This window comes from Wolffia australiana, chromosome 5 (assembly GCF_029677425.1).
Source record: "Wolffia australiana isolate 7733 chromosome 5, ASM2967742v1".
In the NCBI taxonomy this organism is placed as follows: Eukaryota; Viridiplantae; Streptophyta; class Magnoliopsida; order Alismatales; family Araceae; genus Wolffia; species Wolffia australiana.
Genome location: NC_135839.1, coordinates 22839986 through 22911798, shown reverse-complemented (window position 1 = coordinate 22911798; position 71813 = coordinate 22839986). Strand labels below are relative to the sequence as shown.

Genomic DNA, 71813 nt, shown 5'->3' with positions numbered 1-71813 from the left:
CCAAAGCTAGATCCACCAAGGAAGCTTGGAATCTACTGGAGAATACATTCTCCAGCAGAATCAAAGCCAGAATTATGGATTTGCACCGACAGTTTCATACAATAGCTAAAGGTACCATGACTATAGATGAATACGTCAAGCATTTTCGATTCATAGTAGAATCTTTGGACTCAGCTGGAGCTAAAATAGATGATGATACAAAAAATTACACTTTCTTGAGAGGATTGGGGACCGAATACAGTCAGTTGGTCCTGTGTTTTAATGCTAATCTTGATCACGTGAAATTTGAGGATATTATAATTAAACTCAAAGGGCATGAAGTCTATTTGGCGTATCAAGAAAAGGCAAAGGCAAATTTCTTCCCTCCTATGGCAAATACGAGTCAGATACAAGCAGGTTCCTCTTCAAATCAAGCTCAACGAAGGGATAACTCTTACACAAAAGGATACAACCAGAGCCGAGGAAGGGGAAGAGGCAGAAATAATCGCGTCCAGCCAAGATGTCAGATCCGTGCTCAATTTGGTCACAGAGCTCTTGAATGCCAAGAATTTACAAAACTACAAATCTCAAGACAAGGTCATCAAAATGCTCCTCATGCATACATTGCAGATAGCTCTGAAAATGCCGCCTGGTTTTCAGACTGTGGAGCAACTCACCATGTGACTGCAAACTCAAACTTGACTTCAAATGCAACCATCTATCAAGGAAATGAGCAACTTCAAATAGGTAATGGTACAGGTTCGAAAATTCTTTCAATAGGGTCTTCTAAAATCTCAACTTTTGATAAAAATCTTTTTCTCAAAGACGTCTTACATGTTCCAGAAATTAAGAAAAATTTATTATCAGTTCATAAACTGACTGTAGATAATGATGTATTTGTGGAATTTCATCCATCTTATTGTCTTGTGAAGGACAAGAAAACAGGCCACATCATACTCAGGGGAACAATTAGAGATGGCTTATATTGTTTGAAGCCAGAGACACACCAACCAGAGGCTCTTGTTGGAGAGAGGATGACTTCAAACGTGTGGCACTCACGACTATGCCATCCACAGTTTAAAACTTTGCAACGTGTTATTGAAAATCATGGTCTTCCATTTTCTCATTTTTCAAAACAACATGTTTGTGATTCCTGTAGAATCTCGAAATAAGCTTCCGTACAATGTCACTAACAACAAAACCAAACAACCTCTTGAAATTGTGCATTCCGATTTGTGGGGACCTGCACCCTTGGTATCAAATTTTGGTTTTTTGTATTATGTTGTTTTCATAGACGATTATAACAAATACACCTGGTTATATCCTTTGAAAAAGAAAAATGAGGTTCTAGAAAAATTCATAGAATTTAAATTGAGGGTAGAGAATCAATTCTCTACTACAATTAAATATTTCCAATCAGATTGGGGAGGAGAATTTCAGTCTCTTCATTCATATCTAAAAACAAGGAATTGTTCATAGAGTATCTTGTCCACATACTCCTGAACAGAATGGTACAGCAGAAAGGAAACATAGGCATGTAGTAGAAACAGCTCTTGCTATGCTACATCATGCTTCTATGCCAAAGGAATTCTGGGATGAAGCAGTAGCCACAGCTACATACCTCATCAACAGACTTCCTTCACCAGTATTGGATAACAAATCTCCTTATGAAGTATTGTTTAAAAGTAAACCTGACTATACTTTTTTAAGAAATTTTGGATGCCAATGCTTTCCTCATCTAAGACCATATGCAAGTAATAAGCTGGAAGCACGTTCAGAGAAATACGTTCTACTGGGGTATAGCTCTTTACACCTTGGATACAGGTGCCTCTCGCTCCTAACAGGTAAATTTTACATTTCCAGGCATGTTAGTTTTAATGAACATATTTTTCCTTTTGCTGATAAACTTCTTCCAAGTAAATACTCAGGAGTACTTGGAAAATCACCCTCGATTGTGTCAAACATTCCCAGTGTTGAAAAAATTCAAACCACATCGTTAGAATCAGATCATGCTATTGAACATGATAATAAATCTCAAATATTATCAGAATCAATAACAGATCTGAACAATGATGTTCCTCAAGAACAAAATAATTCAAATCTACCCGAGACTTCACAGATCTCAGATTTTTCTGAGATATCGAGTACCCTCGACCATACACCTGAACCAGGAGTTCAGATAAAAATAAGAAAACTTAGTGATGTGTATCTACAAGAAGATACACATCATAAGAGGAGTCCTTTAAATTTTACAGTAATTAAACATCCCATACCTACGTGTTTAACTGCATGTTTAGACAATATAGAACCGACTTCCTTTACTGCTGCATCTAAATATGAAAAGTGGATGCAAGCAATGAAAGAAGAGTATGATGCACTTATTCAGAATAATACTTGGAAATTAGTTCCAAGAAGCCAAAACCAACACATTATTGGTTGTAAATGGGTTTACAAGCTGAAATATAAATCGAATGGAGAAATTGATAGGTACAAGGCTCGTCTAGTGGCCAAGGGTTTTAATCCGCAAGAAGGATTTGATTACACAGAGACATTTAGTCCCGTAATCAAACACACCACAATACGGTTATTATTGTCCTTAGCCATTAGCAGAAACTGGAAGATACATCAACTTGAGGTATCTAATGCATTTCTCCATGGAGATCTAAATGAAACTGTATATATGGAACAACCATCAGGATTTAAGAATACAATTTATCCTGAATTCATCTGCATGCTTAAGAAGTCGATTTATGGTCTAAAACAGTCTCCTCGAGCATGGTTTCATAAATTGTCTTCTTCATTATTGTCTCTTGGATTTTTAGGATCAAAAATCGATACTTCTTTGTTTTTAAAACCAGATGGATTGCCTGTTTTTGTTTTAATCTATGTTGATGACATATTAATAATGTCTCCCGAAAATCATGAAATAGATCTAATTGTCTATAAATTGAACAAACACTTTCCAATTAGAGATCTTGGTCCAGCAAAATACTTCCTCGGAGTAAAACTCCTCATCACAATGGGATTGTTCCAGATATTTAACTTCAAGTCACAAAAACTAAGTACACTTTCGTTATCAACAGATCAAGAATACAAATAGAAAGATTCATTAGATCAACTGCGAGGCCACTCGCCGCTTGACTTCTCTCAGAAAATAATTCTAGAATCCAGATTTCCTAAAACTCATGTGCACTTTTCCCCTCTATTTGTTTCACTATCCTTTCATTTACCATACCGACATCCTTAACTACACAACATTTTCATAATCCATATGAATTGATATTCATCATTCACTCGCATGTTAGCCGTAATTTTTTTCAAAATAGCTACAAATTATGGAGAAACAGGTTGCGAGAAGGCTTAATTTAGCCCTCAATTCCCCCCAAAATGGACGATAGATTAACGTTTGTAATCACACCTAGGAGGGACGTTAAGATCATTTTTTACATAAAAGCTTTAATTCAATGATATCATGTTACATATGAATGTCTTACGTATATTACAGAATGCATCCTTTCACAAGAGTCCATTGTAGGGAAATGTTAAGCTGAAACCTAAGGTGTAATTCAATTCTTAGGATCCACTCACTAGACAATTTTATAGTCTCCTACTTAGGAATTCACTGAAGTAGCTTGAGGGAGATAGGGGAGATCCTATAGGATTTGAATTAGGCTTCCATTCATAGAGACATTTCTTTCATTTTGTTTTGATGAGTCCTTTGTTAATCGAGATTGACTGAAGACGGGAAAAGACTGGAGAAGATGTGTCATTTGCCTCATAGGAATCTTAAAAGTCTTTCAATTATGATTCTTGATAAGATCTTTATAACAAGGGAATAAAAGTATTTTAGCTTCAGTGGAGCAACTAATATTTAGATAGGAGATTTAAATGCCAGGAAAAAGCTGAGTATTGAGTAAAATGATTAGCACTGTTCAAGATCCTATCAAGGCTGTGATTTCGTTTATTCCCTTGTGATAAAATGTTTGTTTTCATCCATTCTCAGGACGTAACTTTTTCGTCAAGGTTTCTTTTCAACTCATTTATTTTTTCCTCTATTCATCCAAATTCAGTTAGACATTGGATTGTGTCCTCGCGGCATTCAAAAACAGTACTTTTAAAGTAGTGTCCTTTAAATATCTTTTTTCTTGATCGCGCCCTTGAACTAGCCATTATCTTGAAAACTAAAACTCTTCAAGATGTCTAACGTCAGGAAGGTGTCTTGAAAAATATGATCAATTATGCTTCCTGAATCAATCAGTGCTGCATTTTTCAAATATGATCTTGAAAAATATGATCATTTCCCTATTACCCCCTTATGATCTTCGAATAATAAGTCAAAATCTCTATAGGACACTTTGAATATTAATTTTGATAAATTATTAGACCAAAATCAGGACATCATTCCTACTCTAGATCCCACCCTTGAACTAGGAGTTATCTTGGAAACTAAAACTCTTCAAGATATCTACCATCAGGGAGGTGTAGATCTTTTATCATCTCAAAACTGAAATCCTGTTAAATCAAGAAAGTCCTATCCAAAATAGTCAACCTTTTGCTTGATTAGACATTGTGGTGGCGGACAAGAACATGTCCCATCATCCAATGTGACACCACCACTGCAGGAGGAAATGACCCGTTTCATGACACGTGTTGACCTGGGGTCCAAATTTCAATTATTGTTAGATTTAATTTCAGAATTTTTTTGAAGTTAATGGTTATTTTCTCTTTCCTCCAACGCCTATAAATAGGACATTGCTGTAATGGATCATAGGTGATGTTTGAAACTTAATTTTTATTCTCATAAATTTCTCTGGTTTCCTCTCCGCCAATGCCGCCACCACTGAGAGGAGGCTGCATGTCTCACCTCCTGTTCCTGACCGTCCGGTACTGTCCCCACCCAACCACCGCTGCTCGCCTGCTCGACCACCATGCACCGCCATCCGCTCACACGTTTTCATGCCCACGCGGCCACCACGCTTAGCTGCTGTCCTCCTGCACACTCTGCAGTGGCCTACTTCAGACATCTCGTCCTCATTGTGTGGCCTCCACAACTGTACACCCCATTTATCCTTTAGGTTTCGGACCCCGTTTAAGTCAATCCTCTTCCAGCCCTATCGAAGTGCCCATCATCCACTCCCCCCATCGAACGCTTCCACAACTTCACGCATCGCCCCATTGCACTACGCCGAAGCTAAAGGTCCACTCTTCCCTCTTTGGTGATCTTCATTATTTTATCCAGTGTTTTCTCTTGTGTTATTCCTTCGCCGTCGGACTTAGTAGAATAGGTTAGTGGAATAGTGTTGCGCCTTTTTGTAATGGATCGTTCGGGATATTGGATTTGGAGCTTTGCTTTCACCACGGTGGTTGTAAGACAGTCCTCCAACCCTCGACAAAGGAAAGGGGCTGCACCATCAACATTTTCTGTAGATTTAAATATTCACGCATTGCCCCATTGCACTACGCTAGTGCTAAAGGTCCACTCTTCCCTCTTTGGTGATCTTCATTATTTTATCCAGTGTTTTCTCTTGTGTTATTCCTTCGCCGTCGGACTTAGTAGAATAGGTTAGTGGAATAGTGTTGCGCCTTTTTGTAATGGATCGTTCGGGATATTGGATTTGGAGCTTTGCTTTCACCACGGTGGTTGTAAGACAGTCCTCCAACCCTCGACAAAGGAAAGGGGCTGCACCATCAACATTTTCTGTAGATTTAAATATTCACGCATTGCCCCATTGCACTACGCTAGTGCTAAAGGTCCACTCTTCCCTCTTTGGTGATCTGCATTATTTTATCCAGTGTTTTCTCATGTGTTATTCCACCGCCGTCGGAGTTAGTAGAATAGGTTAGTGGAATAGTGTTGGGTCTTTTCGTGATGGATCATTTGGGATATTGGATTTGGAGCTTTGTATTTACCACGGTGGTTGTAAGATAGTCCTCCAACCCTCGACCAAGGAAAGGGCCTGCGCCATAGACATTTTCTCCGAATTTAAATATTCGAAATCGATTGTGTTGATTTGTGGTCTGCTTTATCCTTCCTTATTTGACCTTTAGTCTATCCTACCTACGTCAGTCCTAGCCATCATGCATCACATTGCACTCTACAGGTTATCATGAAAAAAATAAAGATATGAGATTATGGAAACTACATCTTTTACAGTTTCTTCCAATGCTACACATACAAGCTATTTCAACAAAGTACCAAACCTTAAGGCCCAACAACACATGGACCTTCATTCCTAGAAATCATAGCTTACATGTTATTCGATGCAGGTGAGTATATGACTTACATACAAACCAACTGTGGAAATGGAAAAATACAAAGCTAGGTTAGAAGCTAAAGGCTAAAACCATAAATAAGGTTTTGAATTCAGTAAGACCTTTGATACACATATTAAAGACTCAATCATTTATCTGATGTTGTCCATGACTCTCGGCAACAATTAGAAGGCATATCAGTTAGATGCATCAAATGGATTCCCACATGGTGATTTGCGCAAAACTATTTACATGGAGAAATCACAATGAATTTAAAATTAAACTATCCAAGTCATGAATATAAAAATAAACTATTTATGTGAAATTACTCTATGGACTCAAAAAATCTTCACGAGCTTGGTTAACAATACTAACTTCTAATCTGCTGAACCGTAGCTTTGTTGGATTCAAAATAGACGTATCTTTATGTTTTAAAAGTCAGTATAAACCCATTTTACTTTAGTCTATGTTGATGATATTTTAATGATAACTCCAAATACTTCAGCAAAAATTAACCTTGTGCATAATTTATATTCTGAATCTTCTATCGAAGATCTAGGATTCTGCATAATTAGGAATTGAACTTTTTAAACCTAACAGGGGATATAATCTATCTTACTCAAAATACATTCTTCAACCTTAAACCATTCACATGTGAAAATTTAAGTATTCTCCTATTATGTGTGTTTGTCAAATTCTTTGTTTAGAAATGATATTTGAATCAATGTTACACTAGGCAGACAAATGTTTGGATCCATCCAATACCTCACTCTTAATCAAACATATACACACCAACAAACAGTGATTGGCAAGCTCTGAAAAAATCAGTTTTGCTCCCTCAAACGAAGCACCTTATGGGGGTTATTTTTATTCATAAAATTTTGTGTTTAACTGTGAATGCATTTACTGACACAGATTGGGGAGGAGATAGCACTGATACTTATCAGTGAAGGCCTTCCTTGTATATATTTTTAAAAATCTCATTTCCTGGATCTCTAAAAAGGAGCCAACTGTTGCAAGAACAAGAATTGGCCAACTATGAATTAGAAATTTTCTGCATGGGGCATCTTTTGAAAGAAATCAATGAAAATACTAAGCAATCTTTGATCCTTTCACGAGACAACAAGGGGGGAATATATCTCATCTCTCCTCTCTATATAACCCCTGTATACACGAACGGATATCAGTGTGTTTTCTTTGTCCTTGTTCGATACATTGTCTCATTTCCTTATTGTTATCTATCGTTGCTGTCTTTAGCTTTCGCAACATGGTAGCAAAGCAGATGGTGTCAATCCTTGCCGATTTCCATCAAGCTGGCAAAGCTCTGCTCCAGCTCTTCTTTCATCAGCAGCTCACCCTCCTATTGCTGCTATTCCCACAGGAATGAAAATCCCGTTGAAGCTCACTAGAAATAAACTTCAATTGTGAAAGACCCAACTTCGTCTCATTCTCAATAGAGCAGGTCTCACCTGACTCCTAGAGAAACAGTGATGGAGCGTGCCAACCTGATCCACCAAGGACGTCTTTGGAGCCACCATTGTTGTCACCGACAGCCCCGCCAGTCCGCGTCCAACCCGACCGGCACTCCAAGACGCGAGTAAAGGCGCCCGGGTTCAAATACCCCCTGTGAAAGCATGTTCGTATCTCTCTTGCACTTTGATTTTGCATTGTCTATGTCATTTTCATCTTTGCCATCGCCTGCATCATTTTTGTCTTCGTCATCACCATCTATCAATCATTTGAATCATTTTTACTTTTGTTTTAAGGAGGATCCTTGTTAATGAACCCTCCATGATGGATCCTTTTAGAAAGGGCTAATGGACCCTCTTGTAAGGGCCCATCATGGACCTATATAAGGACATGATGGGCATACGACAATTTCAGATATGGTTTGTTCATTGTGGAAGTTACATTCATCATGGATTTCACATAGGAGAAGAAAAGGATAGGGGGAAGAAGAAGAGTGGGAGAGGAGAAGAAAATAGAGAGGATAGAGGGAGGAAGAAGGTCCGATACAAGCCCTCGGCCTCCGTATTACACACTCACGATCGTTCGGTGTCATGCCCTGTGACCGGTGTGTGAATCATCTTCTTTTTCACCGTACCTGCCACCTGGTTGCACTCCGACTTGAAGCCACCACAGTCCTCACAGATGCAGCAAGTGTAGCCTTCAGGATGCGCCTGGTTTCTGCCTAAGTGTGGCAGTGCACTCGATTTCTCCCTCCATTGCACACTTCGTCAAGACCCTGCGCTCTGCTACACTAGCAGAGTGTCCCGCCCGAGTGCATTGATCCAGCCTTCTGAATGGTGAGATCTATTGACAGGTTGTCGTGTCCCGATCATACACACGCTGCATACCTCCAAGTCAAGATGTGCCCTCGCATCACAGTGACCTTGTCTAGGTCATTGTTGTCTGCCCATGGTTGCCAACTCACCCCGTGGGCCATTCTGTACTAGTGACGTTCTTCATCACGTTTGGGTGTCGGTTCTATAACACTACTGGTGCGACCAATGTTGTCCATCCATTGCTGTTCAACTTTGCAACCCCGCGGATTGCATGCACGCTCACTATACTTACTGGACGCGGACAGGACGAAGATTTCGTCCCGGGACAAAAATTTTGTCCCGTCCATGAGTTCGGACAAAATTTTGGATGAAAAATCGTCCGAGGTACCCCGGACGAGACGAAATATTGTCCCATCGGACGGAAAGTCCGTTCGTCCGGGGTACTCGGACGGTGGACGTCCGAATTGGACGATTATATTTATTTTTTTTCCTATTTTTTGTGAGAATGACCTTCAAATTATTTAAAATATTCAAACTACATTCATTGAAAATACATTTATTTTTAGTTTATTTTCTATCCTAATAAAAACCAACTCTGTCTTGGAGATTTCCATCTTGAAACCATGAATTTTTTACAAAAAGCATCACCATGGTCCATGCTTAATAGGAGTATTTTTTGTTGGCTTCTTCTTTAATTATTAATTTATTTCTTACTGCGCCCACCAACTTCCCAGTGAGTTGGCTTGAGGGTCTGGTAACGAGAGATGCATAATTATTGCCCACCCTTGATGACTTGTATCCATATATTTGGAGTTTCCACATTAAAACAAATTAAATGTTCAAAGAACAGGGTTCAGTAACAACATAGGTGAAACAGAAAATGTGAGTGTTTTTCAGGAGCTGGGACCGAATCTTGAGGCAGACTTCGTGCACCCATCCATCGCCCTCGCGCAAAAGTAGTCGATGTTGAGTAAATAAACCTGAAGGTAGTAAGCACCCAAAAACTCAATAAACATAGAACAGTAAATAAACACTCAATAAACAAGCATGCAATAATAATTAATAAACTCAACCCGTCATAATAATAACATTCTTTCAGTAAAATATATAATAAACTGAAGCAATTTTAATAACAACATTCATTAAGAAAACAGTTAACAAAACGTCCACCCAAACCAATCACAAAAAATATTTGAAACGGTAATTAACTCAAGCCTCGTTCGAAAACCCATGATCAACAATTACTTGGATAATCAACTAACCATCGATAAAAAACCTGACTACAACAATCAATAAACTCAAGTCATCATAGTAATAACACTCTTCCAGGAAAAAACAATTAACACAAACCCACCCAGAAGCCCATCACAATAAAATAGAAGAAAAATAACTTTCTAAACGATAATTAACTCAACCCTGGTTCGAAAACCCATGATCAGACAAGCAAGAAACACAATTAAACAAAGACTATTCAGATAATGAACTAACCATTGTTAAACGATATGACAAAAACAATCAACAAACTCAAGCCATCATAATAATAACACTCTTTATAAAAAACAAAACAATTGACACAAACCCACCCAGAAACCCATCACAATAAAACACCAAAAAAAAAAAGATAAATAACTCAATCCTGGTTCGAAAACCCATGATCAGACGATCAAAAAACACAATTAGACAAAGACTACTAAGATTATCAACTAACCATTGTTAAAATATCCGACAACAAGATTTCACAAACACAGGCCACCATAATCATAACACTCTTTCACAAACCAAAAAAAAACAAAAATTTTAAACGACAACTTACTCAAGCCACATCAGAAGATCAAGAAACATGATATATGGGGTTAGAAGAATGACTTACTGTAAATAGAGAGGGATGTAAATGGGTGGGCCACCTTCCTTTTTTGCTGCTGTTACACTGTCACATGGAAAGGAGCGAGTTAGAAAAAAAACATGCTAAAACAAAAGGTGTAACGTAACTCACCGTTAGAAGAGCTGTCATAATCATCAATGTCATCCTCTAAGTCGGACGAGCACTGCTCTGCGCGGCGGAACCATGCACGGAGCATCATCAGCGTCTCTATGCTCTCTGCATCTAGGCGACCTCTATAGTACGTGGTGATGCCTTGACCAATTGAAAATAGTCGCTCCACTGGTGCACTTGTGGGGCTTACGGCCAGAAATTGGGACGCAATTTTCGTCAAGTTCGGGAAGTACCGAGTTCGAACATCCTTCCACCAGCATAGTGGACTGTCTTCCTCCTCACTATACGGGATATTCAGATACTTGTCTAGCTCCTGCCGAGGCGTTGCACGTGGACGCTGAGACTTGCACAGACGGGTATACTATCGCTTGGTGGACACAAAGTGATCCGGACGATGTCTTCCAGCTCCCTCGTCCTGCTCTGAATCACACCCAGTTGCACTCGTTGTACACACGCTATCGACAAGACTGCTAAGGTAGGAAAGCACGCCTTCGCGATATGACGGATGCACGACCTCTATCTTGGAGAATGGATCCAGGGTTTCCGCCATCGCCACTGTGTGATTGCCCCAAATGACCTTTGCGTACTGCATCAACTTGTTATACATGGCACTACACGCTGAGCGCAACGCTTCCCTCCGCTCGTCATCCAAGGTAGCACCGGCATTATACATAGCCTGCTCAAGTTGGGACTTCAGGTCCGAGATCAACGACGTCACATCAGTGATCGGCAATCTCTTTGCGGAACAGACATAGTCAAAACCTGCACACAGTGGCCCCAAGATACCGAGATATTCCTCAATTAAATCCCAGTCCTCCTGACATAGCGTGTAGTCCTTACACGATGTGGAAAGAAACCTCACAGCCATATGGTCGAGTACCTCCCTCTTCGCAAGAGTATGCTCTAACATCTTGAATGTGGAGTTCCAGCGCGTCGGGCAGTCCACTTTTATCTTGTTCGAATTCAGAAGCTCAAACATCTTGCACATATCAACATATTTCTCCATCCGTTGCGTGGACCCCTGAATAGCGTTGACGATGGCTCTGACGCGTGAGACGGCTACTCCCAGGGGTGCATAAGTCATTGAACTGCATTCGTCGCCTTGCGAGTCGATAGGTTCATTCGTGACCAACGCAGCATATGGTTGAAGATCTCAAACTCTTATTGTGCTAACTTCTGGTGCTTCAGGGCTATGTATGATCCTCAGTCCGGACTGGACTACAAGGTTGAGAACATGTGCAACGCACGGTACATGTCTATCCATAGTGAATTGTGGATTTACAGTCTTCAGCTGATCTACAATTGACGCCATCATGGTTCTATTGTTAGACGCGTTGTCCGTCGTAATGGCACAAAGTTTCGACTCTATTCCATACTCATATGCAACCTCCACGACGAGCCTCGCCAAGTTGATGCCGCAATGGGATCCCTTGATCCGCCGAAGAGCAAGTAGTAGATCACAGAGCTTCCAATCGCCGTCGATCCAATGGGTGGTTACACCTAGAAGGGAGAGGTTATTTCTTGACGTCCACGCGTCCACTGTCAAAGAGACGCTATGAATTTCAGCAAACATCTCTACTAGTTTCCCTCGGACTTTTGTATACATGGTAGACGTCGTAGCTTTCACCGCAACAGGGCCAGGGACGTCGCCAAGCAACTGTGTCCCGTAGAACCATAATCTTCAGAACGACTTCTTCTTCACAAGTCGCCATGGAAGATCGTTCTCACAAATGAATCTGACAAACTCTTCCTTCGTACGCTCCTTGGTGATGCCGCATAAGTAAAGCTTGGGTGATAGGAAGTCATATTGGATTAGCTTCCTCTGATTATTGTGGACGCCCTTCAGTTCATCGTGATATTTGCGATGCGTTTTCTCTATATGTCTCCAGAACACATTTGTGCTCCAATCCTTATTCCGCCTGATAATGACCTTATGAGCGGGGTTCTGCGCTAGAAATAGCGTACACTGGTACTCGTCCGGGCCGAGTTCAAAAAATCGGTCTAAAACTTTAGACCGCTTGCGTCTAACACTTTGAGATGACAAATTGTCATTGATCTCTACCGCGTAGCACTCCGCAGACTCCGACGACGTGGCTCTAGCTGTTGACTTGGGAGTGGTAGCAGATGTGGACTCCATATCTATAGCAGAATTCATCACAATACATATTCGTTCATATTAACCACAAACATATGTATTTGTACACGGTACTAAAGTAACTCTGAAGTATGATTAAACAAATGGAGACTGTAATAGTCCCCTACAACAAGCAACATTCGTAAGGATTACAACTACGGAAAAAAATACTCGGAGATGATCGATCAACATTCGGGCCGACGCATAACTAATAAATCAACATAGAAAGATTATATCATTTATAAGATTACATCATTTATGAGACTCATCAAATCAAAAATGTGCAGATCATAGATAACTAATCCACATATATATCTCTCCTATATTATCAAAAATGTATCCATACACACGCATATGAAAAGGAGAGAGGAAGCAATGGGCACACAGGTAAAAATTAGAAAAAGTACCGAACACTTAATATTCAAGCAGAGCTTCTTAGAAGAAAGGAAACGATGCCTGCGCCTGCACCAACCTGCAGAAGCCAAAATTTTATTCAACCATGAAATTAATTTTTACTAATAAATAATTCAGCTATTTCGACGACACATATTTAGAATGAAAGAGAGAAATATATATATATATACATCTATCTAACAGTCGATAGCTAGCTAGATCGACTGTTAGATAGATAGATAGATAGCTATATAGATATATATATAGATAGATACATACAAAGATAGATAGGAAGATAAATATAAAGATTAATAGAAAGATCGATAGAGAGATCGATAGAAATACCAATAGCTAGGTAGATAGATAGGTAGGTAGGTAGATAGATAGCTACATAGAATGATCGACAGATAACTATTTCATCAGTTAGATAGATAGATAGATAGATAGATAGATAGATAGATCGGTATATAGGTAGTTACATTGGTAGGTAGATAGATAACTACACAGAATGATCGATAGATAACTATTTCATCAGTTAGATAGTTAGATAGTTAGATAGCTGGATAGATCGATAGAAAGATCGGTAGATAGGTACATAGATAGATAGGTAGATAGATAGCTACGAAGAATGACCGACAGATAACTATTTCATCAGCTAGATAGTTAGATAGCTAAATAGATCGATAGAAAGAACGATAGAAAGATCGATAGATAGGTTGATAGATAGATAGGTACCTTGCCGGTGGTAGAACAACATCGTGACGGAGAAGAGATGGAGGATGAAGGCAACCCGATGGCTTCCCGCCAAATTCCTTTCGAAGGACAACCCTAGTTTAGGCCAGCTCGAAACACCGATAGAAACATCGTGAAAAGTCATTATTCATTAACATATACGTCTCTCTATTTTCGTCTGGATGGGACGAAAATTCATCCCGGAGACTTGGGACAGTCCGAAACTTCGTCCACGAGAGGTAGGACAGGACGGTCCCAGATGAAAAACCGTCCCGTCCTTCGTCCCGGGAGAAATGATGGATGTCGGCCGGGATGAATTTCATCCCGTCTTGTCCATTGTCCTCGTCCGGGATGATCCGGAAGTATAGCGCTCACAATCTGTGTTGCTCAGTGCTCTCACCAACTGTGTTATTGCGTTCAATCAACCATCACGGTTGTGACAATTTGCACCATCCATTGTTAGTGCACCCTGGATGACGCCCTTTGCAATTCTGCACCATTCATATGTGCCACCTACTTGATATGTTGTGACGCTTACCGCCGCTCTCACCTATCCCTGTCGGACACTATTGGGCCATATCGTCAACAACATCCCCGCCGACGACCGCCGATGCGTACGCCACTTGTGTTGCACTGAGCCACGCCCTAAGCACCACCGTTAGTGATACAGGGTGCACCGCAGCCCCACACCCCGCCTTGTCAATCGTCACGTGTTCGCCCACCGCTACTCCGTTGACGTTGCCACTTGTCTGTGCATGCACGTTGCTGCCATCGCTACTGTCTCTCCTCATCTGCGACCTCTAACACCTCGCTCCAGCGTGGTTCCAACACCGCGTTGAGCTACTCCTGGCTCCATCCAGGTACGCCTCTGCTTTAGCTGCCCGCACCAGTCATCGCGACGACAACACCAAAGACAAATGCCATCACCAACGAGGTACGTCGTTCCCCTTGCTCGTTAGTTAAATTACGTCTTCTAGTATCTCTTTCGGTTGCACTCTACCACTGTCAGGTTAGTTTAGGTGAGAGAATTTATAGAGAAAACTACGAATTGAGTTAATTCCCTACTACGGGTGGAGCCCATCCATTACATGCGAGCGTCAATAGAATTATTCCATTCAACACTATAATCGTTGTCGTCGCTCTGAGGAGGGTCAGAAGGTCATAATCACTGGTCGCCCACAGGAGCTCGGAGCTCGACGAAACCCCACAAGTCAAGGCCTGCACGTACATCCACCTAGGTCACGTCATCACATAGTTACATATCTCGTTAAGGAATTATCCATCGGACGACAACAGCGACAACGTCCGGCATCAAAGAGCCTCCTCTACCATCGATTATTGATCAAGCCAATCCAATTTGCTCGAATCCTAACTATCTCAACTAGTGGCAAGCTGATCAACGGGTTCTTGCTGTCATTAATGCCTCGTTATCTGAATTAGTGCTGCCATGTGTAGTCAATAAATAACCATCTCGCGAAGCCTGGGTGGTGCTCAACAAGAACTACTCCTCACAATCCCGCGCACAACTCATGGCATTTCACAACAAGATCCATAGTCTCCAGAAAGGTATTCCCCCACTTGAAGACTATCTCCATGCCATTCGAAGCACCTATGATGCTCTGCTCGTCGTTGGCCAATCCATCCCAGAAGATACAGCCATCTATGCTCTGCTTCGGGGACTTGGACCTGAATATGATGTCTTCACAACCAATCTTTACCTCAAGTTGGAAATTTAGAGCTTTGATGATGTGGTCGACCTGCTCTGAGCTCACGAATCTCTACTACCATCGCATCCTCATGCTCAGTCTCCAATTTTCCCTCCGGCAGCAAATCAAATAGGATTTCACACCTCAAATCTTTCTCACAGCAAAGGGAATTTTAGAGTCGTCCGCAGCGTGGCCCGGATCATTCCACTCCGCACTGTCAGCTCTGCAGCCAATTTGGGCATCGGGCTGCTTAGTGCCAAGAACACTTCAACAAGCAGTTTGTTGGTTGGATTCCCTCTCCTTCCATCTCCTCCTTGCCGCAAGCCTATGCCACCTTACTTGCTTCTCCTGCCCCCGTTTTCTCTCTTCCCACCATGAACTGGTATTCTGACAGTGGTGTCACTCATCATGTTCTGCCCACTTCTACGCAACTCTCTTATATTCAACCTTACCATGATACTGCCCAACTTCAAGTAGGCAACGACACTGGTATGCCTATTTCTGCGACAGGTATTCATGTTATGCCTACCTCTGCTCATTCTCTCTCCCTTCACAATGTTCTTCACGTTCCCACTATCACTAAAATATCCTCTGTGTTCAAAAACAAATTCGTGATAACAACACCTTTTTTGAGTTTCACGCTGATAGTTTTGTGAAGGACATTCTCACTCGGCAAGCACTCCCTAAAGATGACCTCTACCATTTTCAGCTTCCTTCGGACTCTCAAGCTCTCATTGGTAAAAAGACCTCTGCGCTTGTTAGGCACTCTTGCCTCCGTCATCCTCATTTTCGCATTCTTTGTCATGTTATCGAAATTTCTGGTCTTCCGGCCACTCATCTCTCCCAAATGTTCTTTGCAAATCCTGTCATCTTTCTAAATCTCATCAGCTTCTTTACTCTCTCTCTCTCTTCTCATCAATCTCCTCGTCTGCTCACACTTATTCATTATGATCTCTGGGTCCTCTCCCATTCTTTCTCATTTTGGTTTTCGTTACTACATTATTTTTGTGGATGATTTCAGCAAGTACATTTGGCTCCCTTTTGAAGAGCAAAAGTAATGTTCTTCCCACCTTTATCGACTTTCAACAACAAGTTGAATGCCAAATCAACGCCAAAATCCTTGCCCTTCTGTCCGATTGGGGTGGTGAATTTCACGCCTTGGAAGTCTCATCTCCAAACTCATGGCATCCTGCATCGTTTGTCTTGTCCTCACACGCCTCAACAGAATGGTACAGCCGAACGCATGCACGAGCATCTTATTGAAACTGCCCTGGCACTTCTTCAACATGATTCTATGCCCTCTCTCTACTCGAATGCGGCTTTCGCCACTGCCACCTTTCTCATCAACTGCCTTCCAACGCTACATCTCCAGCATCGTTCTCCTTTTGAGCTCCTTCATCATCAACTGCCAAACTATCGTTTGTTCCGCACTTTTGGCTGCCTCTACTTTCCTCACACGCAGCCTTACAACCAACACAAGCTTCTGCCTCACTCAAAATGGTGTGTATTCCTTGGTGTCACACGGTCAAATCTTGAGCTAGGTCTCTTTCTCAGAATTGGTGTGTGCCGGCCTTAGTGCTTGGAGCAGAACACTGAGCAGCCTTGATCTCTTGCAGCGGAAGCTTGTGGAATTGCTTAAGATCGCTTGAAAGGGGTTAGAGGAGATGTTGGTGCTAGGCACCGTCAATGAATAGGGTCATTGCATTGATATCTTAAAGAGTACATCAAGATTACACGGGGGAAGATGAGGGGTGTTACAAGGAACGAGACGAGGCGCCTTGCGCCGAAGTAATGTTGCCACACCGCCTCACGACCACCGCTCCGCGCGCGCGCACTCGCTCTGCCGCTACACACATGCGCCGGGACGGGTGCCGCGCGCCCGCGGGCATGGCGATCACACACTCCACCCCTGCCTTGACGATCACACACGCCACCAGCACCCATGTCTACACGCCAGCGCGCAGTCTGCGCGACGCCGCCGCATTCGACGCCCCCAAGCTGGGCGCTGTGCGCCCAGCACTACCCGCAGGAGCGTTGCGCGCCCACTGTGCCGTCTCGGCGTTCTCTGTGCGCCACATGCCTTAGTCTCCTTGCGCGGCACCCCGCACAACTCCGCGCGCTGCACACGCGGCATGTCGCCCGGCCTGCGCGTCCCGCACCCGTGCGCAGCACTTCCCGCTCCCGCGCGCAGCGCTCGGCGCTGGCATGCAGCGTTGGCGCCCGCGCGTGGCGCTTGGCTTTGGCGTGAGACACTTGGCGCGCGTGCGCACACGCCGATCAGCCCGCGCGCCCAGCACGCGCGGACCGTACCTGATCCGTCCTGCCTTGGGCGTGGACGGGCACGTGCGCAGTCTACCGTGAATCACCATCGACAGTGGCAATGGCCTAATAGATCAGGTATTTGGGCATCGCTACCCATTATGACTCAGTCCTTAAAAATGTCGTGAGCCGAAATACAACGGACATGCCCTCCCAATAAGCACGCAGGCTTCTAGGCAAGGAATGCCGCCTAGTTAGGGGCCTAACACTTGGCTACAGTATGCATCATCAATGCTACCATTGTCTCTCTCTCTCTCACCTCTGGTAATCATTCATTTTGCCCGATGTTATCTTTCATGAAACTATTTTTTTGATGTGCCTTCTCCAGCAGCTACATCTGCCCTCTCCCAAGCAAATTCCCCAATCCCCATTTCTGTTCATCTGTTAGCTCCCGTCTTTGCTCCACCTATCAACCCTACGGAACCTCCTACCTCCCCTCTATCTGATCCCACCCCCGCTCAATCTAGTCCTCCTAGGCTTGCTGCTGCTCCTCCACTTCCCTCCCCCATCCGTGCCACCATTGATCTCACTCCAGTTCATCCTAAAGTTTGCTCTCTTAATGAAATCTACCACTAGTCTACCCGGCACCCCCTTCCTAACTGTCTCATTCTCTCTCTCTCTCTCTCTCTCTCTCTCTCTCTCTCTCTCTCTCTCTCTCTCTCTCTCTCTCTCTCTCTCTCTCTCTCTCTCTCTCTCTCTCTCTCTCTCTCTCTCTCTCTCTCTCTCTCTCTCTCTCTCTCTCTCTCTCTCTCTCTCTCTCTCTCTCTCTCTCTCTCTCTCCATGTAGAGCCATCTTGTTTCTCTGAAGCTATCAAACAACCCTCCTAGCTTCATGTTATTAACCTCAAATTCAATGCACTCCTTCACAACCATACATGGTCTCTCATCCCTTAGCCTCCTCACCGCAACATCATTGGCTGCAAATGGGTGTTCCGCTGCAAGTATCATGCAGATTTCTCTCTCGATCGCTGCAAAGCACGTCTCATGGCTAAACACTTCTCCCAACAGGAAGGTATGGACTATTTTGAGACCTTTAGTCCTGTTGTCAAAATCACGATTATTCATTTGCTGCTCACCCTTGCTATCCATTGTCGCCGGACCACTCACCAAATCGATGTAAGGAATGCTTCTCTTCATGGTGATCTCCATGAAGATATTTACATGAAGTAGCACACTGGTTTTATTCATCCATCTTCCCTCTCATGTCTGCAAAGTTCAAAAATCCATGTATGGCCTTAAGCAAGGCCCGTGTGCATGGTTCCAAAAACTAACCACTGCCCTCCATCTGCTTGCCTTTTTGGGCTCCAAAACTTACTCGTCCCTCTACTTCTGCCTTCAGCCCACTCCTCTCTACCATCTAATTTATGTTGATGACATACTACTCCTTGGGCCTGATTCTTCTGCTATTTCGTCTATCATTTCTTCTCTCATGCAGCAATTTTCCCTTCATGATCTTGGTTCGGCGCATAACTTTCTTGGGCTTGAACTCCATCCACATCCCTCTGGCTTGCTTCTCTCATAATCTTGTTATCTCACTTCTCTGCTTGTCAAATCCCACGTGTCTGACTGTAAGCCCCTTGCTACTCCTGTGTCTCTCTCAAAAGCTTCCTCTTCATGTATGGATCCTTCAGATCCCTCTATTTTATAGCATTATTAATGCCTTGCAGTACCTTACCCTCTCCCAACCGAACATTTCTTTTATCGTCAACTGTGATGGAATTATATGTGGCTGGCAATTCAATCACACATTCCACATCTCATTCCATGTTCATTAATTTAACATACTCATTATAGTGCATGTGTAATGCTTAAAATGAAGTCCACGAATACATGATCTGAATAGTGAATTATGACGAGATGATAATACAGAGATCTCTAGTCTTTAAGCATGTGTCCTAAACATTCCTATTCGAAGGATACACGAGAAGGACATCGAAGTATCTAGATAGAATAGCACTATCTACCCTCACACATATGATGAGTGTGGCCGTCTCGTAGCCATTAGTGTGGAGACACTATAGATAGTGTGTGCTCTTTAGTGGAAAGAGTTCACTGAATGCCAAACTGTCAATCAGTTTGATTCATGTCACTGTTGTGTAAGTGGTCTTTAGACCTGAGACACCAATGATGTCTTGTGGACGGATGGTTGTACTTAACTATGTCCGACAAGTCTCTAGTCATGGGATTCTAAACGGTCTTAGTTTGGATTCATCAAGAAGTTCACGAAGACAATTGAGTGGTCAAGATGGGATCGTTCACCCTTTGTATAAGAGGTGACACCTCAAAGAAGACGATGCGATGAAGCCCTTGGCCAAGACATTGAACTAATGGAGAAGAGTTCTCTGATGATCTCAAAATGCATCAAATACTAACTCGGATGACCGATTAGGGTTTGATAGTTGACCATACCCTAAGTCATCCAAGGAGCGTCAAATCGATGAGGTACTATACATGCACGGTAACCGATGACGAACAAGTTCCATGAGTGAGTCGATACACACCCCTTTGTATCTTCTAGATCACGAGGTATAGCTTGGCACCCCACGTGTTGGAGACTCGACCTATCAATTGGGTTAAATTGATTTGGCACTAATTAATTTATATGATGATATAGTTAATTAATTTAGAATGCCAATAAAGGTTATTGGGCCACTAGAGTCATTAACTAGACTAATATATGGGCCTAGAGGATTTCGAAAGATATACTTAAGTTTTTGGGATTTTTATAAAAATATTCACTTAGTGTAAATAGGGGAAGACCTTGAACGAAATTTGTGCAGGCCAGAATTATTCAAGGGACCTTCTCCTTCTTCTCCTTTCTCCCCACACACCCTCTCCATGCCCGATGAGATCGGGACAGCGTAACGACGACGATGGAGGTAGTACGGGGCTCGTCAACGAGATGGAAGAGATCCGACGTGCCGAGGATTTTCTGGATGCACCTAGAGGCTGCACATTTGAGTAGCTCGACTCGGCTCACTCGAGGATCTAAGAAATCACGGATGCAATACGTGTAAAGATACTTCGTTTAATGATTTTATCCATGTCGTACGATTTTGTAAAAGTCTTGTGCTGTGTATTGTTTTGATTTCTTCATCCATGTCAAGGCTTCTAGAACTCAGCAAACCATGTCTGCCATGCTATGCATCCCCGGATTTCGTCGCCTGGTCGCGGCTGAAGCATCCCTTTTGCTACTTAAAGGGAAGTGTTCTCTATGGCCTCTAAATCTCTAGTGACTCTGATTTAACTCTTTCTGCTTATAGTGATGCTGATTGGGTCGGATCCCCCTCAGATCATCGCTTTACCTCTAGCTACCTGATCCTCCTTGGTGACACTCCCATTTCCTGGAGTTCCAAGAAACAACGTAAGGTCTCTTTCTCTAGGATGCAAGTTGAATACAAAGCGATCGGTGATGCCACCGTTAAAGTTCCCTGGCTTCGCTTGCTGATCGCTGAACTTCAGTTGCCGTTTCCCTTCCCCCCAACTCTCTGGTGCGACAATATTGGTGCCACTTACCTTGCTGTAAATACAGTCTTCCATGCCCGCACAAAGCTTGTGGACATCGACTTCCACTTAGTTCGGGAGCAAATTGCCGCCGGCCACCTCCACATTCAATTTGTTTCCTCCCAAGATCAGCTTGCTGACTTTCTCACAAAGCCGCTGTCTAAGCAGCGACTGCGGTATCTTCTTCCCAAGATCAGCCTTCTTCCGACGCTGCTCTTGCGGGGGGCTGTTGAAGAAACCCCCAAACGATCGGATTCCTTACGGTCGGATCCCAAACGGCTACATCTCTTAGCGGCTACATCTCTCCTCTCTATGTAACCCCTGTATACACGAACAGATATCAGTGTGTTTTCTCTGTCCTTGTTCAATACATTGTCTTATGTCCTTTCTGTTATCTATCTCTCGCGCGCGATCTTATCTCCCGCCCTCCTCCTTTCTCTCTCTCTATCGCTCTTCCCTTCCTCTGTCGCGCTTTTCTCACTCTCTCTCCCTCATCTCTCTCCGTCCTCTCTCTACTCACTCTCGCTGCCCCATCTCTTTCCTTCTTTCTCTCTATCGCTCTTCTCTTTCTCTGTCGCGCTCTCCTCTCACTCTCGTCCCTCTTTCTCTCTCTATCGCTCTTCTCTCTGCTTCACGCGCTCTCCTCTCACTCTAGCTCCCTCGTCTCTCGCCCTCTCACTCTCCATATCTTCTCTCTCTATCGCTTCTCTCTCACTCTCAGTCGCTCTCCTCTCTTCCTCTTTCTCGCTCTCTGTCACTCTTCTCTCTCTCCCGCTCACTCTTCCCTCCCTCTCAAATATGTAGCTCGGTTCTCTCTCCCTCTCTTTTTCTTCATCCGATAAAGTTTGTCGTTTTTTTCTCTCACGCTGGCTCCTCTCGCCTACTCTCGTTTTTCTCCCGCACGGTATTCCCTACTAGTCTCGTCCCCTCTCTCTCTCTCTCTCTCTCTCTCTCTCTCTCTCTCTCTCTCTCTCTCTCTCGCTCTCTCTCTCTCTCTCTCTCTCTCTCTCTCTCTCTCTCTCTCTCTCTCTCTCTCTCTCTCTCTCTCTCTGATACTACAAGTTTCTTGACCGTTTACAGAACGCATCGCGTTTGCGAACTGTTCCCCACCGAACACAAACGAACAGAACACGAACACGTATCCTGATTTTGGCCTGTTCGTTCGTCGTCGAACAGCATTCCTTCGACGCCGAACAAAGAATTTCGAAACCCTAGTTCACAGAAGGGGCAACTTCGCTCAAACACTGATCAAGACTCTGCGGCCATTCCCCTCAAAAGCGCCTCCTTCCTCCCCCCCACCCCCTCCCCCTCTATTACATAAGAATACGAAGAGACGACGAAGTTTAGAGAAGGAAAAACCATGGATATCGTCGCGGAGGTCCCCGGCTACATCCAAATCTTCTCCGACGGGACAGTCAAGCGCTTCGACCACCGCGCCGGGACCTCCCCACCTGATACATCCAACGCCGCCTTCGAGTTCCACGACGTCGTCGTCGACGAATCGAAGCCGATAACAGCGAGGATCTTCGTCCCAGGCGTCGTCGGCGAAGGCCGCCGCTCTCTTCTTCCCATCATAGCCTATTTTCACGGCGGCGGCTTCTGTTTCGGCACCACAACCTGGCCCAGCTACACATCTTTCCTCGGCGAACTCTGCGTCAGATGCCGGTGTATCGTTATCTCTGTCGACTATCGATTGGCGCCTGAACACCGGCTACCCACAGCTTACGAAGACTGCTACGCTTCACTCGTTTGGATGGCCCTCAATGGAGCGCAATGGCTCGAAAAAGCCGACATGTCGAGAGTCTTCCTCTCCGGCGAGAGCGCCGGCGGAAATATCGTCCATCACTTGGCTCTCCGCGTCCTACGTAGTCCTATCGAGCATTTGAAAGTGGTTGGGCTGGTTATCATTCATCCTTTCTTCGGAGGACGAGTGAGACTGGAAGAGGAGAACTCCTGCGAAGATCAAGGAGTTGTAGACGCTATCGACACGTTGTGGCGACTGAGCTTGCCTGAAGGGGCCGACCAAGACCACCCTTTCAGCAACTTTAAGAACTCCATGGGCTCAGACGACGAGTGGAAGGAGTTTCCCAAGACGATAATCTTCCTGGCTGGGAAGGAGCTGCTGAAGGCGAGAGGCATCGCCTACGGGGCCTTAATGAAGTCTAAGAGTGCGAGAGAAGTGACGGTGGAAATTGCGGAAGAGGAGGAGCATGCTTATCATGTGTTGTTCCCTTTCTCGCAGGCAACCAAGCTTCTGCAATCTCAGATAGCAGAATTCATGGATTAGCCACAGTGGATTTTACACAGAACAAAGAGGACTCATCCTTGACTCGTCGTTTCCCCCCTTCTCCCACTGCTGCATGTTCCTCGCTGACCTCTCCATCTGAGGAATCCCCGCTTTCATTTGCCTCATTTGCTCTCAAAGTTTAGTCCTCGAGGAAAAGACTTCTGCATTACATTTAATCCCTATGTTAAAGCGCCATAGTCTTTAAACATTTTATGATGTTTCATCACGATGAGACTTCTGGAAATTTTACTTTTTGCATGGCACTGTTCAACTCCTTGAAAACGCTTATCCCCCTCTCGACACTTACGTGCAGACTGAATCGCTTTCTGATCTTACTTCTTCATATTGGATTACCGAAATGGATTGTCGTGTCTTGTTACTCAAAGATATTTTAGTTGACTAAAGTACTAAGACAATCAGCCGTGCGCATCATCACAGAACCATCACGTAAGAAAATATATTCAATTGAAAGAATAAATACAACCAAGTATCTCTTGACAAGCAATAATTTCCAGGGGTTCAGAGAACACGCTTCTTTTAGTCGCAAGATTATTATTCTTCGACATCACTATAAGAAAATTTAGTCACTTTGGCCGGTAACACACGTATCTCTTGGGTTCCTTCGTTTCAAAGGCAGTCTTTAGTCTAATCCACAAACACCAAGGATAGGTCTCATGAATCTTTCGCGGTCAACCTCCATGTGACGTAGTATTTCATTCCTAGGATGCACTGACTAGCCAAAATTTTAATTTCCTACGTATGAACTCAATGGGGTCGCTTGTAGGTCATAGGGGGCTCCTCAGGGATTTGAGTTAAGCTTCCATTCATAGAGGCCTTACCTGCATTTTGCAGTGACGAATCCTTCTTTGTTGTCAAGATTAACTGAAAACGGAAATGTGTCATTTGTCATGTAGGAATCTCACTAGAAGTCTTTAAATTATGATTCTTTATAACAAAAGAGTCTTTTAATTAAGATGATCGTATCAGCTTCAGTGTAGGAACAAATATTTAGAGAGGAGATTGAAATGCCAGAAAAAATGATGAGCATTGAAAATATGATTGGCACTGTTCAAGATCTTCTGACGGCTGCCATCTCGTGTATTCCCTTTTTGTAATAAGATGGTTCTTTTCATCCATTCTCAGAACACAACTTTTTCGCAAATGTTTCTTTTCTGCTCAATTTTTATCTTTCTTCATCCAAACTCAGTTTCACATTGGATCGTGTCCTTGCGCCTTTACAAAATAGTACTTTACAAGAAGGCTCCTCTAAATCTCCATTTCATCCATGGGATTTGGAGTTTCAAAACACTTGCCCAACTTACTCCTTATTTGAGTAGGACTTCCTAGTTAAACAGGTCCACACTTGCAACATTGGCATCGGCTTTCAGGAAAGTTTTGACATCGGAAATAAAATGAATAAACAAATCACAAATTTGGGATCCAATCGGTATGAATTCGAAATTAGTTTGTCTAGTGGCTATTTATTTACTTGGACAACAGAATTGGACTGAGCCCTGTCACCAGAATTGGACTGAACCAAGTGCAAGCATAAAGTTACAGAATGAAGGGGAATTGTTTTCCTAATCAGACAACCGCGGGATATTAAATATATATAATAAAGGTAAGTTCCAATATCTAATATTAGGAAAAGAAAGAGACATTGGAAACCTTCTAGTCAGGCTGCTAGCCTGGCAACAGCCAGCTCCTTGAGCGTCCTCACAGACCTCTGGAACATCTTCAGACTTTGCCCCACATTGTCCTGTGGAGAAGAGCGAGCCATATAATTACTTTGAAGCCTACACTCGGATTCATTTAAGTGAATAAATAAATAAATGACCAGAACTGTACCTCCCTAAGTTGCTCGAGCCTCTCCAAGACTGGAAAGAGCTTCCCACAGAGTGCCGAAAGGGACCCCTCCAACGCGATCTCCCTGCAACACACGCGGAACCATTATTACTCTCCCCTCTTGTGTCTATATTAAGGCTCATGGACAGACAGCGGACAATGGAATAAGACAGACGGGATGGACTGAATGGCATTCCCGTTAGACATCTATCAGATTCTGCAGTTTTGTTCTGTTTCCTTCTGAGGGGAAACCCAGAGCAAATCACCAGCACTTGATGACAGAACAGAAGGCACAAAAGCTTCCATTCTGTTCCCATTCTGAAGTCAGGATGGATGACTGATGACAATCAGGGATGGAACGGACCCCAGATAATCATCTGTCTCCACATCCATGAAGAAGTGGAGGTAAAGGCATACCCTGGCTGGAAATGAACCAACAGAATGTTCACTGCATGCTCTGCTATCTGCAGCAACAGGGAAATGAGACGATCCCGCTCTCCCGCCACGTGGCACATTTCAACCATCGCCACGTATCTCCTGCAGTAAAGAGAATATCAGAATTGGGCATTGGTTTGATCAAGAGATTTTTTTTTTTGAACTATTTGATCAAGAGATATGAACAAGTGTTAAGTATGATTACTACCGTTTACGAATAGTATCAGATGGAATGATAGAGCTCTCTCGCCTGCATGATGTAATGATTTCGTCGACCTCCTGTCTTGGTAGCTCATTAATATTCTCGATCTGAGAAAAAAAGGCCAGAATAAAGCCACGGTGTGAGTACAAAAACTATTTCTGACCTCTTTAACTTGCAACTGTACCTTGTTTAGCAACACGGACATCTCTTCCAAGGTACTTTCGAAAGCCGACGTGATAGAACCAAGAAAAGAAGTAATCAAGAGTAACCTGGGCTGCTGGGATTCATCACGTCCTTCAATGTTCTTTGCCGAAACCTAGCCACAGAGGTTCCCACTTCATCAAAGCACTGATGTAGAAAGAGAATTCAAATATCTAGCTCGGTGTATGTTACATTATTTACAAGATCTTCTAGAGGAAGGCAAAAGCACCAAACGTGAGACGTGTAGAAGACTTATAAATAATCCAAGAATGGAAAGCGCCGAATTAATTCAACATTTCTTCAAACTTCCTGGAAAAGGCGATTTCAGAGCAAACAAAAGGCTGGAACAGCAGGAGAGCACCTGCTGTCTCTGAGGGATAATCCAGTCCGATTCCAAATTGTTCACTAGTCTTTCTCGTTCTTGGATTCATTCTTTGGGATTTGTTTTTTCTGTGGATCAATACAATCGAACTGGTACCGAATTTGACTTTTTCTTCGAAATAATTCGAGCGCACTGGTTCAATGATTTTCTTAAAGGAACAAGTTGATAAGTTCTATTCCCGGAAATACCAAAGGAGGAAGGAGAAATCCGGTCAACAGACCGTTGACCAAGACCAGTAAACAAGGAGGGGGAGAGACCTCTCTACTCTATAAATAAAGACCCGCACTGGAGGGGGCAGATATGTCTTTTCATTTTCTTGAAGAAGAACCCGATTAGTTCAAATCGGGAAAGGGCCAAGAACAGGGCGGGAGATCTCGCCAACTGCTTGGAAGGAGGAGCTCGCCATCGAGGGAAGCCGCCTGGGAGAAGATCTCGTCCGACGGAGCTGGAGCCACCTTGATCGAAGAGGAACTCCTGAGAGGAGTCGTCTCGGCGTGGGAGGGGGAGCGCCACCGAAGGAGAGAGCTTCGTCGTATCTGGCGATATCCAAACATTCCTGATATATTGGAACATTCAAAACCTTATCTAGCTGCGCATTTCATCCTATTGGAATTGCATTGATTGAATGTCTATCACAAGTATACATATCAGTGCACAAAATGATTCAAACGTCAAACTTGGTATTACGATATTATTAATTAGCACGCGTCCACCACTATTCCATGATGATATTTTATAAAACGAAAAAAATGTAGAGAGGAAATAAAAAATACTGGCATAGATAGATGTGCCGTACCTGAAGCCGTAAATGCTTCTTCACAACCAGGCTATATAAGTGCGATATGAGTGCAAAGCAAACCCTAAATATGAATAAGTTTGGCTCTTTCCGGCTCTGAGAATAAGAAAAAATGCAAGATAATCAGGCTCAGGGGAAAAAATACAAGACTGGAGCGCTCAAATATGAGAATAATCTCACCTCAATGAAAGTCGATTCATCAAACGAGAAGGTAACAAACATCAGACGAAAAAGCTCCTGAATGAATCCGTACTTGTCTTCTTCTTCATAAGGCCACACCTACAGGACGAAAGCTAAATCATGAGTTTTCCTCGGCAAAGCATTAATGTACACTCAAAAACTTAGCGAAAGAATGATTTACCGCACCTTGCTCAGTATATATACAACAAGGTTGACTTGTTCCAAGGAAAACTCGTCAGCGCTAGACACGTCCTTCCGCAGGATCTCATCAAAAGTAGATTGGTGGGCCCTCACAAAATCTAAGACTTCCCGAACTACTTTGTCCTTCACCTAGTAATATATGAAAATACTGTTACAAAAGGGAAATTAATCCATTTAAAATAAAAATCAAAGGAGATGAGCACAGGAAACATATCAAAACGGAACATAAATTCAAGCAATTGGACAACAATCCGGAGGGAAACACGAAAGCTAATTGATAAGCGTAAAGGATGAACTGATACCTCGAGTTGTTCCGATAACACCACAAGTGATGTCAAGCTAGAAACTAATCTCAGTGCTGGAGAAAGGACCAACCCTCGCCTATCATCCATTGCAGTAAAATCTCGGACTGAGGGTTTGTGTATACTTCTACCAATGCCCTTTAGACAAGAATTCACATTATGAAACTCCATTACATGCGTAGAATTTCGTTTGAATAAAGTAAAGACATTTATGACGAGTTCGTCGTACCTTCATTTGTGAATCGAGGACCCTACATGATCGTAAATATTCCAAGGCGCCCATGGACATAAGAATTTGTCCACCATATTTCTCGTAACTGTGACTGATTCTCAATAAAAAAGCAAGCTTTGCTTCAAGGGTACAAAGACTCTGCATGGAATCCAATGATTGACAACCATCCTGGAAAAATGAGCGAGAGAGCGACTCAATACCCTTTGCAGAGTGGGTTGATCCCCAATTCCGGGTGATCTTCCTCTTCTTGCAAAACAAAATACCGTTCGTGGGGTATAAGGATAAAATTTTGCTTTGTGTTCACCTAACGTTCACATTACGGTCACTTGAAACAAAAAAGTGGTTTATAAAATCATTGGAAAGCTTTTAAAACTATCACAAAGTGATCGGTATCCCATGTTGCAAATTGGAATTGAATGAAATGGAAAACAGAAAACGAAGGAGACACTGATAAAAGAAAGAAGCCGTGCCCAATAATTGTGAAAAATCAAAAACATCATTAAAAACATTGGCAAGAATATCGATCTAATTTGTTGGTCATGGAACAAAAAGAAACAGAAGAAAATGAATTCTAGATAAAGCATATACAGATGGTGCTCTTAATCAGTGCACAAAGAAGGCAGCACAAAACACGAAAGAAAAACTTGAGACGTGCTTATCAGCTCAAAAAATGCAAAACATGGGACAAAAGTGAGTTATAAAGATGGGTGAGCAGAGATGATGTGGCATTTCTCTGGGTAAAGAGCTCCATGACATACCCACATAGGAAAAGCAAGGTAAGAAAGCAAAAACTGTTACCAGAATGAGAATAAGAAATGTGCAGAAAAGCTTGGGCCGGAAGGGAAATGTCGCGGAGCACAAACCTGCCACGGAAAATTGCTGACATCAACGAGGCAAGATCTCAGAAACCCTCTGCTTTGAAGCTGGCCTAAGAAAAACCTCTCTTGATCAATGCTAATAAACACATCTAGAACATAAAGTGACATCGCCTTCCCAGCTTCACTCCCCTGAGTTGCGTCCCTCGTCAACTGGATGCACGAAATATTCAGATGAGTACATTAGTTGGAAGCATTTAAGTCTCGAGAGCATTGTCACATTCTCATCCATGTCGTTATTCATCTATTTTCCATTTTTTTGCACAGTTTTAAGAGAAACACCCACCAAGTCAAGCATTCCTTGAGCCTCTCTCTTCAATATTCCAAAGTTGGCATGTGATAATTCAGCTTGCTCTCGGTCAACCTTTGAACAAGACCCACGTCATTATATTAGGCCTAGCACAGAAAACACGTACTTAACGCTAAATGAGGTAAAACCTTGTAGAGGTCAGAGTCTTCTCCTTCATTTTCTTCCCGCAGCAAGAAGCCTAAGACTGATCTTGAGAAATCAGGGTGAAGAATACTCCGACAATACTGGAAGTAACTGAGAATCAACGCATACTGCCTGTAAGTCAAACATTAAGAAAGTTATGCTCACGGGAAGGGGAAATTTAATAAAAACGTATGGATAGACAAGAGAAGATAATACCGTCTCCTAAGTATTTCTGATGACTCGCTCCTCTGAATAGCCATCAAAAGCTTATGCAAGAGGGACTGGCATGCCCCTGTAGGGAGATGCCTTACAGAAACAACATCAAGGCATGTCACATTATCCGGATCCACACTGATGGGGCACACGTACCTTTCATCTCTCAGTTTTGCCATGCAAGTCAGGGCAACCTAAAGAAATTGTCAAAAATGAAATTAATAGAATATTGAATCAATGTGACCAAAATAAATTCCAAATACCTGACTCAGCATGACAGCCATTTTTAGAGAACAATCTGAAGAAACTGAAGCGCCCAAGGAAGCATCAAGTAATCTAACAGAGTAATCAGAAAATATTAGGTACTTCGATAACTGGAACAAAAATTTTAGGCAACGTCTTACTCGAATAATAACTCAGAACGGTCCTCAAGAAACATCATTCTTCTAGACACTGAGACCTAATAGGCACAAAAAAAATTCAGAATAAGTCTAATATGAGGAAGTCAAGGGCAGATTCGTTTAGGAGAACTGCTGATCAACCTCGACAATATGAGTCCAAGCTGTGAGAAAGTGAAGCTGAGCAGCTTGTTCTTCAAGGCTAGTGTTGTATTTCCAGCCCCATCTCAGTAGTTGTTGAATTGACTCCTTGATATTGTCCATATCTGCTTCCATGCCAGGAGAGCCGAGATGCGGATGCATAAGATTCAGCATCTGCAAAACTCTAAAATGAAAACCCAGCACTATGTATGGCATAAATTCTTTGTAATGGCCTTAAGATAAAGATCAGAAAATAGATAACCAAGAAGATAACTGAAATGCGTCGGAAAAAAGACAACTTTACCTGCCAGATCCTATCGTGGAAAGCTTCGAGATCAATTAAGCGGTCACCACGTTCAGAATAATAGTATACACCGCCTTTTTCAGAGGTGGAAGGATTTTTTAAAACATCGTCCACCTTCAGATAAAATATGTCAGAAATACAGCTTAAACTGAAGAAAGTTTCAGAACTTGCCCCGAAAGATTAGATGCTCACCCGAAAGTCATATTTAGTATTAGAGAGAATTTGAGAATAATTACTGCTCGCGTCTGAGCATCTGAACAGTACGATGTCAAGCAATCTTAATATCTGAAACAAATAAACACAACAATTTATTTTGCCGCTGAAAAAATGTCAGAGGACAGGAATTGATATTGGCAAAATATGATAAAATTTGAAGCACTACAACGAACAAATCATAAATGGACCAAAATGTCTCCCATGAGACCCTATGTTCAACTATTCGACTGCAAAGAAAGTCTGGAATTCTCTACGTACATCTTTAAGTCGCGCACATGGGCCAATCCCATCTTGTATTTCACTGGTTTTGAAACCAATGAACTCCTACTTGACATGATGAAATGTTTTTTCCACCTTGTATTTTCGCTGGTTCTTAAACCAATGAAACCTACGACTTGATATGATGAAATGTTTTTTTATCTACCCTTCTGGCCGGTGGCTTGGTCAACAGCCGACTAGAGAAAGAGCTCGATGACAAGTTTCTTCCTGATACAATCTCCTGTTTCACTTTCTGAGGGATAAGAATTCCTGTTGAGCAACCAATTGGTCGTTAAACGATATCTAAGATCTATACATGAAAGATCCAGAATGAATGGATAAACTGAACTGTCCAGAAAACAGACTGTTGATAACAGTAGGAGAAGATGAATGCAGAAATGAGAATAGAAGAACTCGAGAAGCTTGGTGGAACTTCTCCCCTTCTAGTCTCTGGTGCACTCCCCGCGTCGCAACCCTTAGCCACTCTTGCCTGCCTTGATTGGTAATTCCAGGATCTAACTTCTTGAATTCATTTGATCTCCCACCTCGCCCTTTATTTAAAGCGCAACCAGAAATGTGCCTTTCAGTTGGCACGTGCAGATACTCCTTGCAATGTCCTTCGCATCTTTCTCCAATAAGGTCTTTGTATGGACCTCATCTCTTTTCTGTTTGCAGAATGTCTTTTTGAGATCAACTTTTGAGAATCTTGTTTAGGCTCCAACAACGTCTCTTTGTCCTCTAAGGCCCACTTGTACTCCTACCAACACAATTGGATTATCTGATAAACAAAGCATTCTTTGACCTTCTGTATGTTTTAGGATTTCAAAGGGAGTTCAAGAAGACGAAAGCCAATTGGGTGCAAACGCAGATCAATCCTATTCAGATCAGGATGACACTATGCCTTTGCATAGTGCAACAAGGCATGGCTTCAGCACTAATTTCTGACCAATTATAACGTTGAAATTATAATCATCCCAAACGATTTGAAACTCCAGTACATAAATAATGAACATAGCACCTTACAACCAGAGTAATAGATGCGCGCAATAGGCACAGCATCATGATGCGGGTGGAGAATATTCAGCTTAAGAGCCCTCAGCCAAAGTTTATGTTACCCATCGCACTACTTATGTACTTCCCATCGTCCTCCATCTCATAAATAAGTAGCTTTCTGTCGCCCTCGATCCTTTAGTTCATGCATATTTACCAACCTAGAAGCTTTTTCCCGTTTACTCACTCCTATCTTGGGACCTTTGTTAGAAAACTAAATGGACTGCAACGACTAACGTACCACACAGTCAACTTACATTACAGGGAAAACGTAGGATATGCCATTATTTAAGAACGAATATCAAAACTAGGTCCAGCCCCTGGTAGTATTAACGAGGATCACAATACTAAAACATCTTACATCTCGAGCAGCCGTGGAGAACATAACCATATTTGACAAGTCCCATGAAAAGTAGACCTCTTTCTCCAAAATAAACAGATACTTCTCAAGATGTGAAATGATTCCCATTCTACCAGGGAATAAAGCCAGATGCCAGAAGAATGGTTTTGACAATTTCGCAATATTAGCTAGTTTTTTGTAATATAACTAGTATAAAGAAATGAGAATCTTAACGAATCCATCATCTTCATCTGTCCCCTGGAGAAAATACCAAAGTGTGTAACATCCATTCAAGCAAATAATGTAAAACGAAAATAAGGGAGTCACAATTCTGACGGCTGGCGACTGGACTCTGATATTAGTATGGGCAAAACATTGTATCCTTATTTGCACCGGTAGATAACAACATAAATGAAGAGAAGTTCCGCAAGCAAAGCATACCTTACTTCTGCTGACTGTACAGCTTCCAGAACGATGAGAATCTACAAACAATCCTTGAGAAGACTCTTTGCCCGGGTAAATTTCACCAGAAAGTTGGCCAAAAATGTGTGAAAGGATTGAAACACATGCATCTCGGTGAGTGGGGATGGCCATATCAGCAATATGCAACTCCAAAGCTAACAGCTTTAAAGACCAAGCTCTCTAACACAGAAATATAATGCAACCAAATAAGAGTTTAAGAGATACCTCAACAATAGATATTAAAAGAAGCAACTCAATGAATACTTTTCAATCCATCAACCTTAAAAGCCCCGAAAATTCATCCACTGGGCATAGGAACTAGATAAAAACATCTCAGTGGAAAAATAAATAAAACGACCTTTCTTACAAGAAAATGATAGAATTACACTCTTCGGATTGGAAAAGAAATTCGTACCTGATGAAGAGAACTAATGCGAAGGGCATGAGAGGTATTTCTCTTAGGAAGTGGGGACAGTGCCATTGTCTCCAAGTGCTTTTCAAAAAGATTGAGTAATGCCCAGGTTAAAAATGAAAAATGAAACATAAACAACTAGGAAAGCCTCAAGGTGAGGTCAAGACCTTTGAGAAGAAATGATATTTCTTTGTGCTTAGAAGATCAAGGGTCGGCCAACTAGTTAAGGGCTCCGTGCATAATTCATAAAGAAGCTACACAAACATAATCCAAGAGCTCCCACATCAATACTGAGATCGTAATTTTTGTATTGTAAATGATAGAGTTACCTGATAACTAAACTCATAAAGCAATCCATTTGCATGAGGGTTTGACATTTTATCCAAATTTTTCAGAATAACCTTCAGACAGCTGAGAAAAGTATACAGCTAAGTTATGCTTGGAACAATAACGGAAACTCACCGCATCAGTAAAAGCATTAAAACACAACCTGTAATGGTATTTTGGATCCAACACTGTGTGATCGACAGGTGCATCAACGTCAAACTTTAAAAGGAGATGAGTGATGTTTGGTGCCGGACGAGTAATATTATCCAGAAGAAGCTGGAAAAAAATAATTAAAAAATCGATTAAATCTTTAGACAGGAAAAGATGTAATTGGTCACAAAAGTACTTCAGACTGACCTGTAATATAAGAACCCCCGAGTCATCCTTATAATTTTCGGTGAGTTGGAACTCATCAAAGCGAGTCTCTAAACAGGCAGCATAGTCTTCCACTAAACATTTCGCAGCATTTGATTTCAACAGCACAGGCACTAGCCCCACTATGCGGGAACTGAAAAGAGAAAATCAAATATTTCAAAATAATAAGTTTTGCTAGCGTGCATTGAACAGGGGATGCGGTGAATTTTTACCTGAAGATGTTCATGATTTTTATTGAACACTGCTGAACCTCTGGAAGAAAATCATATCTAACATACTCTAGTAAAGCAATCATCTGGCCGTGATCTTGAGAGAGTATGATGTCCAAAGGCTGAAAACGTAATTCTTCGGCATCATTACGTGAGCACATTCACACAAAAAGTGAAGCTATTTAGGCGAGAACCTGGTACAAAGGACGCCAAGAACCTGCCACCAGGAGATCCTTCTCGAAGACTAGAATTAGGATTTCTAACGATAGATGAACGGCCTTTTCCAAAAGTTGGCCATGGGTTTTACTACTACGATCATGGATAACAGAATTCACCCCCAACAAAAGAATGCTCATAACATTTCGAAAGATAGTTCTGCCACACATGAAATCCTGCAAAAGAAACTCGCCGCCGGGAACTTTAGAACGTTTCACATAAATTTACATGTCAGTGGCTTTTGAAAATTAGACGAAATCAAGACAGTTGAGTCACAAGTTGAGTTAAAAAAAAAAGTAAAACCTTAGGCACTACTTCTGATCCCATACCAGATCACAGGAAAGGAAATTAGGTCAAGAAACAGAATAAAGCTTTCTTTTAAATACAATGTGAAGCAATCAACATATCAAAACGTTTTTTTATGTTTTTTTCTGTTTTTCCTCTAATTAAATGCATGTACCGCTACCCTATGATTTTTGAAGACCCTACAGGGATCTAATAACTATTGAAATGAAACACTTAAATTTGGGTTGAAAATAGGTAAGGGATGCCCGGAAATTGGTTAAAATTTCACTAATTCACCAGTACAAGGCCATACGAACTACACCAAGAGAAAATACTACAGTAAAAATAAAAAAACAACTAAATCAACTACCGAGATCAAAAACAAGTTGCGACCCAAAATAGAATGGAAAACATACCTTGAGAAGCTCTAATAGTGGAATTTGGTTTTCAGGAGCCGCTGCCTGAGACAATACAAGTTGGCGAGACGATTCCATATCAACAATATCATCACTTAATTCGTACATAGTCAGTATCCTTTTAACAAAAAAAGACATAGTCAGTATCCTGCCAATGCACAACCAATGATTCTTTAAAATTCATATTAAATTAACGTATTAATGTTCAATAGTTTGAAAAACTTGGATAGTTATGACGCAAACACAATGGAACATTTAAATAATCAGACCATGGAGCAGTTTATAATTCGTGGACAATATTCGAGGGATAAGAGACTGACATCTTAAAATGTTGCAGACAGGCAACAACCAGCTCCCATTTCTCATGGGGATCAGCATACGCTCGTTGAGGAAAGAGACCAAAAACATGATCACATATAAACCTGAATATCCAAAGAAACCTAAAAGGAATCGCAACAGAGAACGTTGAGATCAGTGAACGGTTATACATTGAGGAGAAGAAAACATCATCACAAGAAAGATAAATTACACCTTTGTCCATGATCACCAACGTCCTTTTCTTTCTCAATAAGGGAATTCAGCAACTTAAGGAAGGATATGGTAGATGGATATCTCTCCAGCCTCGCTTCTACTTCATTCAATTCAAAACGCATGTCGTAAACCTGGAAATGTTAAAAGCTTAAGCATAATAAAGACACATCACTAACTAGAGTTTCGCAAACTTGACATGTCATGGAGACTATGCATTCACTACGATTCCAGTACATTAACCAATAAGGCACTTTTAACAAAACATAGAATAGGTCAAGGGTGTACATCCGCCAACTGCAAAGGGCATTAAAAAGAGTAATAACAACAATGTCCCTATACTCCAGAGATATTACTTTTCATTAATCTCAATTATACCTTGTCACAAGAGATAACGAGTTCTGTGATTGTATACACCTTAAAATGAATGTTTGAACTACTGAACATGACAATGAATAAGATAACATAGATATGAAACATGATATCTTCAGCCGCATACAAAAAACGGGTAACGATGACAAAGACTTCTTGGGGAATGAAGAAAACTAAGATGAGTGACAAAAGTCGCCAGAAGTTATATAACCCCCAGAGATACCTGTGCACTGCTTCTATTGAGTGGACTGACAACCACTGGTAGATCATATTGTTCAAGGTATGCCCATATAGTATCCTTCATCACAGTAGAGACATTAACGAAGGAGCCTATTGCATTCCTCAACGCTCCCTATAACAAATTCAAATTAGCGCACAAAGCATTTTTGAAAAGTAGAAACAAATATTATGTAAAAGAATACCTTTAAATATGGGGGAACATTTTCGAATCCAAGAAGTTTAAACAAAGGCTCGATGTCTGTGAACCACTTTTTTCTCTCAAGCGGACTTCCATGCTCAACAACCTGCAGCATGCAAACTCTAACGATAAATCCGACACTTCACTAACGATAACTTTTACACGCTAGCATTTTGAAAGAAGTCGACATGCGGAAAATAAAGGGTACTAAACCAAAAAAATTAAATTTGATTTAGTTTTGAAGAACTTAAAATCTTATTTGGTGGAAAATCAGTTATCTTTAAGGCCCATAAATCAGTTTAACTGATGATTAATATTAATTCAAGGTCAACTTAGGGACTGCATGAAATATTTCAACTGTCAAAAGCCAAGAGGATTACTTCAATGCAGAAAGCTAGAAATGTAACTGAAAATATGGTTATGCATTAAAATTGTTGACCTGAGGAGTTATCTTTGTTATATGTCGTTAGTCCAGTAAGTGGGCCACTTCTTATATGGCACATATTTCCTCTCGGTGTTTTTTCCTTCGTCGTTGTAAGTGGCTCTTAAGTGGCCTGCGTGACTGTCTTCTGCGTGACTGATTCCACGTGAGAATAAGTCACTTACATTTGTGGGGCCCAATGACCCAATGTATTGGCTGGTATTTAAACCAGCTCGGACAGAATGGAAGCATGGCTTTTAGGCTTATTTGATAGCATCGATGCCACTTTTGTTTCAATGTCAACGAAGGAGGGGAGCATTAAGAAAGAAGAAGGCCAACATTCTTTTATCAAAAATCGTAGTAGACTCTTTCATGGAGGGCTGCGCTCACAAGAGGTTTCCTAGATACACATGACAAGAATCTAAGCAGAAAAAAGTTTTAAGGCTATGATACTACCGTAAAGAAAAATACATAGGTGTATCTATTTCAAATTTCCCATGTAAAGAAAACTCAAATATAATGCCCAATTGAGTCCAATTGAGAAAAGAGAGAAAAGAGGGAGAGAAGAGAGGTTCAGAGATGGAAGAGAAATAGCTAGGGGGGCAATCACGAGATAGCGCAACGAGGTTGACAGAGAGATAGAGCTAGGAGGACGGAGAGATAGATCCACCGGTTGAGAGGGGGAGAGCGAAAGAGGTCTGCCGGTGCTTCCCCGCAAGGAAAGAAATACCTGGATTGAGGGAAGAACCAGAAAAGCAAAATGAGAAGAGGGAGACCCGAGGGAGCAGGAAAGACTAACTTAAATGGTTCTTACCCTCTCTCAAAGAGAAATGGGCTTAAATAGTTATCTATGTGGGTTCAACAGGCCACTTCCCTCGGTTATTGCAACATCATTTATCACGATAAACTTTCCAAAAAAAAATCATTTATCACGATAAGAAAGCGAAAGGAGAGAATTACGATGAAATGGGTATCAGGAATGCAAATTTCTGGGATCCAATGGAAGGTAAGCGTTTAGTCTTGAAAAGTAAATGTGAACTTTCCTTTGAGAGCTTCTCCTCCAGCCAAACCTTAGGCGACGGGTGGAAGGAGACCAACTCACGAGAAGAACAGAAACAACAATAATGAACCGCTCCGTCAATTGTTCCCGTGTACCCTATATATATTAGGGTATACGGGTCGTACATAATCGGCCTCATATTGGGCCAAATACAGAAAGAGATATAAGGAAAAGAACGACATATAATGTGCCAGCTAACAGTAACAGAATATAATGAATATGCAGTAGCTCAAGGACCTTTCTAAGAACATCCAAATATGCCACTAATGCTTTTGCGTCTCCTTCTAGAAGTTCAGGCAGCACAGCAACATTACTCTGGATAGACTGTTTAAACTTTTCCTCATATATTGTTAAACAATCAAAGAGGGTTTTCCAACCAACAGATCGAAATGTTTTACCACCAAGCAATCCATAAACTTTTGAAGCACCATCTTCACTAGAAGCCTGTAAAGGAGAAAGGAAAAGAAGCAGATTAAAAATAACAAAAAGGTATTTGAAAGGTAAAGTTCAATAAATGCCTACGTACCAGTACACCGAGCATACTTAAGAAGGCAACAAGAGTCTTAATATTTGTATGATCTTCTCCAGAAAATACAACAAACGTCCACAAATCTTCATTTCCACATGCAAGCTCAGGTTCCTTCTGAAATCGAAAACAGGTATACATATTTATCAGGGTGTTAAAACAGGAAAAGCAAAAAAACTTTGACCGGAAAAGTGCAGAAATATGAAATCCGAGTTGGTCATACTAATCTGTCAAAGCCTAACAGTAAAATAATAGGAAAAGTAAACTTTGAGGCATTCAAATCCTTATAAGGATTTAAAAGGAATTCGCTGCAGGAGTTAAATGAAATATAGGGGACTATCCTCAACAACATGCCTATCAAGAATAATCCTTAATATAGCCCAAGCGTTACTATTCTGAATATGATAAAGATATTGCTTCTCGACCACCAGGAAAACAATTGATTTTGTTGATATAAGAAGTCACAGCAATGAAGCTGGTATCTCATTTGCAGTTTCCCATAAAAGGGTTTCCTATGGTGAATCCTTCAAAGAATCTTCTCAAGAGTAGATAGCAAGTCAATTGAGTGCGAAAGATAAGATGGAATATAAAACCACCAGGATATGATCGATTCATCAACAGGAAACCGCCACATCGATACCGTCAAATATGTTGCATATCCTGGTGCTTTTATATTCCATCATATCTGACTCCATGAATCATATCGATACCGTCATATATTTTGGATATCAAAGAAGTCGGAAACATGAGGGCCACCACCAATTAAATTAAGCACAAACGGCAGCCAACTCGGACACGACTAAGTGAAGAAATGGATGTGCAGTAGCACATGATGACTGATGGGAAATGGGAAAGGACCAGTCCATTTCGAGATCGAATTTGGAAGAAGCATATATAAAGTGCAGATACGGAAATTGGGGACTGCACAGGTTGTGGGAGAACTGGGAGCGCGAAACTTTGGAGAAGGGATTGTCTGCATTTGGTCAAGCGTTTTTCATGGAGTGCATGGGCAACGGAGCTTCTGCGAGGAGGAGACAGGAACGTCATTTCAAAGGATGTAAGCTGGTAATGGAGTGTGCAGAGGATCTACAACTGAAGGTATAAGAAAAGTTGAAAATTCGTTACTAATTGAATACAGTTTGTATCATTGGTATCTGTTGAATCGAGTCTCTCTCTGGGCCACGTTCTCTCTCCCTCTCTCTCTCTCTCTCCCTCACTCTCTCTCTCTCTCTCTCTTTCTCTCACTCTCTCTCTCTCTCTCTTTCTCTTTCTCTCTTTTCACTTTATTTCTTTCTCCATTGTGAGTGGGCCACGTTCTATAAGTGGCCCACGTGGGAGTCCTTTTTTCTTTTTTATTTCGACTTTCACTTAAGGAAAATCCCACGTGTGAGCCTTTAAGTGACTCACACGTGGGACCTTGTAATGGGGCCTCTTAAAAGGCCCCAAGCCCTAGCCGTCAAACTAAGCTTCTGAGTTTTTGTTCTTTTTAGTCTACAGGACTGTGTCTCAGGCGCCGCCCTTGGCTGGAGCTTCTCCTCTCCTCAACATCTCTCTATTTCTCCTAAACTAACATGGTATCAGAGCATCTCTGATCCTTGAAGGGCTCATCTACTGGAGCAGATCAAGTCGTTGTTGGAGGTGTTCCCTGTTGCTGTTAGCTTGTCTCAGATTTCTTCAAGCTCTGTCTGCAATGCCAAACAATGGCGATGAAATTTTGGCTACTGTTGATGAAGGACTGAGTGGAGTTAGACAAGGAGAGTCTGACTCTCCTCAAGTTCAAGATGCTGGTCGTCCTAACTTTATTTTTCCCCCACCAGAAGTCAAGTTTGATGGGGGAAATATGTTTGAGTGGTCCAAGATGGTCACTCTCACTCTGTATGGATGCCAGCTGGGAGACCACTTGACAGATGATCCAAGAGCTGCATCGGATCCAGAGTACAAAAAATGGAGGGCTGAGGAATCTCTGATCCTCAGCTGGATGCTCAGATCGATGACACCAGAGATGCGGCGAGATTTCCTCTACTGTGATACAGTAAAAGAAATGTGGGATGATATTCAGAAATACAGTGAAGAACAGAGTCATGACTGGAGGATTTACGAGTTAAATGTCCAGGCGACTCAAGCACGTCAAGGGACGGACAATGTACTTCAGTACTCCTCAAAACTGAAAGCAGTCTGGAGAGAAATTGACTACTTGTGGCCCACTCACAACCCACAGTCAGTGGAGCGGCAGTATATTTTGAAGCAGAGATTATTTACTTTTCTGATGGGTCTCAATCCCACGTATGAATCTGTGAGGAGCCAGCTCCTGCACAGAGAAAAATTGCCTAGTCTGGAAGAAGCTATTGGAGCAATCAGACAGGCAGAGAGTCGATTGCGTGTTGCCTCTGATCCTCAGACTCAAAATTCCGCTGCATTTTTATCAAGGAAGCCAGAGGCTAAAGCGGCTCCAAATACGAGCTGGCCCACTCGTCCACCGCCACCTAACTCGACTGCTTCACCAGAAGGGGAAGACAGTCGTGATGCACTGTTCTGCGCCTACTGCAAAAGGCGTCGACATACTAAAGAGAATTGTTGGAAGCTAGCATGGAAGAATCAGAACGCAGGGAAGAAGGCTTATGTATCTACTTCCCAACCACAAAACTCTGGAGCAGCCGGGACGAGTCAAGCAGTTGAAGAAGTGCAAGAAAAACTCAGCTCTACGTCATTGGCAAAGTCAGGTAATCCCTCTTCCCATGATTGGATTGCCGATACTGGGGCAACAGATCATATGTCCCCAGATGCGTGCAATTCACCGAGTATAGCCCTGCTGAAGTGACACATAGAGTCCAAACAGCTGGAGATGGTTATCTGTCAGTAAAGGGAGTTGGAAAGATTCGGGTTCCCCCCCTTGGGCTCCTCAAAGAAGTCTTACATGTAGAGGGCCTAAGGACAAACTTGATATCTATACAAAAAGTAGTAGATGATTTGGGTTGTCAATTTATTCTGGACAGTGATGACTGTTTTTTGTATGACAAGGTCTCCGGGAGGAAGATTTCGTCCTTTAGGAGGGAAGGTGGCTTACTCATCCTTGATGGCTTGCCTCGACAGTGCATGGTGTCACAACATACGATCACCAAGGAGGAAAGGGTGATCCGTCTACATCAACGGATGGGACACCCTCCTTTGACTTACTTAAGACTTGTTATCCCTCTATGTTTAATGGGATTTTAGCTGAAAATTGTTTTGTGAGGCCTGTTGTATGGCCAAACTTCGAAGAACTACTTTTAAATTTATGGATGATCGCTGCTCTTCCCCGTTTGATTGTATACACAGTGATGTTTGGGGGCCCTGCCCAGTGGAGAGTTTAACGGGCAGCCGTTATTTCATTGTGTTTGTTGACGACTGCAGTCGGGCGATGTGGCTATACTTGCTGAAATCTAAAGCAGAAGTGCCAACAGTAATTATCGAATTCTGCAGTTTAATTCAGAATCAGTTTGGGAAGAAGATCAAACGTTTTCGATCTGATAATGGAACTGAGTTCCTCAATGTCGAAGTTAAGTCGTACTTTATGAGCCAGGGGATTATACATGAGACGTCATGTGTCAACACCCCTCAGCAAAATGGGCTAGCTGAGAGGCGTTTGGGTTACACATTGGCCACTGCCAGGTCACTATTATTTCAAGCAAAGTTGTCCAAGAAATACTGGGGAGAGGCGGTACAGACAGCAGCCTATCTGATAAACAGAATTCCTATGAAAGTCATTGATCTTAACAGTCCCCTGGATCGACTACGAGAATCTTTTCCGAAAGTTCGTCTGTTCTCTGGACTTCCTGCTCGAATATTCGGATGTGTGGTGTATGTGCATCAGAATTTAGGCAAACTTGACCCACGAGCAATCCGTTGCATATTTGTTGGATACTCTGGGACTCAAAAGGGATATAGGTGCTTTCACCCTCCTTCAAGAAGATTCTTTGTGTCGGCAGATGTGGTGTTTAACGAGACAGAACTGTACTCCACTGCTGACAATGTGTCTGCGACAACCCAGACTGAACAAGGCTCACACGTATTTGAATTTCTACGTCATTTGACTCCTGATCAAACCCATTGTTCTACTGACACTCCAGCTGGGGAGATCGAGGTCAACACAAGCGGGCAGATAGTTGATGAGGCCGAAGATGAATTGATTCAGCCTTCGGATGAGCAGGGTGAACCAGCGGGAGCTATGGACAATCAAATTAATCCTGAGGAAGAATTGACCCAAGAAGTTCCGGAACACTCACTAGAAGATGTAGTTGCAGATACGAATGTAGAAGCACCGGATGATGACTCAGGTTGGCCTATAGCATTGAGGAAGGGAGTAAGGTCGTGCCGAGCTAAGGCGAAGTACCCGATCAGCCATTACGTGAAATATGAAAGACTGAGCAGTCAGTATCGGAGTTTTCTCACTCTGCTGGGTGAAATTGTTGTTCCAGACAGAGTCGAGGATGCCCTCCGAGATCCGGGTTGGAAAGCAGCTATGGATGATGAAATGTATGCTCTCATGAAGAATGACACTTGGGAGATTACTTCCCTGCCCAAGGGAAAGAAGGCAGTGGGATGTCGATGGGTGTTCACACCAAAATTTCTGGCAGATAGAATGTTGGAAAGGCTCAAGGCCAGACTAGTGGCAAAGGGTTACACACAAAGAGAGGGAATTGATTATGGTGAGACATTCGCGCCAGTAGCAAAGTTTAACACCGTCCGAGTCTTGATTGCACTTGCAGCTAAGTGTGATTGGGAAATTTTTCAGTTTGATGTGAAGAACGCATTTCTCCATGGAGAGTTGGAGGAAGAAGTCTATATGCAGCTTCCCCCGGGATATCGATTGACAGAAAAACCAAATCAAGTATGTCGACTGAAGAAGGCTCTGTATGGGTTGAAACAATCACCGAGGGCATGGTTTGGACGCTTCACCAAGGCCATGGTAGAATTGAATTACTACCAAGCTAGAGGAGATCATGCTCTCTTTATCAAGAAGGAGCAGGTGGAGCAATTACTGTTCTACTAGTCTATGTGACGATATACTTGTTACTGGTGGAGATATAGAAGAAATTGATCGGTTGACCAAGGCACTGTCCAAACAATTTGATATGAAGGAACTTGGACCATTGAAGTATTTTTGCGTATTGATGTGGCATCCTCCAACGAAGGTAGTTCTCTCAGCCAACATAAGTATACGTTGGATCTACTGCAGGAAACTGGGCAATTGGGGTGTAAGCCAGCGACAACCCCCCTTGATATTAATGTAAAGATTGGAAAAGGAGATGATGGAGCGGCGGTAGACAAACATCTTTATCAAAGGTTGATTGGGAAACTGATTTACCTCAACCATACAAGACCAGATATCTCGTATGCTGTAAGCCTATTGAGTCAGTTCATGAGTGAGCCAGTTGAAATTCATTTTGAGCAGCTTACAGGATTCTGGCATATTTGAAATTCACTGTTGGACAAGGACTTCTATTCACTCGTGAAGGAGGTCTGACGTTGGAAGCCTATACTGACTCTGATTGGGCCGGTCGGTGATTGATCGTCGCTCTACATCCGGTTATTGTACACTCTTGGGTGGTAGTTTGGTCACTTGGAGGAGTAAGAAGCAGAAGGAAGTCTCTCTGTCTAGTGCGGAAGCTGAACTTCGAGCACTTAAGCGGGGTGTCTCAGAATGTCGCTGGTTGAAGCATTTGTTGGAGGATATTGGATTATATGATGGTGAAGGAATCAAACTCTACTGTGACAATCAGTCTGCCCTTGCAATTGCCAGAAATCCGGTTCAACATGACAGGACCAAGCATATGGCCATTAATCGGCATTATCTTTCGGAGAACATTGATCGGGGAATCATTCGACCAGAGTACATTCCATCCGTCAACCAAAAAGCAGACATCTTCACCAAGCCTCTGCCTGGTCCGAGATTTCAACAGTTAGTGTCCAAGCTAGGCATGGTCAACATCCACACCTAGCTTGCGGGGGGGTGTTGAATCGAGTCTCTCTCTGGGCCACGTTCTCTCTCCCTCTCTCTCTCTCTCTCCCTCACTCTCTCTCTCTCTCTCTCTCTCTCTCTCTCTCTCTCTTTCTCTTTCTCTCTTTTCACTTTATTTCTTTCTCCATTGTGAGTGGGCCACGTTCTATAAGTGGCCCACGTGGGAGTCCTTTTTTCTTTTTTATTTCGACTTTCACTTAAGGAAAATCCCACGTGTGAGCCTTTAAGTGACTCACACGTGGGACCTTGTAATGGGGCCTCTTAAAAGGCCCCAAGCCCTAGCCGTCAAACTAAGCTTCTGAGTTTTTGTTCTTTTTAGTCTACAGGACTGTGTCTCAGGCGCCGCCCTTGGCTGGAGCTTCTCCTCTCCTCAACATCTCTCTATTTCTCCTAAACTAACAGTATCAGAGTACGGATCTTGGCCACGATGATGCTTAAAGAATTTGAAGCGAGAATAGAGGACTAAGATGAGGCGATTGTTGAAATCAAGGAAGATTCGAAGAATATGGAGGAAACAACGTAATCACTACTGGACGAAGTGAATTGTTCAAGAGAGGAACAGCAGGCGGTGTTGAAGTGTATGATACGGAACATTTTAGCACTCTTACAAGCTCTTGGTCGAAGTGAAAATTCAAAAGCATGAGATATTGAGCCTAATATTAGGACCCATCTGAAACCGAAGGATATTGATACTGCCAGGGTGGGGAACAAGATCCAATCTGTTAAAGCAGCAGTGAAAACCAAGATGGAAGCACTTGCATTTTGCAGTGAAGATGTAGACGGATAGTTCCCCAAATTAGAAGAACGGAGAGATATTTCAAGGTGCACACAGTACAAGCCAGAGATCAAATCGACATGGTGATCCCAAATCTGGAAGGACAAGTCCTACAATGGTTCCTGTGGAGGACCAATCAATATGTTCATGAAGACTGGAATGATCTCAAGTTACAAATTGGAAAGGGACTTGGGGAGTCATTATACAATAATGTCATTCACCAGTTCATGGATGTTTGTTTAAAATGGACAGATAGATGATAAACAGAGAGGAAACAGAAGGAATGGTGGGAGGAATGGAGCTCCTACACAGGGTGGCGCCTTTGGAGTTGAAAGAAAAACACTTCACACAAAAAAAACCCCTTACGGAGGCTAGGGTTTTGGGGCCCTTTAAGGGGTCCCCAGTACATTCTCTCACGTGTGAGTCACTTAAGTAGACTCACACGTGAGAGTCTCATTAAAATGGTCCCATGTGTGACCATTTGATGAGGGGTCACCCGTGGGAGTTTTTGAGAGAAGAAGTTCTCCCAGTGGGCCACTTATATAACGTGGCCCACTTACAATGGAGGAAGATTAGAGAAACATAGAAGGAGAAGAAGAGAGAGAGATAGGAGAGAGAGAGAGATAGTGCGGGAGTTCAGTCCAACAATGTTAACTGTAGTTATTTCTTTCTATATTTTCTCTTATGTATTGTATGGCCCATTATGATAGGTCCAATATGCTGTAACCCATAGTAGTACCCTATATAAGGGTACGTGGGTCTTTTGAATTAGTTAGTTTCAGGACTCACCCTCGTGTGGTCTAGGGCTTATACGCCCTATGTTGCTTGCAAGTTCTACATGGTATCAGAGCATTGATTCTGAACTGGTTGGAGCTGGGGCATCAACGAAGTTGTCTTCTCTGTGTTCGTGACTGCTCGATCTTGGTTCTTCTCTGCGTTTGTGGCTGGCTCATGACTGCTATCTTGATTCTTGGTCTTTGGAGCTGCTCAATCTGAACTGGTTGGAGCTCACCGTGTTCGTGGCTGGTTGGAGCTGCTCGATTTAAGCTGTATCCGACTGGTCTTGCTCTTGAATCTTGGTCGTTGGAGTTATCTTGGTTCTTGGTCGTTGGTGCTATCTTGGTTCTCGGTCGTTGGAGCTGCTTGATCTGAGCTGGTTGGAACTCAACGTGTTCATGGCTGGTTGGAGCTGCTTGATTTGAGCTGTATCCAACTGGTCTTGCTCTTGGCCAGTTGGAGCTGTTTGTGACACCCTGTTAGAGTTTGTCTGATTGTCTCTGAGTGGTGGGAGACTTGCAGGCATTTTCTGAAATGGCTGGATCCAGCGTAGTTGGCTCAACACCGGAGGTTGTCGACCATCTAAGTGCCACATCCTATGCGGTACCATCTGTGATTCCACCTATTGCAGAGCCTCTTTGGTACAATGGTAGAAACTTTGATCAGTGGGGTCAGATGGTCGAGCTTACTCTCCGTGGTAGAGAGTTAAGTGATCACTTGATAACTGAGGTTGATCCAGCAGCTCCATCATACAAGTTGTGGGAGCGTGACGATGCAAACGTCCACGTATTCCTCTTAGCAAGCATGACAAAAAAATATGCTTCCGAAGATGTCCTTTTTGAAAACAGCTAAGCAAATTTGGGATTAAGTTCATAAGACAGCTCTCAAAAGGAGCATTCTCTGGAAGACGTATGACCTGGTTGTGAAGACTTGGAGTATACAACAAGGAGACAGAGCCGTGACGGACTATGTTAGTGAGTTGCAGTCTATCTGGCTTGAATTAGATTACTACCGACCTTGAATCCAAATGAATGGGAGTACACCCTCAGAGACCGTATGATTAAGTTTCTTATGGGTCTGAATGCTGAATATGAGACCTTGAGGAGTCAAATTCTAAATCGAGAGAGAGTCCCTGATCTTGAAGAAGCAACCAATATCGTACTGGATGAGGAAAGCCACCGTCTACAGCTGAATTCACGGACAACAAAGGAAGAAAATTATGCAGGTCTAATGGCTGAGTCAAAGGACAGAAAACTTTAAATGAACAGGGGACGACCCAAGCTGGCAGTGTCCAAGGAAGTGTTGATCCAACTCGCAAACGTCAAGGAGGAAAATTTTATCAAAATAATTCAGCGTGTAATTATTGTAAACGAGAGGCCATACAAAGGCGAATTGTTGGGACTTGCACAGCCGACCTCCGAAGACCCAGGCTCATTCTGTATCTAGTCAAGAAAGGCGCCAAGAAGAAGGAGAAACATCAATGTCAAATAATACTCGGATTGAGTTCAAGCGAGGGGATGATGAAGTCAGCTCCCTGAGGGAGGAACTAGAGAAGTTGAAGTCACTCTTTAGTTCTACGTCCATGACCAAGTCTTGTCCTGGATCTGGTAAGCATCTTTCTCCTGACCATCTTAATATGGATTGGATCTTGGACTCCGGAGCCACAGATCATATGACCCCATATCGATCAAATTTTCAATCTTATATTCCTTATGAAGGGGTTAGGAGAGTCTTCACTGCAGGAGGTGAAATCTTATATGTGATGGGTATGGGTGACGTGAAGAAAGAAGCATTGGGAGTACTTAAAAAAATTTTACATGTTCCTAACCTCAAGGCCCAGTTGTTGTCTCCTCAAAGTTTGGTTAAAAATATTAACTGTGCACTGACTATAGATTCTACTGGTTGTTTTGTGTATGACAAGGCAAAGAACCTGAAGATTTCACCCTTTCAGGAGAGGAATGGCTTGATCTACGTTAAGGATGAAATGAAGGCAGGGATGATGGTGAATGCTCAAATGCTGGGAGACGGCAACAACAAACGACTTGAAGATCTGAAAATTTTACATTCTCGTTTGGGGCATCCATCTTTTGAATTGATGAAACAAATGTTTGCTTTTTTTGCAAAAGATATTGATATTTCAAAGTTGATTTGTGAGTCATGTCATCGTGCAAAACATAAGAGGGCCTCATATAATAGATGGGCAGAGAAAAGTAGAAGCCCATTCTATCTTGTTCATTGTGATGTGTGGGGACCAGCACCCATGTCCTCTCGTACAGGTGCGAGGTGATTTCTTATCCAGGTGGATAACTGCTCAAGACTGACTTGGGTACATCTCCTCAAGCACAAGTCAGAAGTGACGAGAGTGATAGAAGAGTTTGTGTCAGAGTGAAGAACGAACTTGATATTTCTATTTAAAAACTTCGATCTGATAATGCAAAGGATTTCTTTAAGGAGACATTAGCTGCCTATTTCTTGACACATGGGATAGTGCAAGAGTCATCATGTGTGAACACCCCACAACAGAACGGAGTAGCAGAAAGGAAAATTGGGCATGTGGTTAATACTACCAGGACTCTTCTCCTTCATCAGAATTTGCCTAAGTATTTCTGGGGTGAGGCTGTGCTAACTGCGGTGCATTTAATCAATCGTCTCCCATCAAAGACCTCAGACAACAAGAGCCCTGTGGACATCATTTCACGATTGTTTCCACTGGTTAATCGGAGGACTCAGTTGAAACCCACAATTTTTGGCTGTATTGCATTCGTTCACGAACAGAGATTGGTGGACAAACTCATCCCCAGAGCAGTGAAATGTGTGTTTGTGGGATATTCCCCAGGAAGGAAGGGTAACAAATGTTATGATCCCAAGTCTAGAAGGTTCTTTGTAACTGCAGATATAAAGTTTGATGAAACAGAGAGTTTCTTCAAAGACTAGTCGAATGACCCATCATTAGCTCCAAATGATGTATTAAGAATGGAGATTGCACGCAGTCGACCTGAAACTGTTCATCAGGGACCTGTCCAAGAGATTACACATCGTTTAGTACCTGGAGAACAAGATGAAGGCGAAGCTAATAATGAAATACCAACTGGTATAGAATCAAGCAATGTTGTGTCTGCAAATGAATTGCCAACAGAAGTTGAAGTGAATCGTATTGTTGAGGAAACTATTTCTGAAGGCGACAACGATCAAGTGGAATTGATTCACTCAGATGATGATGCTGGCTGGCCTATTTCATTGAGGAAGGGAAAGCGGGCATGCACTCAGAGCATAAAGTATCCGCTCTCCAATTTTGTGACATACGATCACCTATCTCCAGAGTTTCGAGCATTCTTGACAGAGCTACAGTCCACTACTATTCCAAAAAATGTACGAGAAGCCTTAGCTGAAGACGGAGTGGAAGAAGGCAATGGATGTTGAGATGAAAGCACTTATTAAAAGTGAAACTTGGGAGATATATGACCTTCCGAAAGGAAAGCGTCCAGTTGGGTGTCGATGGGTGTATACAATAAAGTATAGAGCTGATGGTTCAGTGGAAAGGTAGAAAGCCAGGCTTGTAGCTAAAGGCTACACTCAATGTTATGGAATTGATTATGATGAGACATTTGCCCCCCTGGCAAAATTGAATACAGTTCGTGTATTAATTGCAATATCAGCATGTTTTAACTGGAAATTGTACCAATATGATGTAAAAAATGCATTTCTGCATGGTGATTTGGACGAAGAAATTTATATGCGGCCTCCTCCAGGTTATTATTCTCAACTGCCAAGTCATAAAGTTTGCAGGCTGAGGACTTTAAATGGGCTCAAGCAGTTGCCTAGAGCATAGTTCGGCAAGTTTTCTCAAGCCCTAAAGAATATGGGGTACACACACAAGGTAATGGTGGTCATACTTTGTTTGTGAAACCGTCTCTATCTGGTTGTACTATGGTTCTTCTTGTATACTTATACGATATAATCATTATCGGTAATGATGTGGAAGAAATGGAATCCCTGGGTAATCGACTGGATGAAGTATTTGAAGTAAAATCACTCGGACAACTAAGGTATTTTTTGGGTATTGAAGTAGCATACACAAAAGATGCTATCTTTATCTCCCAGCGAAAGTACATCTTTGACTTGTTGGAAGAGCCAGGAATGACTGGTTAAAAGCCATCTGCGACTCTGCTTGAACCTAATACAAGGTTGGGATTAAGTGAAGAATCAGCTCCTATAAACAAGGAGAGATACCAGAGATTGATTGGAAAGCTCATCTACTTGAGTCATACAAGGCCAGATATTGCATTTGCTGTTGGACTTTTAAGTCAGTTCATGCACAGTCCTAGAGAACCGCATTGGCAGGCAGCATACAGAGTGTTATTCTACTTGAAAGGTAACGCAGGATATGGGCTGATGTTCAAGAAGGGGTGTGAGATGAACTTGGAGATCTATACGGACTCAGATTATGGCAGCTCTCTCATTGATCGGCGTTCTACTACAGGATAGTGTACATTTCTCGAGGGAAATCTGATCACATGGAAGAGCAAGAAGCAACCTGTCGTTTCTTTATTAAGTGCAGAGGCTGAATACAGGACGTTGAAAGAAGGTATACGTGAGGGGATATGGCTGCAGGTTATTCTAAATGACCTTCTCATACAGCACAGGGGACCAATTACGGTATACTGTGACAGCAAATCAGCAATTGATATAGCTCATAATCCTGTACAACATGATTTAACAAAGCATGTAGAAATCAACAGACATTTCATACGGGAGAAAATAGATCAGAAAGTGGTCCAGCTACATCATGTACCCACCACTCAACAAGTGGCAGATCTGCTTACTAAGGGTTACCTGGAAGTATTTTCCAACAACACTCGTCCAAGCTGGGAGTTTGAAGCATCTACCTACCAGCTTGAGGGAGGTTGTTAACTGTAGTTACTTCCTTCTATATTTTCTCTTATGTATTGTATGGATGATAGGCCCAATATGCTGTAACCCATATTAGTACCCTATATAAGGGTACATGGGTCTTTTGGATTAATTAGTTTCAGAGGGACTCACCCTCGTGTGGTCTAGGGCTTGTACGAACTGTGTAGCTTGCAAGTTCTACAATCGCTATCAAACAGACAGGCTAAGCGAAGGAATACCAAAATGAATCTGAGAGAATGTCAGTTTATTTAAGGTCCATTCCAGAGAATATCAAGAAGAACACCTCTTCAAAAAGGCCGAAAGCCAAGATAGAGGCTAAGTTGTATGATTGAGGAATTTTATGAATACAGCGCTCAAACAGAGAAGATACTGCAGACGGTATACCAAACCTGGTATGGCAGAGGAAAACCATTTCATTACAGCACAAAGGTTTTGGGACAATCAACTCCTTGGTGAAATCATCTGGATCGGGAATGTCTATTAAACTGAAGAATCATTTACGAGGAGCTCAAAGAAAGAGAGGGAAGATGAGGACAGATCAAGAGGGAATTCCACACCATTCAGAAAGAAAATATTGCTCAATGGAGAAAAAGCTCAAAAGTGAGGAGAGGATTATGAACAATTTGGCCCTGGCCACCGCTGTAAGAAGACTCTTCAGTTCCTAATAGTGGTAGAAGAGGACATAGATTAAATAGAACCTCTAAAAGGACCAAGCCACAGCAGAAGTGGAAATTTTTTATGTGGAATGGAGATTACTCCTGATCAAGTTTGCATTAAATACCATAATGTGGGGGGAGGGTGTTTGAAGAACGATATGGGAGATCACACAAAATTGGTGACCCTCCCAATGTGATGAATAAATATGATAATTAAGTACACGTATGGCCTCAATGGCCTCCACGCATCCTGGCCGCAGTCCTTTCAACCATGCATATGCAAGACTCGTCAGTGTTTGTTCAACAGCATCCTGTCCATTGAAGATGACCTCATTCCTATGCAGCCATATTGCCCAGATCACCGCAAAGGGTTGACCATGCACCTCTCATCCCCTGAGTGTACCACCTTCTACAGAATCCCAAAAGGCCTCTTTTGAGGAGAAATCCACCGCTGTGGTTGGCTGGTGGGTCCATACGGCTCGGGCAATCGAACATTCCAAGAAGAGAAGGGTGCAGCTTTCTTCGGTGCTTGCTGACAACCTCCACTGAGGCTTCAGGGAGCCACCTCTTCCTGACAACCTTCGTCACTAGTCTGTATTGAATAAGCAGTCAACAGAAAAACCTGTTAGTGATAGACTATCCCTCATGGGCTAATGGGCCCTATTCTATAAGCCCATTAGCCCTATTATCCTCTCTCCCTCTTAGGGTACATATACCCTCACATGTACTCTGCTCAAGTTATGTCATTATCTTCTCCTTCTCTTCCCCAACATGGTATCAGAGCTCTAGAGCTCCTTCCCTAGGGTTTGACATCGCCCACCTACAGCCGCCGCGCACGCACAGCAGCCGCAGCCGCAGCACTACCGTAGCAACGCCGTAACAGCACCATGCCGTTCACTGAGACCGACTTCCTGGAGAAGCCACTGTCCTACAAGGTGGCTCATCCGCTTCCGTTGGTCCCCGAGACGACACTCTTACGGGGCCCGAATCTACTCCCGTGGATGCGCTTCGTCGAGACCACCTTGAAGGCGCGCCAGCTCTTCAAGCATTGCACTGAAGACCCCCTTACCATCGACCACCCACATTATGCAGCGTGGGACGTTGAGGACCAGTTCATCCTCGGCTGGATGTATGCGTACACCCTGGCTCCAGATTTCCGCGACCGTCTTCCGCATCAGAAAACAGTGAAAGGTTTCTGGGATCAGGTGGGCTCTTTCTGTGGCCGGGAAAGCGACTGGTGGCGTCTTTATTCCCTTGCAAGTCAGGCCAGCAATCTCCGTCAGGGGTCGTTGACGATCTCTGAATATGCACTTGCCCACAAGAAAATGTGGGATGAAGTGGATTACTACCTACCGCCCGATGATCCGACATCCAAGACGTTCCAGAATGTGCTTCTTCTGCGGATCATGGGCTTCCTCAATGGCCTGAACCGCGAGTATGATGACGTACGTCGTCGTGCCTTGCACCGCAAGGAAGGTCCTCCTGCCCTTGAGGAGTTGGTGAAGGAGCTTCAAGAAGAGGAAAGCCACTTCCTCCTCCTTGGGACTCCCTCCTCCGGCCCCCCGGGTGAGTCGACCGCACTACTTTCTGCACTCCCTTCAGGCGGCAAGGCACCGTCGATCCTCCCTACGCCCACCTCCGCCGCTCCTCCAGCTGGGACGACGATTTGCTCATATTGCGGCAAACCGGGCCACGGGAAGAACAAGTGCAAGAAGCGCCTGAATGACTGGCGAAAGAAGAAAGAGGCCACAGAAGGCAAGGCCATGGTGGCCCATTCTGATTCCTCCTCCGCCAGCCCCTCCGCAGTGACTATGGACCAGCTTCAGGCAGATTTGGCCCGCCTCCGTGACCAGATGGCTGCCCTGCAGAATCCGTCCACGGCCTACTTCGGCGGCTTTGGTGCGTCTTCCCTTCCTTCATCTTCAGATGCATGGTACTGTGGCCATACGGCCTTCCACTCACCTGTCGTCTCCGATACGACGTGGGTCCTTGATTCGGGGCTACCGAACACATGACCCCGAGCAATGCCCGGTTTGTATCATATGAGAGGCATCGTGGTGGCCGCACTGTCCTCACGGCCGGGGGTGGACGTCTCCGTGTGGCCGGAATCGGGGCAGTCTATGTGGACGGCCTCGGTGTGGTCCACAACGTTCTCCATGTCCCTGACCTGCGGGCCGTGCTTATGTCTCCGCAGCGCTTAGTTGATGCTATCTCCTGCTCCTTCCACCTACAACCTGACGGCATGTTTCTGTCTGACAAGGTGGGCCGGACTACACCGATTAGGCGGGAGAACGGACTGCTGATGCTGGACGATGGAGGCCGCTCCCAGTGCTTCATGGTGCACCGGACTCTTCTCTCGGTGGCTGAGCAGCGTCGGGGACGCCTTCTGATGGAGCATCAGCGACTTGGACACCCACCTTTCTCCACTTTACAGCGTCTTTTTCCCGCGTTGTGTTCGGGCGTGGACCTTAAGACTATGCTTTGTGAACCTTGTCAGTTAACCAAGCACCGCAGATCCTCCTTTACTTCATCTTCGTCTCACACATCGACCCCGCTGTTCCGAGTCCACAGTGATGTTTGGGGGCCGGCACCGCAGATCAGTCTGAAAGGGCACCGCTACTTTCTACTCTTTGTGGACGAAGCTACCCGCTATACGTGGGTCTACCTCCTGGCTGCGAAGTTGGAGGTTGCGCAGAATGTTCGACACTTTTGCGCCATGGTACAGACACAGTTTGGTCGAGGCATCCAGCGTTTTCGTTCCGACAATGCTCGGGACTTCTTCAACGCTGACCTCGCCTCCTTCTTTGCCGACCGGGGCATCCTCCACGAGTCCTCTTGTGTGGCCACGCCCGAGCAGAATGGCATGGCTGAACGTCGATCGGCTATGTTACCTCGACGCGCGGACATTGCTCTTGGACTCCAAGGCGCCGGGGCGTTATTGGGGAGAGGCGGTTTTGACGAGTACTCACCTCGTTAACCGTATCCCCACCCCACTCCTGGAGTTCTCCAGCCCCTTGGACCGGATGACTGTGGCATTCCCGAATGCTTCTTTGCGGACGGGACTCTTGCCTCGTATCTTCGGCTGCACCACCTACGTCCATGATACTTCTCCCACACGCACGAAGCTTGATGCACGCGCACTCCGGTGTGTGTTTGTGGGTTACTCTTCCCTCCAAAAAGGGTACCGGTGCTATCATCCGCCTTCTCGGCGGTTCTTCATCTCGGCAAACGTCACCTTTGACGAGCATGAACCCTATTTTGGGGACTACTCTACCTCATCACGCCTTCCGCTGGATGAGGCTCCCTCGGCCCCCCCCTTGGGGCCCAGTCCGATCGTGGAGTCCACCACTCCCACTCCACCCTCCTCACTTCTGGATCTTTCTCCCCTTGATTCCTCTTCCTCACTTCCTCTTGCGGGGTCCTTGGACGTGTCCTCTACCTCTTCTTCGTTACCTGCCCTTCCCCCTTCGGCAGCTCTCCCTCTCCCATTGGTCTCCGTTCCTCCTTCCGGCCCCCCATCCTTGTCAAACCCCGGTGCGTCACCCTCCTCCTCTCTCGGTGACCAACCCTCGTCACCCCCTCCTCCCGGTCTACCCTCGCCCTCTGGTGAGTCTCCTACGACTCCCGGTATGTCGTCTACTGCTCCTCCCGGGGAGTCCCCCATTGCTTCCACTCCTTCTCCTGTCGATGGTGACGATCAGTTGGGGTGGCCTATTGCTCTACGGAAAGGGGTTCGTCAGTGCACTAAGGCCCCCCTCTACCCTCTCTCTCATTACCTCTCCTTTGACCGGCTGAGTCCTCCCTACCGGTTGTTCCTCACCCGCATCGAGTCGGATCCCGTTCCTCGACGCTTAGCCGATGCTATCGCTTCTCCCCATTGGAAAGCGGCGATGGACGAGGAGATGCAGTCTCTCCTCAAGAACCACACGTGGGATGTCGTTCCACTACCTCCGGGCAAGAGGGTAGTGGACTGCAAGTGGATTCATGCCAAGAAGCATCATGCGGACGGTACTCTCGAACGCCTCAAGTCTCGGCTTGTGGCTCGGGGGTTCACTCAGTCCTATGGCGTGGACTACTTCGAGACGTTCTCTCCCGTGGCGAAGATGGAGACTGCCCGGCTTCTTCGGGCGCTTGCAGCGCACTTCCACTGGGCCATCCGCCAGTTCGACGTCAAGAACGCCTTCTTGCACGGCGACTTGACGGAGGAGGTGTACATGCAGCAACCCCCGGGCTACTCACTCGGCCCCCCTGGTCACGTGTGCCGACTGCGGAAGTCCCTCTATGGACTCAAGCAGTCCCTGCGCATGTGGTTTGGGAGATTCTCCTCTGTTCTGAAGACCGAAGGGTACACTCAGAGCAATGGAGATGCCTCTCTCTTCTTCCGTCACCGCCCGAACGGTGTCTCCATTCTTGCCGTGTACGTCGACGACATCCTTATCACGGGATCTGATGCTGCCGAAGCTGTCCGCCTCAGCACTGCCTTGGCTAAGGAGTTTGAGATCAAGGCCCTCGGCCTTCTTCGCTACTTCCTTGGTCTTGAGGTAGCCTACTCCCCCCGTGGGATCTTCGTCTCGCAGCAGAAATACGCCGTCGACTTACTGGCACTGACAGGGATGACAGATTGTGCGCCGGTGAGCACTCCCATTGATCCCAACGTGAAGTTGGGCAAAGGGGAGGATTCGCCGCTGACGAATTCCCACCGATATCAGCAGCTGGTGGGGAAGCTCCTCTACTTGACGCACACTCGGCCCGACATCGCCTTCGCCGTCAACCTGCTCAGTCAGTTTATGCACTCCCCACGGGATATTCACCATCAGGCCGCCCACCGGGTCCTTGCGTACCTGAAGGGCTGCCCCGGAAAGGGCCTGCTCTTCCCTCGCAGCACTGACCAGACAGTGAAAGTCTACACTGATGCTGACTTTGCCGGCTCCGTTGTGGATCATCGGTCTACCACGGGCTACTGCACGTTTGTGTTTGGCAGTCTCGTCAGCTGGAAAAGTAGCAAGCAGGACAAAGTCTCCCGCTCTAGCGCCGAAGCTGAGTACCGCGCACTCGCCGATGGGGCCTCTGAGGGCCAGTGGATTTACGGCATCCTTCACGATCTTCGCGTGGAGTATGCTGGCCCGATTCACTTCTTCTGCGACAACAAGTCGACGATCGCGTTGGCCAAGAACCCTGGACAACAGGGCCGCATCAAGCACATGGAGCGCAACCGCTACTTCTTCAAGGAGCGAGTTGACGAAGGGATCTTTGACCTGGACTTTGTTGCATCCGCCGACCAGGCAGCGGACGTCCTTACCAAGGGACTCTCCCGCCCTCTTCTTCAATGTGCCGTCTCCAAGCTCGGTATGGAAGATATCCATACTTCGCTTGCGGGGGGGTGTTAGTGATAGACTATCCCTCATGGGCTAATGGGCCCTATTCTATAAGCCCATTAGCCCTATTATCCTCTCTCCCTCTTAGGGTACATATACCCTCACATGTACTCTGCTCAAGTTATGTCATTATCTTCTCCTTCTCTTCCCCAACAAAACCACTCCCTAAGCGGGATATTCTGTTTTCATATGGTGTGACAGGTGCCGATGATCATGGGGTTCTTCCCCTACATGTCTGCAACTGAGGCTCCTAAAAGCATCCCGGGCAGAGAAAGATGTCCCTATTCACCCTATCCGTTCTGTGCCGCTCTAAGTGGGCATAGGTACATTAGGGTCTGCAGCATCCTCATATATTCCTTCTCTCCTACGTGGGAAAAGGTGTCGACCATGCATGGATTCCACACACCATCTCAGCGCTCCAAACCGTGGCAAGAGGGATCCATGCCAGGGCAAACAGGCATGGGAATTTTGTCTTTAGTGTGCCCAGAGCCGACCATGAGTCGAGCCAAAATCAGAATGATGTGCCTTCCCCTAGCTTGGGTTTGAAGAATTCCTGGACTTGAGGAAATACCTGACTCAGCCACTGTCATAACTCACATAATGCTCAGATTGGAGCCGCACAACTTGCCCAGTCCAAGCTAGATCTATAGTTGTCCTTCAGAACTTGTGGAGCCATATCAGTATCTGGTCCCATAAGTCTCTGCTCAACCCATTGACCAGTAATGCAATGTTCAACTTTGCATTTTTAATACTATAGGCCCCCCAAACAGACTGGTCTGCATGCTAAGTCCTATAATATGAGGGCCATCCCCCCCCCCTTCCTCTGACCCAAGGCTTTTCCATAGGAATCTCCTAGTTATACCCTCCAGGCACTCGCCGACCCCCACCGGAAATTTCAGCATCAAGAGGTACAAGATGGGTACTGCTGAGAACACGTATTGCAGCAACACCAACCATCCCCCCATTGACAGCACTCTAGCTTGCCATCCCTCTGACTTTTGTTCTACCTTCCCAGTACTAGGTGTGAATATGTGTTTTTGATACTACCCCATCAAAGGCAGACCCAAATATTTCATGGATAGTGTACTACTCAGCGTCCTGAAGGCTATGGAACCTAAGGCTTCCTCCTCTTGCAATAACCCACAGCCAACAAAGACAGACTTGGCACAGTTAATGTGAAGTCCCGAACAATCTGTTAACAGATCCAGCAGTACCAATAGATTCTTGGCCTACACTGAACCCTCCATGAAAAATGGAGTATCATCTGCATATTGTAGTAGAGGGATATCTGCAGCGAAGCTAATGGTTTGAAATTACTTAAGCAGGTCGTTGGAGCAAGTCTTCCTTGTGCTAACGGCAAGGGCATCCAAGGCAAAGACAAAGCGCAGCAGTGCTAGAGAGCATCCATGTCTGATCCCTTGTTGCGACTAAATCCACCCCCCTTGGAGCGTCATTTCACCAGTACCAAAAATGAGTGGGATGTAATACATCTTTTAGTCCACCCCAATCATTTTGCTAGAAATCCACGACGCCACAAAGATGCCCAAAGGAAATCCCTATCAAGGCAGTCGTACATCTTTGCAAAATCCACCTTTCACGTAAACCCTTTTACCTTCATTCTTTTATACACCGTCAAAGTTTATGTTGCAACAACAGCACCATCAACCAGCTGTTGTCCTGGAATAAAGCCAGACAGGAATGGTCCTATCGAATTTCCAATCACCTCCGTGAGCCAGTTGGCCCAGATCTTGGTTATGTTAAGGTATATGGAGTTGGATCGTGCAATAGGCCATGATAGGGGCTACACACCCCAAATTTGTAAAAATGGGGGGAGAGTAACATAGATGAAATGCGATAGTGATGATAAACAGCGGTCCATCTCATACTTTCAACAGTAATCTTTGCGCAGAACAACAGGGATATGCTGTGTAGTGATCAGATAACCACAGGGCAGGATCATGCAAGGACATGCATTTCTCAATTTAAGGAGTTCAGTACCAGACTAATTCTTTAACCTATGATCTGTGAGGTACTGATGTGATTTTGGGAATCCCATAGTTAACTGTGTGGGTGGACATGCATACACTGGCAGAACCTGGTTTTGAGATTCAAGGTGGAAGAGCGGATAGTAAATTGTCAGGAAGAGCCTTGGGTATAGTGATGACAGGGAGAAACTGGCTGACACTGAGTTCTATCAATTGACAGATATGGCTGAGTTGCAGGAGACAAGAGAAATGACTGCAGTGGAGCAGGTCCTCAAGAAAATATTTCCAGAAGTGTTTGAGCTGACTACAGAATTACCACCACTCAGGGGTGTGGACCACCCAATACTCTTGAACCTAAATGCACAGCCGATGAACTTGCGCCCATATCATCACTCATTTCTACAAAAAGTTCACTTGGAGAAGATGTTACAGGATCTTCTATAAGCTGAGTCGATTTGGCCATTTCAGAGGCCCCTTTCACTAGTCCAGTGTTGTTGGCCAAGAAAAAAATGTGGCTGGAAGGTCTATGTAAACTACAGGGCATTGAACTAGCTGACAGTATCGAGTAGATAGCTCATTCCAGTGGATGGAGAGCTATTGGTCAAATTACACAGCTCCACAAACTTTTTTATGCTTGACCTTAAGTCAGGATATCATCAGGTCCGGATGAAAGAAGAGGGCCCACATAAAACTGCTTTCAAGAGACATGAATGCCACTATGAATTTAGAACCATGTCATTTGGCCTGATGAATCCACAGCAACTTTCCAGTGCTAGATGAACAGCTTATTCTAACCGTTTTTAATTCAATTTACCTTGACCTTTTTTTATGGGATTCTCATATACAACAGGCCTGAGGCTGAGCAGGATCATCCCTAGGACGTTCTCCAGGTTCGTCATGAGAATGATTTCACAAAAATGCAAAGAAATGCCAGGTTGCCTGTGAACAGCTGGAATTCTTGGGTCACTGGGTTTTTAGTCATGGAGTATGGGCAGACAAAGTCAAAGTGGACACGATTGTCAAGTGGTCATCTCCAAAAAAACCTGATGGATTCATGGGCTTCACCAGATACTAGCATCGTTCTGTTTGAGATTATTCATCAAAGCCAGCCCCCTTAACAGCCTTTTTGAGAAATATGCATTTGTGTGGAGCGTTCAGGCCTACTGAGCATTCTGCATTCTAAAGGACACCATGACTAACACCTATGTGCACATTTTGCCTAACCCTAAATCACAGTTTATTATTGAGACTGAAATCCCTGGAGTGTAAGTGGACGTCATCTTTATGCAAGGAAGTAGGCCCATTACTTCTGTTAGGCCTCATTAAAGACGCCATCTGCTCAAGTCTGCTTATTCGAGAGAGCTGACGGCTATTTAATTATCAGTGCAAAAGTGGGGTCATTATTTGATACATATCCCATTCATTATCCATATGGATCAGAATAGATTAAAATTTCTACTCTCTCAGAGGCAGGTCCAAGAAAAAATATGTTACGGCAGCTCGCAAGCTTATGAGTTTCAATATTGATTTTGAATATAAACAGGGCAAACATAACGTGTTTGCTGATGCCTTATCACAAGGGGCCTCCGATATCATGTTTGACAAGGGGTCTTCAATACCATGTCAGGAGTTCCCCCCCTCCCGGGTAAAAAATTACTCTGGGGACACGTTTTTGACCAGGGGGCTCCGATACCATGTCAGGAGTTCTCCCGAAACCTAGGCTCCAACATAATCATTGCCAGTCTCAAGAAACTGGTGCAATTCCAGACCACGCCTGAGAGAGGCACAGCCTAAAGTGGCCTATTGAGCCCGGTGAATCTTCTACTATAAGCTTTTCCTTTCTCAGGGATGAGGACAGGAACCTATTGTCTGAGCTCCTTTTTCACACTCCCTCCTTCCCAGGACAGCTTCCCGGCCTCTTCCTCACCCCTCCCTCTCTATTATTGGGCTGTTCTGGCGATTGAATATGAATTTTTACTACTTCATATAAGAAAGGTCTAATTACTACATCGTTAAATAGGGGGTAATAGAAAGAGGCAAAGACCCCAGTAGGCTCTCTTAATCTTCTCTCTTTTCGTCTTTATGATCTTCTGTTTCTTTACTGTAGTTCTACATTTATGAGTTTCATTACACTTCGCATCAATAGTGGATCAGAATAAGACATACGCAGAAAAGAGATAGCCCAACATTATGGGCGGACATCCATACATAATTCCTGACAGTACACATCAAAAGAAGCAAACTACAAGCAGTTAACACGAAATAAGTAGATATGTACATCGATGGTGAGAAAAAGATAAAAAGCACAATAATAACCTTGTAGATCTCTGAAATTAATTCCATGAGAGAGATAAATTGCTTATAATTCTTGTAATGAGACTCTGAGAAACCAGAATCACTATCGTCCTTTTGATCAGCCTCGCCATCCACAGGATACTTACTCAATGAGATCATCGTATTTTCTTTCATTTCTTTCACCTGTCATGGGTAATTTAATTTGAAAGAAGTTAATAGATGCAAGACAGGAAAGAACTCGTCTAAGACAATGGAAAGACCACTTCAAGATGATGCTCAGGGAAAGCTCATAGATAATAATGATTGACAAACCCTGGCTGTGAGGAGGGAGGGAGGGTGAGATCAAGGGATCTCAAACCCTAAAGGGTGATGTCAAACCCTAGAGAGGAGAGGGAAGATCAGGAGCCCTAGAGCTCTGATACCATGACAAACCCTAGAGAGTTTGGAGGAGAAGAAGGGTCGATGGAGGTTGAGAAATGAGAGAATAGATTGACATAAGGAAGTAAGTGGCTTACATTAGGGTATTTATACCCTATGAGAGAGAGGAAATAAGAGCTCCTAAAGGGCTTATAGAATAGGGCCCAAGAGGAGGATAAGCACTTAACTAACAATGATGAATAGGGAAAGCTAAAAGAAGGACAAAATGAATAAACGGAGAATAGGAAAAACAGAAAAAAACGGAGGAATTCGAAAATATTTTAAAATCTAAATGTTAATTTATGTTTTGTACGATGCCGTCATGTTTGGTCATGGTTGAAGTTACAAATCCAAACCTTATCTCTTGCAAGCGGATGTGAGAGAAAGCACATCATCAATTTGTGCAGGTACGCATTGTACATGTAAACCATGTCTTCATCAGCAGTCTGTGAGAAAAGAGATTTAGAAATAACGATGTAAACCACTAATATTAATGTAGAAATAACGATTTTAAGGTTATGAATTCAATATGAGACAAAGAATTGAGTTATCCTGTACTCATCATTCGCCTACAGAGAAATAAAAGATCTCCTAAACAAACAAAAGATTCCATACCTTGAATATTTCAAGAGATGCCGATAGCATACACCATCAGGAGCACTCTAAAGCGAAGAAATAGCCGAAAAAGGAGCCACAGCCTAGTACGTTCCCAGCATTTGGGGGGCCATGACCAGAGGAACCTACAAAGAGCCTTTCCCTGAAGAAGGAAGGCAGTACATAACATACCCTAAGTCTACATTCTTTCTCATTCTTCTCACCCCCCATCAGTTAACTCGCTGGTGACCTCGCTTCCCCAGGGCAAAGCTCAGGAGACGCACTTCCTCACGGCCACCATGTACCTTCCAAGTACAAGCCGCCCGCGAAACATTCTCTCCAGGCGACCTTCCCTTACCTCTCACAAGTTCCTTCTTGTTCCTCTGCCTTTTAAAAGAGCAGACCTTTGAGAAGCATATTTTGGGATTTTTTCTGAAAAAAGTATTTTGGGATATATTTTCATGTTTATGTGGATCTTTTGGTTGTCTTGGAGAGACAATACGCCCGAGTGGGATCATATCATTGGTATCAACACCAGTACCGCTGCTGAGCCATGTCCAATCAGACAACATCTGACCCCACCTGAGACCACAGGGGATGAACCACCCTCCAATGTTGAGGCCAAGGCCTTGGAAAGCAAGGTTAAATCTCCAGTTAGCCAAGGTGCAGGAGATGATGGCCATGAAATGCTGGGTAGGCCGAGCCACTCTCTGATGGGTAGTGCAGATGAAGCCACTACCAAACTGCCGCCCGTTCATTGCTCAGGCAAGTCCTCTCAGCCTGTGGCACCACTTCTGCGGCCACCAGCAATGCCCATTGGGGGCTACTTTCACCCGTGAGATCATTCCAGCCGCCGTTCTGGCCATAAGGGTTAGGCTTCCAATAGCCACCCTTGGTGGGACAATGTGGTCAATTATGCTCCACCTCCCCCAGTAACTGGGTTCGCAGTCGCCTCTGCCCGACTCAGGGCCCTCAAGGCTGAACCAACGTGGAAGATTCCAGCGGGTCTGACCAGAATGATTTCCAGCTGGCACGGCATCTGATGGTGCAGGCCCCTGGAGTGCCAAACCTTCTTGGCATGGCATCAGGCTGTTCTTTGAAGGCCTGCACTGTCCGAAGGGGACTCTACATGAGGGCATGCCAGCGTTTTCCCTGGCAGGACACAGCACCAGCTCTCCACTACCAGCCCAGCATTCATGTTTTTGCCCAAATACATCAGGCCGTTCTTCGTCTTATTTATGCCAAGTTGACAGTTCAAAACTTTGGAAAATAGAAAATGACCATCATTTCTTTTTTGAAAACAAGAAATTAACAGTCATAAACCAGAGTTATTGAGCAATCAAGGTATAGAACAAATTTCTGGGGTGAGATGGGCTGTGCTTTGAGCAGAACATTATATAGCAGCCCAGGGTTCTGGGTTTTAACTGTCCAACACCAATAACAGGCAATGATTGACTCCCTGCATTGAAGACCCCTCTAATTCCTTTGACATGGGGTATTTGTAAGCAATTTCCTTACACGAGGAGACATGATCTGTTGCCCCAGAGTCTACAATAATGAAACTGGTTAAATTATAGGATCAAGCCATGGGTGACTTCTGATGAGGCATTCTGGGACTCAATCCAGAACTGTGGGTGTAGAAGGAATGAAGAAGACATGTCATTCCCTTCAAAGTTTTCTTCTGATCGCCATTCTATGTGGAGTGTATTTCGTGGATTTTGCTTTGGCCATAGGCCCTGAGTCCATGTTCTCTTTCTGAGGTCCCTATACCAGAGTGAGTCAACTCTTTTCTTCAAGTAGAATAGCCTGCTCAAGAACTGGTACTTCCTCTTTGTCCAGAATGTGGCTTCTGAGAGATTTATATTGAAAATTTAGCCCCATCAGGAATCAGAGTACTGTCTCTGGTTCACTAAGGGAGCATGATCAAGTCCCCTCCAAATGTTTTGTAAGTAGCAGTAATCCATCACTGTCCTCTTCCCTTGCAGAGATTGGCTGCATTTAACACCAGTTTATAGATGTGGCAATGCTGTGATTATTGCCAAGATTCTTCTGAATATGGTATCACATCTCCTTCGTAGTCTTGAAATGCAAAACTTAAGGGAGAGGCTGCTGGTCATACCGCCAAGCAACCAAATATGGTTAAGAGCATCATCTCTTCTCCAGGTGTTGAGTTTTGTATCAGTTGACTTCACTTCAGTATCAAAATGATCCCGCAACTCCGTCTCTTCCAGTACGAGCTTGATGAATTGAACCTGGTCAATGATATTGAATCATGTATATTTGATGTATTCTGGGACACCTGGAAGCAGCCTAGGCGCTCCATGCTTTGCCATTGGTTTCAGATTCCTTCATTGGTGGACAACAGGAGGTGGTTCAATCAAGAGGGCCTCATCCTCTTGGTATGATAGGCGAGATTGAGGACTTGCCATGATTTCTCCAAATAACGGACAGAGAAAAAAGAAAGAGCTTTATTGGGCAATTCCAGCGCTTTGACATTCCTTCGCAGGCCCCCACAGGTGGTGATCACAAACAATGGACGCCGCCCTGATACCAAGACAAACCGGAAGAATCCCATTGGCCCAAGAGCTGTCATCTTCTCCTTGGAATCCAGCGTCGTCCACAACCTGTCAGGAAATCCTAGAATAGAAAAGTGCCTCGTAGATTCTTTAAAATGGACAACAAGGTGAAAAACAAAGTCGCCAGCTGAAGCCTGAATCCAACGAATCTTTGGTTTCTAATTATTAAAGAAGAAAGATTTTACCACTCAATTGGCATTTCCTAGTCTTCAGGACTTAATTCAGTAAAGAGAGCATCGGGCGGATGTGATAATAACAAAAGAAATGATGAGGGAACAAAACAGAAACGCAAAAAATGTGACAAAAGTGAACGAAAATTCATTAAGACTCTGACAAAGGAAACTTCTCTATATCACGTGTTTAGAAGCCTACTGCATAAAAACAGAAATTATCAAAGAAAGTGTATGGTGTCATCAGACACATCTAAAAACTTGCCAGGGAGAAAGACATTCTAAGCAATAAAAACAATTTCGAATCCATCAAAACTTCATCTTATGAACTGACCTGATATGCTGCAGAATGTAGAACATTAACCAGCAAGAACTGAAAAACGTTGTTCAAACAAATAAGCTCCAAACACTTCAGGATTTTTGACAGATTCTGAGACGACGATCTAGAAAAGACATCAGCAGAATTCTCATCTTGAGTTAGCATTAGATGTACACTCCATGCGAGTCTCACAACATCACAGAAACCAGTGATACTGCCGTCAACCTTCCCCATCACCTAGTAGTAGAAGTACAAATGAAAAATATCCTCGTGGGTCTTCAGATAAAGACACGCAGGCATGTATTTAAATAGAGGATGATGGACTTACAAGTTCATGAAATTCAGACCTAAAGACATCATCACTGGATAAAACTGCTGCCTTATCTGAATCGCCACTCAGGGCATCTGACATGAATGCAATGACAAGAGAAAAGAGAAGGCTGAACAAAATCTGCAAAAATGTAGAGAATTAGGCATCCAAATGACATGCGTTATCCAATAAGAACCAAGTTTAAAGTCATTAAAGCGATCGATGGTTTTAGTTATGGGAAATGATTACATTTGTTTTGAACATTTGATTACATATTAGGGTAAAACAGTGAAAGGACTGAATAGGACCTGACGTTGTATGATGGGATCATACTGATTCTCATCGGATGCAAAATCTTTCAGACAAGAAAATATGTCTTTGGCATCCTTTGAACCTGAAAAATAACGTAGGCAATTCGATTTATAGAGATTGATAAAAATTTGAACGTTCCTGATCTAATTCCAAAATGTGTGTCATTTGAGGTGGAAGTAGAATGACCCTGATTCAGCAGCAACAAAAAATTTACAGCAATACAAGCAAGGTAAGATGTGTTTTCCACAACCAGAACAGAATTCTGGAAATAAAGGAGCAACAAAAAAACGTCGATTTGCAGATTTCCCCCTCGATAGGGATTCACTAGATCATCTCGAATGATGATGCTTGGTTCTGATGGGTCAAAGGTCCCCTTGATAGGGAAAACGCTGAGATTTAACAAAATATCAGAGAGAAAAAGCATTCAAAATACGTTTGAATTGCATGCTCTAAACTAGTACACATCCCAAGTGTCAGATGTAACTCACATTGGATAATTTCCTAATTAATCAAAGCTTTTAGTCAACTAATCAACGCAAGAATATTTTGGAAAGGCAAAAAGTAAAGCTTACTGATCCGCACAACAAGAACCGATAGGACAAGGCAGTGCCCAAGCATCAGCCTTTCTCGACTGACAACAGCTCGTCGTTCAACTAATGCCCCCCTAGAGTCAAGAACATGACGCTCAGCAGTTGGGCCACCAATGCCGCTAGGTTCTTCCCGACTTAGATCCTGAAAATAAAGAGGGTAAATTAGCATTCACCTCTAGATACGAGAGAATATATGCAAGGATGCAACGATAAGCGAGAATAGATGACAAACCTATGTAACATAATTAAGCTTGCATCGAAGACCGTAAGAGTATATACATTAGGCTTAGCATCATCTGGGCTTTTCCGTCATTACATGCCACTATCATAATCCCAATACTTTCTCATACGATATCTTCTTTTCCAATCATTTCATTATCAAGCTGATATCAACCACCAAACTAATATGGAATACGATTCAAAGAGAATCACTGACATAGGTCTAAGAGGTGGACTTCGGTAACAAGGGAACATTAGAATAAAGATAGAACTATTAGTACACACTAATTGAAACCTTAATCCGGGAGATGAGATGTTGCCGAAGCCCCGAAGTAAGCAAGTCTTCCAAGATAGTTTGAATGTCGGCAACAAGATTAGATTCTATCCCTTGATCTAAAACGACAGCCTGAAACAAAAAGAAAACACCAAGAAATAAAATGGAATGGCAAAAAATAGAGGACGTCTCTTATCCTTCAAATCTTCGTGAGGAAGGACAATGCGCGCGGCTTACCCGTAAAAGGGTGTATAAGGATGTCAAGACATCCCTTCTCTCTGTGTACCAAAGGCCAGCAGCAAGACGGTAGATCTCCAAGGGTTCCCGCCCGAATAAGACCCACTGAATGTTAGGAAAAACATATGATGTAATGTATGTTTAGTTCAAAAAAAAAAATTATGTAATGTATGTTGTGCGGACTCGCCACCAAAGCCCACTAATCTAAATGGAGAGAAAAATAAGCACGAATCACCTCTTGGTTAGCCGCGCACAGCAGTCTGACGCAATCAATTTCGTTCAAGTTGAGATCATCACTCAGTTTTATGGCCTGAAAACCCAATCATTGCGGCATTGACACAGTTATACGAGTATAAACCCGTTGAGCCAAAGTTCGGACGTCAAAGCTACTAGTCGGTAAATGAAACCAGCCATACTTACTATTTGAACATCCAGATCATCGAGAGAAACAAGGGAAGAGTCCGGAAGCCTGATCTCCTTGGACTTCACTCGCGCCCTATCCGACGGCGTCGGCGTCTGCCCAGAAATAATTCGGGACGATTAAAACACAAGAAATCAATGAAAATGCAGGCAATTTCTCCCGAAACGTGAATTAGAAAGAACAAACAAACAAAAAAAAAAAAACTAACCGGGTAAGAAACGAGGGTGCGCAGGGACGGAACTGAAGCACGGATCGCGTGCATCAGCTCCAATCTGAGGCCTGGAGGCGGGGGAGTTGGGCCAAGCAGCGCCGACTCAATTGTGGAGCGAAGCTGCTTTGGGGAAACCATTTCCCACCCCTCCGCAAGGTTCCCAGCTTTACCACGCCCTCGTAGAAGCCCGCTTCCGTCGTCTTCTTCCTCGTTTCCAGCTGCACAACTCAGACCACTTCTCAGTGGGAATCGAGCGAGGAGAGCTGCCAAGGGTTTCGGGTTTTTGCGAGGAACGAAGACTCCAGTTCAACACATAACGCTTTATTTGAGAAAGAGGGACTCCCGCCCAAGGCCCCGGGACGGAACGGAGAATCGATCGCCTAGTTTCATGACAGAACGGGAGCCACCGATGGCGGGTTGGGTTTCACCCCCGTTCTGTAAGCAATTTTCATTTGTCAATTGTCAAGTGTGCCGTCGCATGTTCAAAAATTATTTGTTTTTCTTCAAGGGTATCTTTAAGTTTCACTTGAATCTGAATTTGATTTATGCAGGATCAATGTTGTGAATTACTGGTCATTGATGGATTTTACTATGCTTAACAGAAAAGTGTTTATATTTGGTTGAGATACCCTTTAAGATTCTCCCATCTACTATGTACCATTACCTATATTTTTTACTCCTAATATTTAGCTTTCAGAAACACAAATATTTTCCTCATTAAAAATACCATACCTCATTGGATTAGACATTTTTTACCCCTTCAATATTTAGCTTTCAGAAAGACAAATATTTTTTAAAATTATAAACATATAGTTTAACCAATAATGACATTTAATAAAATTATACAGTACTGAATGCATAACCGTGATCTAGACTACAAGGGAACATATCCTTCTTCCTCCAGATCTAGGCTTATTCCCATTGATCTTGCAAGTCTTCTCGAGAACATCAACATCTTAATAAAAGACTCCGTGATTTCTCAAAATCGATGGATCAAAGCTGGGATAGTGGTTCCCATTCCTAACCAGTACCGAAAAGGTTTGCTTATGCAGGAGGTTGCATATCCCATTAGCGATCAATCTGCTAGTTAACAAAAATCTGAAGAAGTTATCGCGGTGAAAACATTTATTGAGGGTGGAGGGATGTTGTTGATGCTGAGATTTGTTGTCTCAATTGATTCGATCTTAATTAAATTTCACAGTAGAAGATCAAATCAAAGACGGATCTAAAAAATGAAAAGATATCTAGAATAAAAACATTATTTTGCATAGATAAAATCATTAATTTCTGGGTTCCTTGATTGAGCATCTTAAAGTTGTTTAAATGTGCGACTTCTACATGTATCCATGTGATCTTCATACTGCTATATATCCTCTTCTTTTCCTCAAATTGTCTTCCAATAGTCTGAGTTCCTCTCTATCTATCTTACCAAAAGTAGCTCTTGGGATGAACAATAGAAGAAAGGGAAATAAAAATGATTGATGTTGCTGTAAAATGAGGGTGGCCCCCACATGAAGACTTCATAAAAGTCCCCTCCCTAGGGAGATTTAAGAATAGCTCTCAAACTTACAATATATCCTCCAATGTCCAAAAGTTATGTGTAACCTACTAGGCCAATGTATCAGTCTAGTTAATAACTCTAATGGATTAATAAAGATTATTGGTCAACTTATTAACTAACAACATCAATATATATATTACTTAAGAAAATATAAAATTTAACCCAATCAATAGGTTGGGTTACCATCCCATGGGGTCCTAAGCTACACCTCGTTATTGATGATACAAAGGAGTATATCAACTCTCTCATAGAACATTTTTCGTCATTGATTACCATCTAACTATTATCCTTCATCGAGACTACCAAATAACTAGGTTATATTAACTTTCAAACCCTAGTTGATCATTCTAGTTAGTACTGATAGAGTGAAGCCATCCAATAGTACTTTCTTTGGTAATTCCACTACCATATCTATAGATTTAACTAGATCTTCTTCCATGCGTCAATCTCCTCTTACACCAAGGGCACATGATCCTATCTTGATCACATACTGACCCTCATGTATGGGTTTCTGCTTTTGAGCTACAATGATTTGAAATATCATGTTCAAAGACTCATATATCATATTCAAAGCAAAACTGTCCATTTATAAGGTGTCCTTGGTGTCTCGAGTCAAAAAACCGCTTACACTTTATGACATGACTCAACCTAATAATGTTAGGTATAAAACCATTAGTGAATTCATATGGGTCGATTCAATGGAATCCTTCTCCAAATAACACTCACCATTTATCTATAGTATGTCCAAACTAATGGCTACGTGATCTGCCATGCTCATTAAAAGAGCGAGATTAAAAAGTATTATTCTTTTTGTATATTTTGATAATATTCTTAAGCATTATTTGAAAATTAGTATTTGGAATCATTTTTTGAGGACTATTGATCATTATATTATGACACCATCATAATTCACTTTGTCCTGGCATGTATTTTCATACTTAAACTATTAGCATCATACTTTGATTATAATTAATGTATTGTATTAGTGAACAATGAATGAGATCTCGAATAAGTGATATGGTTTTTGGCCATGAATATATGATCTGACTTAATCAATTATGATGATATCATAATTATAGAGATCACTAGTCTTCAAGTATGTGTTCTTAATTTCATATTCGAAAGTTACTTGAGAAAGACATCAAATTTTCTAAATAGAGTAGCACAATCTGGTCTCACGTATATGATGTGTATGGCCGGTGTCGTAGCCATTACTACGGAGATTTTAGAGTTATTTAGCCAAAAGAGTTCATTGAATTAATCTAGGGAACGGCACGTCCGGGACGTGACGCCCCGGACGTGACGGGATGGTGAGGAATCGTGACAGACGGTGACATGATGAACTGGTCGTCACGTCATCGTCACGTCACTCGTCCAAGGATTTTCAGGAAAATCGTCACCGAACCATCACTCGTTCGCAGACCCTCGTCACCGTCACGTCACCGTCACGGTGACGGAATTTTTTTTCGTATTTATAGGTTATGTATTTTTATTCCCATAACGGCACGTCCGGGAGAGAGAGAGTGAGAGAGAGAGAGAGATCGGGAGAGAGAGTGCGAGAGAGAGAGATAGGGAGAGAGAGTGCGAGAGAGAGAGATCGGGAGAGAGAGTGCGAGAGAGAGAGATCGGGAGAGAGAGCGATCGGGAGAGAGGGTGCGAGAGAGAGAGAGCGGGAGAGAGAGCGATCGGGAGAGAGAGTGCGAGAGAGAGAGAGAGCGGGAGAGAGAGTGAGAGAGAGAGAGAGGGGGAGAGAGAGCGCGAGAGAGAGCGAGCGGGAGAGAGAGTGCGAGAGAGAGCGATCGGGAGAGAGAGTGCGAGAGAGAGTGATCGGGAGAGCGAGTGCGAGAGAGAGAGATCGGGAGAGAGAGTGAGAGAGAGATGGGAAGAGAGATTGCGAGAGAGAGCGATCGGGAGAGAGAGTGCGAGAGAGAGCGAGCGGGAGAGAGAGTGCGAGAGAGAGTGATCGGGAGAGCGAGTGCGAGAGAGAGAGATCGGGAGAGCGAGTGCAAGAGAGAGAGATCGGGAGAGAGAGTGCGAGAGAGAGCGATCGGGAGAGAGAGTGCGAGAGAGAGAGATCGGGAGAGAGAGTGCGAGAGAGAGCGATCGGGAGAGAGAGAGAGAGAGAGATCGGGAGAGAGAGTGCGAGAGAGAGCGATCGGGAGAGAGAGTGCGAGAGAGAGAGATCGGGAGAGAGAGTGCCAGAGAGAGCGATCGG

General features: G+C 43.5%; 3 protein-coding genes and 1 long non-coding RNA gene across 5 annotated transcripts; 2 read left to right on the top strand and 2 right to left on the bottom strand.

Annotated features, from left to right (window-relative positions):
* Nucleotides 1-10405: 10405 nt before the first annotated feature.
* Nucleotides 10406-13797, bottom strand: LOC144703744 (uncharacterized). The gene is made up of 3 exons (XR_013581614.1): nt 13772-13797; nt 13051-13115; nt 10406-10443 (listed from the first exon to the last, which is right to left on the bottom strand). It is a non-coding gene; the product is annotated as an uncharacterized LOC144703744 (long non-coding RNA).
* An 8593-nt stretch (nt 13798-22390) lies between these two features.
* On the top strand, nt 22391-23855 carry LOC144703952 (putative carboxylesterase 17). The gene has a single exon (XM_078576259.1). It carries the CDS (start codon nt 22658-22660, stop codon nt 23582-23584), a length of 927 nt encoding a protein of 308 aa, XP_078432385.1. The 5' UTR covers nt 22391-22657; the 3' UTR covers nt 23585-23855.
* A 1231-nt stretch (nt 23856-25086) lies between these two features.
* Nucleotides 25087-68321, bottom strand: EMB3142 (nuclear pore complex protein (DUF3414)). Of its 2 annotated transcripts, XM_078576257.1 has the most exons (46): nt 68035-68321; nt 67826-67921; nt 67641-67715; nt 67406-67510; nt 67190-67300; nt 66658-66817; nt 66082-66167; nt 65792-65914; nt 65479-65700; nt 62161-62250; nt 61409-61570; nt 38616-38732; nt 38327-38533; nt 37700-37759; nt 36613-36714; nt 36414-36542; nt 35822-35952; nt 35611-35730; nt 35291-35408; nt 34568-34765; nt 34377-34495; nt 34147-34297; nt 33953-34065; nt 33792-33873; nt 33630-33716; nt 33466-33543; nt 33030-33230; nt 30917-31009; nt 30725-30838; nt 30424-30594; nt 30286-30341; nt 30145-30217; nt 29885-30075; nt 29674-29800; nt 29522-29599; nt 29224-29388; nt 28358-28528; nt 28129-28266; nt 27812-27955; nt 27626-27724; nt 27446-27541; nt 26251-26382; nt 26073-26173; nt 25847-25966; nt 25433-25514; nt 25087-25343 (listed from the first exon to the last, which is right to left on the bottom strand). In XM_078576257.1, the coding sequence occupies exons 1-46, from the start codon at nt 68173-68175 to the stop codon at nt 25260-25262; spliced, it is 5619 nt and encodes a 1872-aa protein (XP_078432383.1). In that variant the 5' UTR covers nt 68176-68321; the 3' UTR covers nt 25087-25259. The 2 variants fall into 2 exon arrangements, with proteins under 2 accessions (XP_078432383.1, XP_078432384.1); XM_078576258.1 differs by lacking the exon at nt 37700-37759.
* On the top strand, nt 39462-41776 carry LOC144702934 (uncharacterized). Its single transcript, XM_078574959.1, has 3 exons — nt 39462-39672; nt 40217-41335; nt 41634-41776. The coding sequence occupies exons 1-3, from the start codon at nt 39462-39464 to the stop codon at nt 41660-41662; spliced, it is 1359 nt and encodes a 452-aa protein (XP_078431085.1). The 3' UTR covers nt 41663-41776.
* Nucleotides 68322-71813: the final 3492 nt, after the last annotated feature.

Excerpts from the sequence above, each read along its gene's own strand:
- LOC144703952 (XM_078576259.1), top strand. The coding sequence starts at position 22,658 with ATGGATATCGTCGCGGAGGTCCCCGGCTACATCCAAATCTTCTCCGAC.
- LOC144702934 (XM_078574959.1), top strand. The coding sequence starts at position 39,462 with ATGGGAAAGGACCAGTCCATTTCGAGATCGAATTTGGAAGAAGCATAT. Across the intron at positions 39,673-40,216 it reads GGAACGTCATTTCAAAGGAT|GGCTCATCTACTGGAGCAGA; the intron begins GTAAGCTGGTAA and ends TGATCCTTGAAG. Across the intron at positions 41,336-41,633 it reads TACGTCATTGGCAAAGTCAG|GTCTCCGGGAGGAAGATTTC; the intron begins GTAATCCCTCTT and ends TTGTATGACAAG.
- EMB3142 (XM_078576257.1), bottom strand. The coding sequence starts at position 68,175 with ATGGTTTCCCCAAAGCAGCTTCGCTCCACAATTGAGTCGGCGCTGCTT. Across the intron at positions 66,168-66,657 it reads GGTTCTTGTTGTGCGGATCA|GTTCAAAGGATGCCAAAGAC; the intron begins GTAAGCTTTACT and ends GTTATTTTTCAG. Across the intron at positions 62,251-65,478 it reads TACATTCTGCAGCATATCAG|ACTGCTGATGAAGACATGGT; the intron begins GTCAGTTCATAA and ends CTTTTCTCACAG.